Source organism: Melospiza melodia, chromosome 24 (genome assembly GCF_035770615.1).
Source record: "Melospiza melodia melodia isolate bMelMel2 chromosome 24, bMelMel2.pri, whole genome shotgun sequence".
Taxonomy (NCBI): Eukaryota; Metazoa; Chordata; class Aves; order Passeriformes; family Passerellidae; genus Melospiza; species Melospiza melodia.
The window spans coordinates 1457420-1518367 of record NC_086217.1 but is presented as its reverse complement, the minus strand read 5'-3'; the positions used below and the strand labels follow the sequence as shown (position 1 = coordinate 1518367).

The 60948-nt window shown below is 58.6% G+C and overlaps 3 protein-coding genes across 3 annotated transcripts; all 3 read left to right on the top strand.

Moving 5' to 3' along the window:
* Window positions 1–4145: 4145 nt before the first annotated feature.
* LOC134428848 (cytochrome P450 2C5-like) lies at window positions 4146–9679 on the top strand. Its single transcript, XM_063175855.1, has 9 exons — window positions 4146–4471; window positions 5120–5282; window positions 5613–5762; window positions 6640–6800; window positions 7033–7209; window positions 7295–7436; window positions 7824–8011; window positions 8703–8844; window positions 9046–9679. The coding sequence occupies exons 1-9, from the start codon at window positions 4292–4294 to the stop codon at window positions 9237–9239; spliced, it is 1497 nt and encodes a 498-aa protein (XP_063031925.1). The 5' UTR covers window positions 4146–4291; the 3' UTR covers window positions 9240–9679.
* A 2202-nt stretch (window positions 9680–11881) lies between these two features.
* On the top strand, window positions 11882–20839 carry LOC134428713 (F-box/WD repeat-containing protein 10-like). Its single transcript, XM_063175613.1, has 11 exons — window positions 11882–12291; window positions 12383–12510; window positions 13387–13515; window positions 13966–14078; window positions 14464–14661; window positions 15110–15231; window positions 16077–16225; window positions 16565–16707; window positions 17504–17662; window positions 18522–18730; window positions 19632–20839. The coding sequence occupies exons 1-11, from the start codon at window positions 12198–12200 to the stop codon at window positions 20474–20476; spliced, it is 2289 nt and encodes a 762-aa protein (XP_063031683.1). The 5' UTR covers window positions 11882–12197; the 3' UTR covers window positions 20477–20839.
* Window positions 20840–22505: 1666 nt separating this feature from the next.
* Window positions 22506–27929, top strand: TVP23C (trans-golgi network vesicle protein 23 homolog C). The gene is made up of 7 exons (XM_063175704.1): window positions 22506–22566; window positions 24240–24322; window positions 24489–24633; window positions 25060–25149; window positions 25710–25841; window positions 25922–26050; window positions 26706–27929. Exons 1-7 carry the CDS (start codon window positions 22564–22566, stop codon window positions 26736–26738), a joined length of 615 nt encoding a protein of 204 aa, XP_063031774.1. The 5' UTR covers window positions 22506–22563; the 3' UTR covers window positions 26739–27929.
* The last annotated feature ends 33019 nt before the right edge of the window (window positions 27930–60948 follow it).

The window sequence follows — 60948 nt, the reverse complement described above, 5'->3', positions numbered from 1 at the left end:
CCCCTCCTGCTCCCCGGACACGCCACCAGCTGCTGTCCCAGCCCCCCGGCCTCTCCTCAGGCTGGGCACCGTGGGGTGCAGGCAGCAGGAGCCTCAGCCCGGCCGTGCTGCTGCCACCCCAGCAGCCCAGGGTGCTCTCCCAGCACAAGGGAGCTCATGGCCTTCCACAGGCTGATAAGCTCCCTGAGAGAGGCTTTAATCACATTTCCCTGTTTGCTGCTCCAGGAGACAGAGATAATGAAGGGTGGGATGGAAGCGGTGTCTGTGCAATCCCTGCAGCAGGAAAACGGGGAAAGGGAGGAGGGGAGCAGGGAGTGCAGCTGGGGAGCTGCTCCCACCCCTTATCCCTGGTGGGGAACAAGAGACCACCAGCAAACCCCTGCTCTGTCCTGGCTGAGCTGTGCTGGAGCACGAGCCTTCAACCTCTGCAGGATCCCATCCCATCCCATCCCATCCCATCCCATCCCATCCCATCCCATCCCATCCCATCCCATCCCATCCCATCCCATCCCATCCCATCCCATCCCATCCCATCCCATCCCAGGGGGCACCAGGCTGTGCACTCCGTGTTTCAGTCCCTGTGCACTGTGAGTGACCCCGCACCAGGCAGGAGTGAATTCCCTGGCAGCGCGGCTCTCTGCCCGTGCTGCAGCATCCCCTGCTCCCCTCTCCCGGCTGGAGCTGCCATCTGCCACCTGGCCCAGCCGTGCCCGTGGCACCGGTGACAGATGGCACCGGAGCTGCCCCGCTCGGCCCGGGGCTGTGCCTGCTCCCTGCCCTGTCCCCAGGGCTCTCTGCCTGCCCCAGGGCTCCCTGCCTGCCCCAAGGCTCCCTGCCCTGTCCCGAGGGCTCCCTGCCCTGTCCCCAGGGGCTCCATCCTCTGGGAGGGCGGACCCGGCCCGTGAGAGGAGCGGCAGAGCCGGCAGAGCCTCTCGTGCCCCCGCAGTCCTGTGAGCGATTTGTGGGGTCGCACAGGGCACACCAAGCCCCCCCCGCCCAAGTCTTACAGGTTTGTGGGGTCGCACAGGGCACACCGAGCCCCCCTGAAGTCCTACAGGTTTGTAGGGTTGCACACCGAGCCTCACCCTGCCTGCCGGGGCTCCCGGCCCAGCCCCCAGAACTGGCACTGGACACAGAAATGAGGAAGGTTCTGGCATTCCCGGCCCTGGAGCAGCTCCCGGTGCCACCGGCAGGGACGCGGGGCCATGCCTGGTGCCCAGTCCAGTGCCCAGCCCGGTGCCCAGCCCAGTGCCCAGCCCCGTGCCCAGCCCAGTGCCCGGCCCGGTGCCCAGCCCGGTGTCCAGCCCGGTGCCTAGCCCGGTGCCCAGCCCAGTGCCCAGCCTGGTGCCCAGCCCGGTGCCCAGCCCGGTGTCCAGCCCGGTGCCCAGCCCGGTGCCCAGCCCCGTGCCCAGCCCAGTGCCCGGCCCGGTGCCCAGCCCGGTGCCCAGCCCCGTGCCCAGCCCAGTGCCCGGCCCGGTGCCCAGCCCGGTGCCCAGCCCGGTGCCCAGCCCCGTGCCCAGCCCAGTGCCCAGCCTGGTGCCCAGCCCGGTGCCCAGCCCGGTGCCCAGCCCGGCTCCCCCGGTGCTGCCTGTCTCCGGAGCTGATGGGGAGGGTGTGAGCATCACCTCCACCAGCGTGGAGCGCTGATTTCCGCTCATTGAATGGACGCATTTCAATGAGGTTTATGGATGTGATAAATACACAAACGGGGAGCAGAGGAGCCCCGCGTCCCGGGTAAGGGCCTGGGCTGTTGGCCAGTCATCAGAGGAGAAGGGGGCATTTCTTCTGCTCTCTGTAATTATTGCAGGAAGGTGAGCAGCAGGACAGGAAGGTTTCAGGGCAGGGCAGCTGCTCCAAGGAATCCCTTGTATTGCACATCCTCGGGTGATTTCCCGGCAGCTCCCTGACATTGTCTGGGATCCATCCCACCCCCAGGGACACGGGAGTGTGGCAAGGCTCGGCTCATTTCCATGAGCACAGGGCAAAGTTTGCCCTCTCCAAACACAGCTTAGGAATAGAGCTGTGTTTATGGAGAGGTGGGAGCAGGGCCCGGATCCTGTGAGGGCTCAGGGAGAGCTGCAGGCTCCTTTCCTGGAATTGCACCCATAATCCAGACCCACCACAAGCCCCTGCTGCAGCCAGCCTTGCTCTCCGGGGAATTACAGCAGGGATAAATGAATGAATGCTGGCTAATTAAGCAATTAATTACTGCAGGCTCTATGGGCAGTGCCTGGTGCAGCTGCAAAGCTCCCAGAGCCACCCTTCCCTCCTCACACCCGTGACCCCTCGGATGGGCAGCAGGGGAAGCAGGGGGGGTCGGAAATTGGAACGCTGTCAGCAAGTTTAATTATCTCTTCATCATTTGTCACCCCGGGCGCGGTGCTGGGGATGGATCGCTCCCTGCCCGGGCTGGATTTCTGCCTGGGGGCAGAGGGGCTGTGCCCGCGGGCATGACCCGCTCCAGCGGGGCATTCCCGAATGTGAGCACACCCCTGGCATCCCGCTGGCCTCGCACCGGGTCAGTGACCCCGGGCATCCTGCCTTGGTGGGCATGGCTCCGGGGGGGAGGGATCCTGGCTGCCTGTCCCTGATTAACCATCACCCTTCCCATGCCTGTTCCCAATGCCAGGATCGTGCTCTGCTGTGCTGTGCCACCCCTGTACACATCACTGCTGCTGCTGCTCCATCACAATTAAAACCAGCAGCTGGTGTGTGATGATATTTATTGAGGGAAAGTGAGGATTGCTTCATCTTCCTCTTGAATTACGTCTTCCTGCTTGGGAAGAGCGGACACAGAACGTCCTGGCTGCCTCACACCCACAGGAGATCCCATCCCTGGTGTCCCACAGGGCTCCCAGAGACCCCTGAGATGTTTCATGAACCCAGAGAAATGTGCTGGTTTAGCTGGGATGTGGAGCTGGAGGAAGGAAGGGACAGCGCTCCTGTGCTGAGCCCCAAGGGGTGCAAGGCTGGACCCACAGGTACCAGAGCCCAGAGCCCCACTCAGTGCCCAGGGCTGTCACCAGAGCTGGGACATCAGTGGAAGGACAGCCCCAGGGCTGTGACAGGGGCGCTGGCATCACGCTGCCCTGCAGCTCCCTGGCAGCCAGCAGGGTGACACTGATGACAAATGACAGTGGGCCTGCGATTACAGCCAGGCTGTGCTCAGCCAGCGCTGCTGCATTATTGAGAGCAACCAAAAATACTCCCAGCTCAGCCATTAAGGGGTCTGGGCCTCATGGCGAGCGGCTGCCAGGGCTGCCTCAGCCTGGGCTGGCAGAGGGGACAGCCTGGATTGTGCTGGAGGTGTTCACACATCCTCCACCCCAGCAGGGATGGGGCCCTGGGGGAGCAGAGCACCTTGGAGGGTTTGGGATGCCCTTGGGAAAGTGGCACTAGGACAGCATCCCTTGCCTTTGTGTCACTGTCACCCCTGAGCCTGGCTGCTCCAGGGGAGTGCCCCGGGTCAGGCTCCTCTCTGCCAGCACCACAGAATTCCCTCTGCTGAGGGGCTCCTTCCTCAGCAGGGACCAGCATGGACCTGAACCTCCTCCCTGTTCTCCCCCAGGAGGAATGCCATCCCTTCCTGGGAGCTGCCCTGTGCCCAGCTCGCTCAGCCCAGCCGTGGGGTGGCTGTGCCTGTGCCAGATGTGCTCATGTGCAGCCAGATGTGCAGCTGCTTAGAGCAAGATGCACAGGGAGGCGTTAACACACACCTCCGATAACCACATCACCTGGGGCTGATGTTCCTCCAAAGCCCAAGAGGAGCCCTAAAAGATATCAGAAAAAAAATGTTTTTTTCTATTTTCTGATCCATTTTCCACCAGGAAGGAGTTCGATGGAACACTGTAAGCCCACAGGCCCCTCTGCCAGAACAGCCTCTCCTGGGTCATTGCCCTGGTGAGCAGGGCAGTGACCCACAGGGCAGCGACAGCGGGACATGAAAGGCTGGGCCGGGACAGTGACAGTGCCATCTTCTCCTGCCGCGTGCCGCAGCACGGGAGCAGCGGCCAAAGGTGACTCAGCGGCACGGGCAGGGACAGTCCTGCCGCCCCAGGGCTCCGCGGGGTCACCGAGCTCCCGGTGCCCAGGAGGGCTCCGAGCCCCTGTCCCAGCTCGGCGGGGCCACAGCAGCGCCTCTGGTCCCCGAGCAGCCCCGAGTCCCCGGAGCTGTGCACGGCCGTGCTGCACAGAGCAGGGAGGGCACACACGGCCGCCTCTGCTCCGCTCTCCGTGCACTTTCCCCCCCGGAATTCCTTCGTTTCTTTCCCCGCTCGGCAGCGCGGTGAGGATGGACGCCGAGCTGCTCGCCACTCCGCTCTTCCTCCTCCTCCTCCTCTCCGTCCTGTGGCTCCTGGTCTGGCGGAGTGACCCCAGGAGGAGCCAGCTGCCTCCTGGCCCAGCCCCGTGGCCCATCCTGGGCAACCTGTGGCAGAAGGATGTGCTGCCCCTCTACAGGCACTATGAGAAGGTAAGGGACAAGGGACAAGGGACGAGTGGCCGTGCTAGACCCATCTGCAGGACAGACAGCGGGAAAGTCCCGTGCCAAAATAAAAGGGGAGTCCCACGAGTGACTCTTCCTACTTTTCTTTTCTCTTCTTCCCTCCCTCATCTCCTGCTCTACCAGAATTGCCTGAATCCCTTCTGCTGGGGCAGAATCAGCCCTGTTATTGAAGCCTTTCTCCTGTAAGGCACCCACATGGTGACAATGCCCCTCGAGGGCTGCAGTGCTGCTCCTGTCCAGAGCTGCTCCTGGAGGTGATGCTCTGAATCCCCAAAGGGGCACTGGGATAAAACCCACAGGGACAGGACAGGGAGAGGGAGAGGGAGAGGGAGAGGGAGAGGGACAGGGACAGGGACAGGGACAGGGACAGGGACAGGGACAGGGCTGGGACAGGGACAGGGACAAGGACAAGGACAGGGATAGGGAAGGGCTGGGACAGGGACAGGGACAGGACAAGGACAGGGATGGGCTGGGAGTGGGATAAAGTCACGTCTTTGAGGGAGGCATTTCCCCTCCCTGCTGGGCATTCACCTGTGCTGTGGGCTCCAGTCCCGGTTTGAAATGAAGTCAATGAACTGGTGTGGGACCCTGGCTGACAGAGCTGCCCATCCCCAGCTCAGCAGCACCTACGGCCCCATCTTCACCGTGTGGCTGGGGCTGAAGCCGGTGGTGGTGCTCTGCGGGTACGAGGTGGTGAAGGACGCCCTGGTGGGACACTCTGAGGAGTTTGGGGGCAGACCCTCCATCCCCCTCCTGATGCAGCTCTCCAAAAACTATGGTGAGTGCCTGGGCCTCTCCTGGATCCATCTGGGTGAGCAGATGGCCACACCTCTAGCCCAGGGAAGGGCTCAGCACCCAAGAGCTCAAACATCTATTTCCTGCTCCACAAGACCCTTAAATTCCTATGACAAGGGCAAGGACAATATTAACTCCAGCTAGGCAGTTCCAGCTCTGTTCTGAGCTGCTGCAGAGATCCTCATCCTTTCATGGACACTGTGCACACCCGTATCATCCCCTGGCTCATTGCTCTGCTGCTCCTCAGAGCAGGGTTCCCACTCCTGGGGAGCAGCAGGGAGGCCAGGGGCTGATCTCCTCCCTGTCCCTCCAGGATTTGTCTCTGACAATGACAAGAAGTGGCGGGAGCTGCGGAGGTTCACGCTCAGCACCCTGCGGGACTTTGGCATGGGGAAGAGCTCCATGTCCCAGAAGGTGCAGCAGGAGGCTCAGCACCTGGTGGAGCTGCTGGCAAAGCTCAAAGGTGACGTGGCTCCTGGCCCTGCTGGCCCTGTGGCAGGCAGAGGACACACTAGAGCCCCATGGGACATGTGAGGCCCCAAGCTTTTTGCAGGGTCTGGCGTGGGTGATCCATGAAGGGAAGGGCTGAGATCCAGCCCCATCCCACACAGGAACTGCAGGGATGTGCTACAGGCACGGCTGAGGGGCCAGGAGGGAGATTCTGCTCTGAACCAGTGCAGGGAGGGCCCAAACCGAGGAGCATTCCCTGCTGGAAGAGCAGGAATGGGGAACAGACCTGTGTGGACTGGGAACACCCAGCTAGGACACTGCCCTCGGGCTTATCAGGGTGATTTCCTCCTCTCCAGCAACACCCAGCTCGTGTCAACACATCTCCTGGGGCTTCCTGCAGGGGCCTGTGCCTCCCTCAGTCCAAGCTCTGGCAGGGGAGGTGGGTGGATGGATGTGGATGGATGGATGGATGGATGGATGGATGGATGGATGGATGGATGGATGGATGGATGGATGGATGGATGGATGATGGATGGATGGATGGATGGATGATGGATGGATGGATGATGGATGATGGATGGATGGATGGATGGATGGATGATGGAGGGATGGATGGATGGATGGATGGATGGATGGATGGATGGATGGATGGATGGATGGATGATGGATGGATGGATGGATGGATGGACGGATGGAGGAGCCCCCAGCTCAGGAGGGCCCTTTGCTGCACCTGCCAGGCCCCACAGATCAGCCAGGGTTCAAACCAGGGGCTCGGAGCGGGGGGAAGGGGTGTTTTCTGTCTTGAAGGAGATGACTTTTGGTGCCTTTCTGGTGACTTTTGGTGCCTTTCTGGTGACTTTTGGTGCTTTTCTCACCCCTGGTGGCTGCAGGCAATGCCTTTGAGCCCATGACCATGTTCAGACACGCCGTGTCCAACGTGATCTGCTCCGTGGTGTTCGGCAGCCGCTACAGCTACAGCGACGCGGCGTTCCTGGAGCTGCTCAACGCCGTGGGGAACTACGTCAGCTTCTTCCTGTCCCCCGTGGCCAAGGTGGGAGCCTGCTGTGCTCAGCAGCCCCTGCCTGCTGCCCCAGGGGCTGAGGGTGATCCCTGCCTTTGGGGGACAGCATGGCTGTGAGGGATGGGTGGGGAACGTGTGTCCCCTCGCTGTGCCACAGGTGTGCAACACCTTCCCCAGCATCATGGACCTTTGGGGGGGCAGCGTGGCTGTGAGGGATGGGTGGGGAACCTGAGCCGTGCTGTGCCCCCTCCCTGTGCCACAGGTGTACAACACCTTCCCTAGCATCATGGACCGGCTGCCGGGGCCACACAAGAAGGTTCTGGCTGACTGCCAGAAGCTGAAGGACCACATCCAGGAGAAGGTGCAGTTCCACCAGCTGACTCTGGACTCCAGCTGCCCCCGGGACTACATTGACTGTTTCCTGATCAGAGCAGAGAAGGTAGAGGGGGGGCTGCCCTCCAGCCTGGCTGCAGCCTGCAGGATCACCCAGACAACCCTGAGCCCCTCCCCACCACACCTTGCAGGAGAAGGGCAGCCCAGAGACCATGTACAGCCACGAAGACCTGATCATGTCAGTGTTCAACCTCTTCGGGGCCGGGACGGTGACAACCAGCAACACCTTGGTGTTCTTCCTGCTGATGCTGGCAAAGCACCCCCACATCCAAGGTACAGCAGCAAACACAGCTGCTCCTGTGCCCGGGGTGCTTGTGGGGCAGAGGGTCCCAGCCCTGGAGGGTCCTGTTTGGGGCAGACCCAAATCATCCTGTGGAGGGTGGGAGCTGTTAGACACAGACTCCCACAGGCCAGGGGATCCTGGTGCTCCTCCTGCACTCCATCCCTGCCCGTGCAGATGGCCCTGGACCATGTGGGAGATGCTCTGAGCTTGCCTGGTGCAGGGAGGGATGAGGGCAGAGACTGTTCTGGGATTTACAAGGGATTAGGGCAGGCTGCTCCCCCTCTAGCCCACCCCTGGGTTTAGGGTAGGTGCCCGAGGAGGCCAGTAAGAAACTGGGGAGGTTGCAGAGCAGGCACCCAGCCCCCTGCTGTCCCCAGCCAAGGTCCAGGAGGAGATCGATGCCGTGGTGGGCTCTGGCCGTGCCCCCAGCACGGAGGACAAGCTGAGGATGCCCTACACCAACGCCGTGATCCACGAGCTGCAGCGCTTCCACAAGACCCGCATCGAGAACTTCCCGCGCATGGCGACGCAGGACGTGCTGTTCAGGGGCTACACCATCCCCAAGGTACCGGGCTGGCCCTGGGGAGAGGGGCCAGCGGGGCTTCAAGGCCATTTGCCTTTGTCCTTGCACTGTTTGCTCACGTCTGGGGGCCCCGGGTGTTTCCCAATCCCGGTAGCAATGACCTCTCAGAGGGGAGTAGAGGCACGTGAGTGTCTGCCTGTCCTGCCCACTGTCCGGGGCCCTTCCTTGCCCATCCTGGAACACAGCTCTTCCCCCCGTGGAGCCGTGCAGGGCTGTGGGGCTGGAGCAGGAGCCCAGCCTGGGGTGGGGTCAGGCCAGAGCCCCCAGCCCTCGGCAGAGGTGGGGACGGCCACCCCTCCTGTCTGACCACGAGCACTGTGCACAAAACCCACCCTGAGGGAACAGCTCCTGCCTTCGGGTTTGGGGCAGTGTGAAAGGCTTTAACAGAAATCCACAGGAATAACTCAACAATTTGTGTCCCATGAGCTGCACAGAGGCTGGCAGGACCATGGGGACCGTGGGGACACCAGAGCCCCATGAGGACCATGGGGACACCAGAGCCCCATGTCATTTGTCCCAGTGGCACAGAGCCACCAATGGGAACCTGCTTGGGTACTGGGGTGCACACCCAGCCTCCCCCGTGTTCCCTGGATGCTCCCCTCTGACTAATCCACCCCAGCAGAGCCCAGGCAGGGCACTGATGTCCCATCCCTGCCCCATCCCTCTCCCACAGGGCACTCCTGTCATTCCGGTCCTTTCCTCTGTGCATTCGGACCCAACCCAGTGGGAGAACCCCAAGAAAGTGGACCCCGCACACTTCCTGGATGAGAAGGGCGAGTTCAGGAAGCGCGAGGCCTTCATGGCATTCTCAGCAGGTCAGCACTGCCCCACCCTGCCAGCTCCGTGCCCAGGAGTGCCAGCACGGGCACCCAGTGGCACCACAGTCCCCATGGCTGCCTGCCCACCCTGCTGTCCCCTCACTCCCCATGGCTGCCTGCCCACCCTGCTGTCCCCTGGTACCCCCGGGCTGCCTGCCCACCCTGCTGTCCCCTTGTTCCCCCCTCTCTCGTGCCCAGGGAAGAGGATGTGCCCGGGGGAGGCGCTGGCCCGCATTGAGCTCTTCCTGTTCCTCACCACGCTGCTGCAGAGCTTCACCTTCCAGCTGGCCACGGAGCACAGGGAGCTGGATCTGTTCTCCCTGTGGCTGGAGATTGAGAGGAGGGCGATCCCGGGCAAGTTCTTCGCTCTGCCACGCCCAGTGTCCCCCTAAGCTGGGAGAGCAGGACCAGGGAAGGCTCTCCAGGTGCCTCCACCCCTGCCCCGCAGCGAGCCCTGTGGCCACGAGGGGACAGCCACCACAGCAGGGACACTTTGGGCTCAGAGCTTCTCCTCTGAGAACTGTCGGGTGCCTGTGCCACCAGCTCCATGAGAGGCCTGCTCCCAGCCCTTCCCTCCCCATGCTAGGAACATGAGGAAGGTGGCACTGCTTCTCCTCCCCATCCCATCCCATCCCATCCCATCCCATCCCATCCCATCCCATCCCATCCCATCCCATCCCATCCCATCCCATCCCCATCCCATCCCATCCCCTGTTTGAGCTCCTCGTGGCTGTCTGGGGCTCCTGGCCAGGCAGGGGCTCCCTCAGTTTGGTGAAGGATTCAGAGCAATAAAAATCACCATCACAACAGGATGCTGGTGCTTACAAGAACACTTGTGGTGCCTCTTGCATCTGGTTCTCCCCAGCACAAGCCTCCCAGATGCAGGATTTCAGCTCCATGGCTCTTCCTGGGGTGCCTTCACCTTTCCCAGAACAGCTCGAGCCAGAAAATCACCCAGGCATCAATCCAATGTCCCTGCCATGGCCTTGGGCACTGCCAGGGATCCAAGGGCAGCCCCAGCTGCTCTGGGCACCCTCACAGAGAAATTTCTGCCAAGTGTCCCATCTAACCCTGCCCTGTAGCACTTGGAAGTCACTCCCTTTGATCTGTCACTTCAGTTCTTTGTCCCAAGTCCCTCTCAGCTCTCTTGGAGCCCCTTGAGGTTCTGGAGAGGGCTATAAGGTCTCCCTGGAGTCTCTTCTCCAGGCTGAACAATTCCAATTCTCTCACCTTCCATAAACACAGCCTTGCCATCTCGTTGCTGGGCTGTGCTTCTCTGATTCCTGCACACCAATATTTACCTCCAGGAATTGCCCTCAGGAGCCAGCCCAGCTCCGTGTGCAGCTCTGGGCTCACCCTGGGGGTCCTGAGGGGAGCAGGCAGGGTGGGCTGTGCTCCCAGCCTGCGGTGAGGGTGCTGAGAGTTGTTGTGTCAGCACTGGGGCTTGGGGACCCTGCAAAGCCCGGGATTTCAGGGTATGGGGGAAATCGGGGTTCCCAGGGGTCTCAGAGCTGGTTTTGGTGGAATTTGCCTTGCTGGGGTGCTCCTGCAAGCATGGAGAGGGGACAGCAGGGACCCTGCCCTGGGTGGGGTGGCTGTGCCCTGCTGCAGGGAGGTGGCATCAGGACCCAGTTAATTCTGGGGTGCCTTGTCCCAAATGATGCATGAGCCAGCCTTTACTCTGACTCTGAGTGCATTTGTGACCTTTGCATGACTAAATCAGCTCTTTTATTAATCTGGGGAAGCTCAGGCAGGCAGAGCCACCTGCCAAAAACGTGTGTGACCAAAGCCTTTGCTCAGCCTCTGCTGGAGCCCTGGGTCAGCACCGTGCTGTGAGCTGGGTGACCTCTGGGCTCCTGTGTGTAAAGCCAAACACGGGTTTGGAACCAAACAGGCGTCCAAAGGCCACCCGTGCTCTGCTTCCAAGCCACTTGTGCCACTGCCCGGCCCAGCTGTGCTCGGGGCTGGCACGGTGCCCTGCTCTCAGCGCAGGTGCCCATCCCGGGGGGCTGCTGGCATCCCCTGGCACTCTGACATCCCCCAACATCCCCTGGAACCCCAATATTCCCTGGCACCCCAATATCCCCTGGCACCTGCCTTCACCCTGACGTCCCCCATCACCCCGACATCCCCTGGCACCCCACCACCCCTCGCCATGCCCCGTCCCCGCCCGTGCCCGGCTGTGCCCGCTGCGGGGCTGTGCCCGGGGCTCCCGGCAGCCTCACGGGGCGGTTGGAGGGTCCGGTAACTGCCGCGGCGGGGCCGGGGCCGGCGGAGGGGAGCCCCGGGCAGGCGAGGGTGAGGAGGGTGAGGAATCCCTTCCTTTCCTTCTGAATGCCACAGCTCCGGCCGTACTCGTGCTGCTGGAAATGGAGCGGCTGAAGGCAGAAGCTTCCCCCGGCTCTCAGCAAAGCGGTGCCATGTCCTTGGCACGAGTGGCCCTGCTGTGTCCCCTGGGGCTGTCACCTTCCCTGTCCATCCCCTGGGGCTGTCACCTCCCGTGCTGTCCCCTGGGGCTGTCACCTCCTGTGATGTTCCCCTGGGGCTGTCACCTCCCTTGTCCATCCCCTGGGGCTGTCACCTCCTGTGCCCATCCCCTGGGGCTGTCACCTCCTGTGCCCATCCCCTGGGGGCTGTCACCTCCCGTGCTGTTCCCTGGGGCTGTCACCTCCCTTGTCCATCCCCTGGGGCTGTCACCTCCCGTGTCCATCCCCTGGGGGCTGTCACCTCCCGTGCTGTTCCCTGGGGCTGTCACCTTCCCTGTCCATCCCCTGGGGCTGTCACCTCCCGTGCTGATCCTGGGGCTGTCACCTCCCGTGCTGTTCCCCTGGGGGCTGTCACCTCCCGTGCTGTTCCCTGGGGCTGTCACCTCCCTTGTCCATCCCCTGGGGCTGTCACCTCCCTTGTCCATCCCCTGGGGGCTGTCACCTCCCGTGCTGATCCCTGGGGCTGTCACCTTCCCTGTCCATCCCCTGGGGCTGTCACCTCCCGTGCTGATCCTGGGGCTGTCACCTCCCGTGCTGTTCCCCTGGGGGCTGTCACCTCCCGTGCCATCCCCTGGGGGCTGCCTCTGCCCTGTCCTGCTGAGCAGGAGCGCTCCCAGCGCTTTCCTGTCACTTGCACAGAGCCAAAGTGAGGAGTTTAAACCCACGCAGCCCTCCCAGGGCGCTGCTGGCAGCGGTGCTGTCTGTGGCACCAAAACTGGAGCTCTGCAGCACTGTAAATTCCCTGTTTTCCAGGTGGCCGAGCACCAGAACGTGCCTTTGGCCCCAAGGCACTGAGTGCCCTGCCAGGAAGGTCCCGACGCAGGGGCCAGCTCACCTTTGTCCCCAGCTGGTGCAGATGTCACCATGGCTCCCGCGTCGCTCCCGCCAGGCTCTGATGGCAGCCAGCCCAAGGACTTCACCTGTGCCCTGCCATTCCAGCTGTCCATGGCCATCCTGGGTAAAGCTGCTCTGATTTTCCAGGGCTTTCCCCTAAGGGGAAGGAAAAGTTTCCAGAGGGGATCAGCCAACCTGTCCCTTGAACTTCCCAGGGCTTTTGGATCAGAAATCCCTGGATGCCTGCTCTGCTGTGAATGATCACTGGGCGTTCCTGGTCAGGCGGGTCCGGGAGGACAAGGCGTGTCAGAACACGGTCCAGAAGAACCTCCTGCAGATGCAGGTGGGACACCTGGGCTCCTGCCATCATTGTGCACTTTAAAACCAGGGGGTTTGGTGCTGCCCAAGCTGTTAAATGGGAACTCCTGTACCAGAGGCTGCAACCCAACTCTGCCATGGCCCTTCCACCTCCAGAGCAAAGCCAGGTGACATTTCACACTGTCACAAGAATAGCTTTTAGTCTCCTTTAGAGAGCCTGAGACTCTAAAAATGCATCCAAGCATTCTTCAGGACAGCAGATTTGGTCACAATGAAAATTTCCAGAGGTGGGGAAGGTTGGGCAGAGCTACAACAGCTCCCAGGGCAGCTCAGGAATGAGCTCCACGTGCTCCACACAGGGCAAGGGAAATGCAAGGGGTCTGTGAGGAGCTGGGGGCCATGGCTGGAACACAGCAGTGCAGAACTCCGGGACAGGCCTGGCCTGGCCAGCAGGACCTGCCACAGAGTGAGGTGTGAAGGAGCCTCCCCCAAGAGACAGTCTGGACTCAGCTCTGTGCTGACCTTCACAAAAGGCTTCAGGGAAGGTTTCACAGGCTAAAAACGAATCTTGAGTGTTGACTGAGGTGTTTTGAGAGCCTCCCATCTCAGTGGGTTTGGATTCCGAATCAACCGAGTGCCTGCCAAAGATGAGATGAGCTCAAAATTTTGCTGCTTATTAAAAGCTTAAGACTAGAGTGTGGAAAAAAATAATAAAAAGCAATTATTTCTCACCAGAAGTTAAACTTGAGGTGGATAGAGTGCTCAATGTAAGCCAGGTCTCAATGAGAAGGCAGAGTGTGCAGCTCAGCCTTACAGGGAGCCCCAGCATCCGAGGGGAGCAGCAGCACACCCTGCCAGCGTGGGCACTGCAGTGACTCCCGCCTCTCTTGGTTTATTCCAGGAGTTGTGTCCTAGAAAAACCATGCCAAACTATGCTAAAAGAGTCGAGGTGCAAATTCCCCAGCTAAACGATGAGGGTGAGGTCACTGAAGTGAAGGACAAGGAGCAGAAGAAGAGGCGTAAATCCAAGGTTTGTTGGATGCTGCATGTCAGTGTTTGGGGAGGAGAGAGACAGCTCGTGGGAGACAGCTCAGGGAATTTGGAATTGCTTTGTTCTTTCCCACTCCTGCCTTTGGATTGCCCCATCCTGAACAGTTCATAGGGACCAGGGCTTGCTCAGCACCTTCCCACAAGGGAGGAGTTAGGGAGACATTCCCAAACTTCTGCCCCATCCCCGTGTGTCCCCAGCCATGGCACAATCCTGGGGCTCTCTTCCCTCAGAATAAAGGGTGCAGCTCTTGGGGCTTCCATTTATGCCACAGAACACAGCCTGGGAACAACCCTGGACTAAGCAGGGTCTTGCTGCACTCTGGTTTTCCTTACTCTGGGCTCATCCTTAGAGCTGCTAGGTTCGATACTATGGAATAATGCTGCATTCTTGCCTCTCTGAGTTACTTTTCCTTATTTCTCTTGCCATCAGACAGAGGATTTGGGTCTGCAGGAAGCCTATCGGGAACTGAAAACTGACAAGATCGAGCTGGAAGAGAGGAATGTCTTCTGTGGCCCCTACAAGACCCGTGTCCTCATGGAGCAGTGAGTAGAGTACCCAGCTGCGGGGCCAAGAGCAGCTCTAGGAAAGCTGTTCCATTCCCTGTGATCCTCCTCCTGGATGGTTGAAGGGTCCCTCAGCATCAGTATTAAGAAATCTCCATTTTTAAAATAAAGATACCAAGATAAGCTGTTTGTAAAGCAATAAGGGTTGGTGATCCATGGTGTATCCCAAGGGATATGGGGCTGGGAGGAGCCCTCCCCGCTCTGCCCACCCTGATACAAAGGGGGATGTTCAGATTTAGGGGCTGTGGTGGTGCCCTGCAAAGGATTCACCAGCAGAGCTCTGCCCACATGCCCAGCTGAAGGCAGGGCAGTACTGAGCCAGGCCTGCAGCTGGCTAAACTCACCCAGGCACTGTCCCTGGCAGGTGTGACAGGACAAGGACAGCCCACTACAGCGGTGGGCACTGGGTGGCTGCTGGCAGCAGGAGGCTGAGGCTGCTCCGAGTGCCGGCAGGGAAGGAGGAGCTGCTGCTGCCCGGCCACGCCGGGCTCATCAGAGCCCTGTGCCTGCGCGAGGACAGAGGGATCCTGCTGAGCAGCGCCAGCCTGGAGCTCAGCATCAGGTGAGCTGGGACAGAGGGATCCTGGTCAGCAGTGCCAGCCTGGAGCTCAGCATCAGGTGAGTGGGGACAGAGGGATCCTGCTCAGCAGCGCCAGCCTGGAGCTCAGCATCAGGTGAGCAGGGACAGAGGGATCCTGCTCAGCAGCGCCAGCCTGGAGCTCAGCATCAGGTGAGCAGGGACAGAGGGATCCTGCTGAGCAGCGCCAGCCTGGAGCTCAGCATCAGGTGAGCTGGGACTGTGCCAGGACACCCAGCCTGCCACAGTGATGGGAGAGGGAAGGACAGGGGCAAACGTTAATGCTGAGCCTGACCTGACCGCTGCAACTGCTCTGACACCTCAGTGGAACAGCTCCTGATTTTAACCTGGTGTGGGGAGCAGAGTTGGGCACGTTAAATAGGAAATAATAATGGAACCACATGGAAGGAACCTAAAGTTCTCCTCTCTCCAGGTGCTGGAATATTCACAGTGGGGCCTGTGTGAGAACCTTCACGGGTCACTATGCGACCATCAGCTGCCTGCATTCCCACCAGGAGCACCTGGTGTCAGGAGCTGGGGATGGCATGGTGAAAGGTGAGAGAGGGGAGCACTGGAAGCTGGGGATGGCATGGGGAAAGGTGAGGGACAGGAGCTGGGGATGGCATGGGGAAAGGAGAACTGGGAGCTGGGGATGGCAATGGTGAAAGGTGAGGGACAGGAGCACTGGGAGCTGGGGATGGCACAGTGAAAGGTGGGACAAGAGCACTGGGAGCTGGGGATGGCATGGTGAAAGGTGAGAGCACTGGGAGCTGGGGATGGCACAGTGAAAGGTGAGAGCACTGGGAGCTGGGGATGGCACAGTGAAAGGTGAGGGACAGGAGCACTGGGAGCTGGGGATGGCACAGTGAAAGGTGGGACAGGAGCACTGGGAGCTGGGGATGGCACAGTGAAAGGTGGGACAGGAGCACTGGGAGCTGGGGATGGCATGGGGAAAGGTGGGACAGGAGCACTGGGAGCCCCCAGCCAGAGGGAATCACTGCAGAACCATGGGCAGGGGACTGGGGACAGTGGCACACTGGGGACACTGCACACACAGTCTCTGATTGTGTCAGGGACTAAATTCTCATTGTTTCTGCTTTTATTCAGAATTAATGGCTTTGTGGCTGTAATGCCATCCCAACTCTTGGGCAAGTGGCATCACCTTTCAGCTTTGCCAGATGTTTCCTTATAGAATAAAGGTGGAAAAGATGTGCTTTTTCTGGACTTCACATTTAAATTGTTTGCCATGCAATTATGGTTTTTAAGCCAACACTCAGCTCCTCACAGAGCTGCAGGCACAAGGTGTGACTGTAATCCAATAGTATTTTTAATGCATGTTGTACTCCCAAAACTCATCACTGGCACAGATACATTTTTAATTCTCCTTGCTGCCCCAGCAGTGTGGAGCCTGGAGAGTGGGAAATGCCTCAGGACCCTGATGCACAGCAGCCCTGTGGGGGCAGTGAGGATGGACAGGACCCACGTGGTCAGTGGGGGCCACCGAGGGCTGGTGAAGGTCTGGAGTGCTGAGACAGGGGCTCTGATCAAGGTGAGTTTCCTCTGGGGTGGATAATTCTGTGCTAAATGGTCACAACTCTCTGCTAGTTCATCACAGGTTTTTGCATTTGCCAAAGACTTTCTAAAAAAGAAAATAATCCCATGTAATAAAGATGGGAAAGGGATGTAATTCCACGGCAGGAGATCAGCAGCAGCACCAAGCCCAGAACATTTCAGTGACTATAAAACAATCACAGTTATCCATGGTGGGCACTGGTACAATACCACCATAAAACCATGTCAGGCTGGTGTCCTGAAAGCCATGGGACACCTCAGACAGATTTACATCCCCATTACTGATTGTGTTGCACCTTCTGTTTTTACTTTGCAGACATTAGAGAGGCACCAAGGCCCAGTTCTCTGCTTGTCCTTTGACCAGTGGCACCTCATCACAGGGGGCAGTGATGGATATGCCCTGGGATGGAGCATGTTGGGAAAATTCAGGAGATGCCTGATGGCTTTCTTCCATCCCAAGTAGGAATCAGATGTGTTTCAAGTTGTATTCAACAGTGGACTGAAACTATAAAGAAAAAGCGCCCCTTACAGGACCAGAAAATGCCTTAATTACCATTCTGAGGATTTGAAATCTCCCCACTTGCACCAATCTTTATCTCAAAGGCTCTGTCAGGCACCCTGTGGTCACAAGCAGCATTTTCAGTTAAGACCTGGAACAAGCTGAAATGCAAACCCACAACCCTTTATCACAACCAGGCATGACTAAAGGCAGACAGAGCACAGTCCAGTATTGCCAGGATCCCTCGCTGTGTGCCACAGGGTGTCACATCACCTGGGCAGGAATAGAGGTGGCCCAGTTTCATGCTGACCAACTGCGTGTTACGCCATCCTCTCAGACTTGAATTGTATCTAGAACTGTGAAAACTGGAGAATTGTATGGTTTCATTGATTTTCCTGGACATAAAACTGAAATTTCAAATGCAGCAGATGGCCACGGCCATATGGTTGCTATGGGGAGCATGGAATCACAGAATCCCAGGATGGTTTGGGTTGGAAGGGACCTTAAAGATCACCTCATTCCAACCCCCTGCCATGGCAGGGACACCTTCCAGTGGGGGATGCACTGGGCTGATGGTTTGGACATGGAGTGAGCCGGGAGGTCTCTGTCAGACCTTTGCAATGCCCTGATCAGCTCCTCAGTGCAGGCTGATGCTGCAGCCAGAGCTCTGCTTCCCCTGCAGGCTGAAGGAGCTCGCTGACCATTTCTCCCTGTGCAAGCACCATGGAAGTGCCAACTGGCCTGGTGTGTTTTCAGGGAAGTGCTGTCCCTGGAGTTCCTGTACCTCCGAGTGCTCAGTGGCTGCGCTGATGGATGCATTCGGATATTCAACTTCCTGACTGGCACCTGCCTCCGCGTGCTGGAGCCCGGCGGCAGCGGGGACCCCGTGTCTGCTCTCTGTGTCGCAGGAAACAGGTGGGTGACAGCCGCTGCCAGCAGGCTCTGGCCCAGATTTTATGGATTACACTGAAATTTAAGGAACTGTGTGTTTTTCCTTCTCACAAATAACTTTTAAAGGGCTCCACTATTTATTAACTGCTTCAATAACCTGCTTTTGTTCACAGTGGCTGAAAAGATTTCCTTAGTCTCTTCAGCAATGTACAATTTCCTGTTTCTCTACAGCTGAAGATACAGACCAACTGTAAAGCTGAATTCAGAAATTCTTAGGAGGTTGTAGAATCAAGCCAATACCTGACAGTCCCTGCCTGTTCTCTGACCTACAGCCTTTTTGTAAAGGCCAATAATGAGAAATCCTTCCAGGTTCATTCACTTTTGCATCTCTAACTAAAGGTGGCTCCCAGTTACTGCGGAAGCAATGGGTAAAACATTGCTGTGGTTTGAGTGCTGGGTTGGCCACGCTCTAAAACACAGCAATAAATGGACAGCTATGAAGAAATTAACGCCATCCCAACCAGACCAGCACAGCCCTTCAATCCTCACTTGGATGTCCCTGACAATATGGTATTCGTAGTTAGGTACTTCCATCCTTCAGCACTACTCTGATCTGGCTCTGTCCACTGCTGGAAATTTTCATCCCAATTATTTTAAAATTAATTTTGCCATGGAGCTGAATGAAAAGAGCACCAGAGACTCACACAAGTTAAACTGTGCAGTGTCTGATTGATGGGGTCAATTGCTGCTGCTCCTTCCAGGACAGATGCTGATCTCGGATCTGCTGGAGGCCCTGGGGTTTGTGTTGTACAGGAGCCCCTCAGGCAGGACCTGCTGTGTCTGTGATTGCTGTGCTTTCATGGCTCTCCCCTCCCTCCTGCAGGGTGGTGACCAACTCCCCCAGCAGGCTGCTGCTGCTCCAGTTCGAGGAGGTGGTGTGGGACTATTCCCTGCCCGCTGACAGAGAGGTGCCGAAGCAGGACAGGAGGTCCCAGAAGGGGAAGCGCCAGGGAACCAGTGCAGAGTCGCAGCGAGCTCCAGACAAGTCCCCAAAATCTCGCCAGAGACCAAAGAGCCATGGAAGACCCAAAAGTATCACACTGAACTTCTTCTTCTCTGGCTTTTCTAAACTGAGTTACAAACCAAGAAGCCACTGCCTCCAGCCCAGCCAATATTCAGACCCTCTGCTGTTGTCAAGAGCAGATGTGCTGTTCCATTTCAATGGTTCTGTCATTTTCTAGGCTTCCGTGGAACCTTTCTGCCTTTTTACAAGGGTTTGGTGTAACTTCAACACATTTTTCAAGACAGGCACTGTCATTTTCCAACTGAGTAAGACAGAAATCAGTAGTAGTATTCATATTCGCACAGCTGGTGGGCTTGGAAACACGCTGCTGATTCAGGGCTTGAATTATTCATTGCAAACACCCGGGAAAGTGAGAGAACACCTACATTCAGGGTCTGCCATCACTGGGAAAGGCAACTGCCCAGAAACAGGCACCTTTTCAATTGTAACACAGTGATGTTATTTTGTTTTTAGTCAGAGCTATTCAATGCAGTGTGATGACAAATCCTCCAGCCACAAACTGAGTATTGCAGATGAAGCGATGGGCTGGGAAAAGGTTCCTGCTGTCCAGGCCAGCAGATGCCAACTGATGCTCTGCTTGGTAAAAGACAGAACCCAGGGAATGGTGGAGCTGGGCCAGGAAGGGTCTGAGGGCTGAGATCAGGAAAGGTTCTTCCCCAGAGGGTGCTGGCACTGCCCAGGCTCCCCAGGGAATGGGCACAGCCCCGAGGCTGCCAGAGCTGCAGGGGCCTTTGCACAGCGCTGCCGGGGATGCCCAGGGTGGGATTGCTGGGCAGGGCCAGGGGCTGCACTGGATGATCCCAGTGGGTCCCTCCCAACTCAGTTACTCTGTGATTCTCTGACTCTGTGCTCTGCAGTGTGTGGGAACGCCTCTCAACCCCAAATGTGTTGCTTTGTTTCTGGCTACAGGTGGTGAAGCTGAACATGGCTCTGCTTCTCCTGCAGCTGAGGAGGCAGAGGCCACTGTAGAGTGCGAGCTGCCCCAGAGAGACCCAAGGAGTCCCATGTCCCCCGACAAGTTCCTGCTGACCATCGGCACGCTGCAGAGCTCCCGCAGGGCCGGCGCTGGCAGCCGCAGCCCCAGCCTGCTCTCTGCCAGGGCCAGGGCGGCCCAGCAGCAGCAGCAGCGCCCCGGGCAGCTGCCGGTGCCCAGGACGGCCCTGCAGCACCAGGAGGAGCGGGCAGCCCAGCTCCGGCGTGCCAGGCTGCACAGCCATTCGCTGGCTGTGACAAAAACCTCAACTCCCTTTGAAACCAAACTGCTGCGGCTCAGGCTGGAGAACTCTCTGCACAGCCCTGCTGTGAAATCCTCCATCCCTGCTCCCCGTGTTGTACGTTCAAAGCTCTGGGGCTCGCTGGGAAAAAGGAGAACTCCCAGTGGCCGTGGGAAAGACACTCCTGGTCCCAAAGACAGGCATCAGCTCATCAATCTCTGCGCAGCTTCTTCAGAGCTGATCCAACCAACGCCTGGCACGGCTGCAGAGATGAGGAATGGAGGTCCCAGGAGAATAAAGCCCTCCTGTGCCTACGCTTCCCGCAGGGACAGTGGGCTCAGGCTCCTGACAGCAGAGCAGGAGCTGCACGAGGCAGCTGTGGCAGCTCAGCAGCAGGCACAGCAGGCAAAGCCCACGGAACACAAAGACAGAGCCAGAAGGAAAGCCTGGCTGAGGAAAATTAAAGGCCTACCTGTGGATTCTTTTACTGGGGAGAGGAAAACACCTGCTCCAGAACTTGGGCATAACACATTTATCTGAGGTGATCCCCAGGTCCAGTCAACAGCCACAACCTGGGGTTCTGGGGTCCAGCTGAGTCTGCCATGTGGCTTTAACTATAAAATACAGATATATTCATTTATATACATTTAAGTATGTTTAGTTTATTTAAGTATACTCTCTGTGGTTTTAAAAACCAGTATAAAACATTTCCCCACTGTAAATTTTTCTAAGAAATACTGTTGGTATATTCAGCCATTTGTCAGGGCAGTGAATGGACTGAGCCCTCTCCTGGATTTAACTCCCTAAACCTGCTGTCGTTACCAACATGGCACTGTCTGACACCAACACAGCTCAGGATGGGCTCAATCCTGTGAGAACAATAATAAAAACTTCTTATCAAAACTTTTGTGGATTGATTACGGTGTAGCAGCTGAAGATATGTGGACTGAAATCCAATGGATCAGTGGCACAAAGTCTGCTAGCAGGCCGGTAACTGGGGTTGATGCTGGGTCTGATTTTGTTTAACATCATCATTAATTAACGCCCCAGGCCATGGGCAGGGTGCCCTGAGGTGTCTGTCACTGACCCCAGAGAGGTGCTGCCATCCCGAGGGACCTGGCCAGGCTGGACAGAGCTGAGGGAACCCTGGGGAGGTTCAGCAGGGAAGCTCCAGTGCTGCCCTGGGGAAGAACAGCCCCAGCCCCAGGAGCTGTGGAAAGCAGCTTAGACTTTATGTCTATGAAATGCAAAATGGGGTAAGGGGGTCAATCTCCCCATTTCTGCGGATAAATGCCTACATGTACTTGATTGCAGAAGGTTTCCTGTCCATGGCAGGGGGATGGAACTGGATAGTCTTTAGGGCTTCTTTCAACCCCAACTACTCTGTCATTTTGCGGTTTCCAATAATGCTGAGAACTTAATCGGATGACAAAGCCTTTCTAGTATTTGAAAAACGCTATTTATCTAGCTTTGAGTGTCTGGGTGTACCAAAAATCTGTTGTATCAGAGATTTGAGAGAGGCCAGTTCTGCCCATGGTCATGCCAAGGGGCTTTCAGCAGCTGTTCTGGTTTGAAATTAAACTCTCTGAAACTGTCCCCACAGTGGGGCTGTGATTAGCGTTGGTTTGTTTAATTCAATGCCACCTCGGACTCGCAAACGCTGGGATGAAGCCAGCGAAAGTGACCGCGGGGAGGCTGCAGCTGGCGCGGCACAGGGACCGAGCCGCGGGGCGGCCGTGCCGGGCAGGATGGAGAGATGGATGATGGCAGTTCCTCCCAGGGAACGGGGATAAACCCACCCTGCCGCGGCCATGGAACCGTGCCACAGGGCGGCCATGCCGGGCAGGACGGAGCGATGGATGACGGCATCTCCGCCACACGATGGCAGTTCCTCCCAGGGAAGGAGGATAAATCCACCCTGCCGCGGCCATGGAACCGTGCCACGGGGCAGCCGTGCCGGCAGGACGGAGCGATGGATGACGGCAGCTCCTCCCAGGGAACGAGGATAAACCTACCCGGCTGCGGCCAAGGAACCGCGCCACAGCCCGCGGGAAACGCGTCCCTCAATAAAGGCCGCTGAAAAAACACCATGGAAGGGCTGGTTCCTTTTTGGCCATGACGACGTGAGGAGGATCACAGGGCTGTGTTCAACTGGGAGTCCGTACATCAGCACTTCCCTGCAGCTGTAGGCGCTCAGGCGCTAGCACCCCGGATTCCCCCGGGACCTTCCGGCGGTGCCGGTTCCCCGGCATCTCCCCACTCCCTTCAGGCCGTGCCGGTTCTCCGGGATCCCCTCAGGATCCCCCGGATCCCCTCAGCCGGTGCCGGTCCCTCAGGGTCCCCCCGGCCCCCTCAGCCGGTGCCGGTCCCTCAGGGTCCCCCCGGCCCCCTCAGGTGGTGCCGGTGCCGGATCCCGGGATGCCCCCGCTCCCCTCAGGGTCCCCCCGGGCCCCCCCGCTCCCCTCAGGGCCGTTGGCGGGAGCGGGACCCGCCCCAGCCACGTCTCGGGCCCGGCTCCCGCTAGCGCGCACGCGCAGGGGGCGGAGCGGCCGAGCGGGGTCACGGGACGCGCCGCGATTGGTCCGCGGCCGTGACGTGACGGCGGGGCGGAAGTGGCGGCTCCGACCATGGTACGGGAGCGGGACAGGGACAGGGACAGGGGGCTCGGCCGTGGGACACGGGACCGGGAGCGGCATTCGGGCTGGGACCGGGGGCTCGGCCGGGGGACACGGGACCGGGAGCGGCATTCGGGCTGGGACCGGGGGCTCGGCCGGGGGACACGGGACCGGGAGCGGGACAGGGACAGGGACCGGGGGCTCGGCCATGGGACACGGGACCGGGAGCGGCATTCGGGCTGGGACCGGGGGCTCGGCCGGGGGACACGGGACCGGGAGCGGCATTCGGGCTGGGACCGGGGGCTTGGCCGTGGGACACGGGACCGGGACCGGGACCGGAGCAGGGGCCGGAGCATGGATCATAGGATCATAGGATCGCGGAGCGGGACTCCCTTTCCCACAGGCCCCGGGCGAGCTGCGGGGCTCGTAGGCGCTTTCTGCCCTGACCGTACCAAGGGCCCCGCGGGCTCCACGGCCGTACCCGGCGGTGTGTGACACGGCGGTGTGTGACAGGGACGGTGTGTGACAGGGACGGTGTGTGACAGGGACGGTGTGTGACACGGACGGTGTGTGACATGGACGGTGTGTGACACGGCCGTGCCCGGCACTGTGTGACATGGACGGTGTGTGACATGGACGGTGTGTGACACGGACGGTGTGTGACACGGATGGTGCCTCGCGGTGTGTGACATGGACGGTGTGTGACACGGCCGTGCCCGGCACTGTGTGACACGGACGGTGTGTGACACGGCTGTGTGACACGGCTGTGTGACACGGACGGTGTGTGACACGGCGGTGTATGACACGGACGGTGTGTGACACGGACGGTGTGTGACACGGACGGTGTGTGACACGGACGGTGTGTGACACGGCTGTGTGACACGGCGGTGTGTGACACGGCAGTGTGTGACACGGACGGTGTGTGACACGGATGGTGTGTGACACGGCACTGTGTGACACGGACGGTGTGTGACACGGACAGTGTGTGACACGGCCGTGCCCAACCCTGTGTGACATGGACTGAGCTGCTGGCACATGTGCTGGTGTTCACAGGGGTCCCCGGACGAGGGAAGAGATGAGAATCTTGACTCCGTGTTTCAGAAGGCTGATTTATTATTTTATGAGAAGAAAATTATATATTAAAACTATACTAAAAGAACAGAATAAAGGATTTTATCAGAAGGCTAGCAAGGAAAAGAAAGGAAAGGAATGATAATAAAATCTTGTGACTGCTCACAGCCTCGACACAGGTGGCTGTCATTGGTCATCAAGTAAAACCAATTCACATGCTGGGTAAACAATTCTCCAAATCACATTCCAAAGCAGCAAAACATGGGGAAGCTGAAGCTTCTCAGCTGGTGTTACTGGGCCAGGAGAGCACATGTCAGAGCCAGGTGTGCCAGGGCCAGGTGTGCCAGGGCCAGGTGCTCCTTGCACACCTGGGAACAGCAGGGTGTGTGATCAGCTTGGGGGCTCAGCCCAGCTGCAGCTTACCAACTTGAGCCCTGATGATCATTTCTGAGATCACACTGTAGGCTTGTTTGTGGTTAATCTTCACCTTCTTCCCAAATGAATTCTGATCCTGTGGTGCTTCTGTGGTTTTCTGGGTGATGAACACTGTCCCAGGCTGATGTTGAAAACTGTTTCATTTTTCTCCTGTAACCCTTTGCCTCTGCTCCCCACCTCAGGACGGCAGTGATGACATTGAAGATGTGTCTCTCTTTGATGCAGATGATGATGCATCCAGGAGATCCAAAAAGTCAAAAATAAGGTTGGTGGTGACAGAGGGAGTTTCTGGAATGTCTCTGCCTTGTGTCAGCTCCCAGGCAGTTATTTCATGTATTTTCAGAACACTGGGTTTGTGTTACAATGCTGACCCTTACCCAGGCAATGTCACTTGTGTGCAGGAGCTGTGACTGTCCTGTCCTTCATTCCAGGCACCCAGTGGCATCATTTTTCCACCTGTTCTTCCGAGTCAGTGCCATCGTTGTTTACCTGCTCTGTGAGCTCCTAACCAGCAGCTTCATTGCCTGCATGGTGACCATCATCCTCCTCCTGTCCTGTGACTTCTGGGCTGTAAAGGTGAGTTCCCCTTGTGCTTTTTGTTGTCTTTGTCTTGCTGTGTAAAAATAACTGACAGCGATGCTCGTGTCTCAGAAAAGTCATTTATTTGTGCCTCTCCCACAAAATGATACCTCAAAATACTCTCAAGTGCTGGGGGGATTGCAGAGCTTTATGAAATAAACTCTGACATCTCTGTGCACTTGGCTCCTTTGGAAGGTCCAGTGGAGAGCATTTGTGAGGCTCCCTTCTGAGGCAGCACAGGCTTTGTTACCAGCTCAGAAGCACCACAGACCTGCTGGATCTCTGAGGAAGGGCTTGCTGTGGCTCTCATTCTCCCCGTGTGAGGCAGACAGGCACTGTGGAAAGCAGCAGCCCGGCCCTGAGCTGTGGCAGAAGGGTTCTCTGGCAGAGCACCCAGAGCTCACAGGTTCTGCTCTCTTCCAGAACGTCACAGGGCGGCTCATGGTTGGCCTTCGCTGGTGGAACCAGGTGGATGATGATGGCAGAAGTCACTGGGTGTTTGAGGCCAGGAAGGTTGGTGATTTGGCTCTGACCTTGTACTCCTGTCTGCTTTATGAGCCCCTGGTATTGGGTGGTGCAGCTGGAGAGGGGAGATTGCACAGGGAACTTCTTCTGGCAGCCACTGATCTGTGCAGGCTGCTTTGGGGGGAATGAGCTTTTTCATTGTTGAGTTATTAAAAAGCTCTCATGATGTACTGATGTGGTTTAATATAAGTACTGTAAGTCTGTAGTTTTGGAGGTAGGAAATGACTCCTTTGGCTGTTTCTAAGCTTTGTAACTGAACCTTGCAGGAAATGTCATTTTTCCCAAATTACCCTTCTAGCCCCGAGCATTCCAAGAGTTTTGATGCTGCTGCCTCCAGTGATTCTGAGAGAAAACTGAAAAGATTCCCTTAAGTAGAAACACTTCCTATTGCAGAGATGTCTGTGTGATGTGGAAATCAGTCCTGGAAGCACCCAGTGCTGCTGTGGGGAGGGAAATCCCAGGGGGTGTGGGGATTCTGCCCTGGTTTTAAGGACATGGGATCTGTGGGATGGAGCAGCCTGGTCACTGCCAGTTCCTTTCTGTTTCAGGTGCCAGCACAAGGGGGTAAGACCTCATCTGAAGCAGAGTCCCGAATTTTCTGGCTAGGCCTGATCACCTGCCCCATGATCTGGGTGATCTTTGCCTTCAGTGCTCTGTTCTCCTTCAAAGTGAAGTGGTTGGTGAGTGCCCCTGAGCTGCACGCTGGCTCTGCCCTGTCTGAGCCAGGGGCTGCCAGCTGCTGATGCTTTTCCTGTCACAGGCAGTGGTGGTGATGGGGGTGGTGCTGCAGGGAGCCAACCTCTATGGCTACATCAGGTGTAAAGTTGGCAGCAGGAAGAACCTGACCAGCATGGCCACCAGCTACCTGGGCAAGCAGTTCCTGCGGCAGGTGAGGCCCCCAGGGCTCTGGGATCCCTGGGGAAAGCACGAGGGGCTCCTTGGTGTTCTGAGCTGTGCACTGGGACCCTGAGCCCCGTTAATTAAGGCTCAGAGCACTGCTAATTGCTGTCACCCAGTGCTGGGGTACTGGCTGGTGCCGTGGGTCCATGCCATGGGAGTTACTGGAATGTGTCTGCTGTGCTGGGAGTAACACCAGGCTGAAAGGGCTGCCCCTGCCCTCTGTGCTCTCTCCCACCCCCACCAGGCTCTTCAGCAGCTCCTGTTCTCCCCCAGCTCTGGGTTTGCTCCTTGCAGGAAAGGGAACAAATGTTCCAGCAGGAGCAGCCACCCCAGTTCACCCCACTGCTGCCTTTTGTGGCTGTGTTGATGACCCTGGCAGAGGTGTTTTGGCTGCCACAGGTTCACAGATATTTGCTGTAATTGCTGCCATCAGTGTGGTCAGAAGCTCAAACACTGATGACCTCTCTTGGCACTCTGTGCTGGGCCCATCCCCTTCTTGGTTTCTCCTGAATTCCTGTGCCCTGGCAGGGGTTACCCCGGTGCCCAGGCCAGTCTCAGGCTCTGGCAGAAATGAATGTTTGGCCCCAGAATCCCAGCAGTGGCTCACAGAGTTCTCCTGCCCTCTTTGATCTTGCCTCCTGCAGACCATGGCTACAGAGGACCAGGCAGCATCCTGAGTGTGGTGGGAGCCTCCAGCCAGGCTGCATTCCCAGCAGTGACCAGCAGAGAACTTGCTCTGACCAATTTGGGAGCTGCACACGAGGTGTGAATCAAAAGAAGTAAATAAATTGTGCAAGACTTGAGGTTAACACTCCTGGCAACTTATATTCCCTTTTCCACTAGCAGTTTGTGTTTAGGTCTTCTCTTTAGTTTGATTAACAAGAATTAATTTGCTTAAACTTTAAATCAAAAGATAACCTGAGTGGGTTTCATAGAGGTTTAGAGCTACTGGATGAGTTAAAAAATTTGCTGGAGATTCTTCAGAAAAGCCATGTACAAGCCAAGCCTTGGGAGCTCTCCTGCTCCTTCAGCACTTGGTGCCTGGGTGCTTTCAGCTGTGGGCTCTCAGCTTTGGCTCTTGGAGGTTGTTGCTACAGTTTAAGTCGTGAATTTTTGGCCCTGCATCCCTCACTGTGTGACTGGAATGGCTCTGAGTGGCTGCAGTGAGGGGCATCTGAAGGAGATGGAGCTGCTGGAAGATCCCTGAGGTCCCATGGCAGCTGCAGAAGGTGACCTGTGAGCTGGCCCTGGTTTCTGAAGCCTTCACAGACCTGGAGAACATTCCAAATCCCTGGATCTGGGGGATCCCTGCAGGGCTGGGCCTGTCTGGAGAGAGTGGAAGAGCAGGAGCAGTTTCCAGAGAAGGCTGCAGGGCTGTGAGAGCAGCCTTGTGTGCCTGGCCTGTCACCCTGAGGCCATGGCCTGTCCTGGAGGGGACCCTGGGGCCATGGGGCTGCTCCTCGGGCCAGCAGGGTGTGGGGATGGGGGTTCTTGGCACAGGGTGGCACTGGCAAGGTGTGCTGCCCCTGAGCTGGGGGCAGTGCTCACAGGGGCGGCACTGCTGTGGCACTGAGCTCATCCCTGCACTGGGACCAGCTCAGCTCCCTCTCTGGGCTCTGCCCTGGAGCCTGTGCTTCCACAGCAGCAGGTGCTGAACGTTCTGGGTCAGGATTGTGAGTGAAGAATTTACATGATGGTTTCTCTCTGACTCCTGTGTGCTGTGCATTGTGGGGTGGCATTGCCCTGGTTCCTGTCCCTGTGCTCTGCAGTACTGGCAGCTGTACATTTGTTTAATTCTGATTGATATCTTCCTTTTGTAAATATGTATTTATAAAATCTTGAAAATAAAATGCTGCTTTGTTTAACCAGCCCAGACCTCCCTCCTGTGGTTCATGGCTCAGCTTCATTTCTGCCCCGTGTCCTTGTCAGGCACCTCTAGCAGGAGTTTATTGTCCATTTTAGCTGTTCCTGCCGCTCTGGCACAGTTCTGTCAGCCAGGGCTCTGCAGTTTTCCCTGGGCAAACTCTGCCCAGCTGCTGGAGCTGGCAGCACACAGAGCTGCAGTCGTTGTGTCCCCAGGGCTCCTCTCCTTTGGAGGGCACTCAGAGGTGCCCCTTGCTCAGTCCCACACACACAGAGGAGCTCCAGTGCCCGTTTCCATCCAAGGGATCAGGCATTTCTGGGGAATCACTGTGAGGAGGCCAAATTCAGTCCAACCCCCAAGTGGAGACCCTTCAGCAGGTCCTGCAGGGAGGAGTGGGAATCCTCCTCGCTCCAGCCCAGCCAGCCCCTGTTTGCTGCTGGCACAGCTCCAGCCACGAGCTGCTGTTTCTAAATTGTGTTAAAAGCTTTGTACCCGGTGTTTATTCACCTGCTGCCAAAGCTCCCCCCAGACTCCTGGAAAACAGGGCTTTTCTGGAAGTTGCAGTTTATTTAACCAAGGACAGAGGCATTTCTTAGTAGGTGCCTTTAAACAGAGCCTTCTTTGGGTTATTTTTAGGTCTTGGCAAACATTCAGGCTTTTGGCTTCTGAGAAACTGGCAGTTCATTGCATTCCTGTCGTGGATCAGAACCAAATTTCTTATCTCTGCTGCAGCTGGGTGTGAGTCTGGTTCGATTCTCACTCACTGAGTGCTGGGGTTTCCTGGGGAGCAGGAAGTGGGAGTTGCCTCGGAGTAGAGAAATTCTCTGAATGTGCTTTTTGCCACAAGCCCCAGGACTCCACACCGAGGGAGCCAGCATCTGGAGCATCAGCTGGGTGATTAATGCTGGCCCCACCTCAGACCTGGGTTTGGAGAGCAGAAATACTCCAGTAGTAGTAGTAGTAGTAGTAAAATAATGGTAATAGTAATAATAATAATAATAATAATAATAATAATAATAAGAAGAAGAAGAAGAAGAAGAAGAAGAAGAAGAAGTAAATAAAAATAACAATAATAATAATAAAGTCCTCTTTGCTCTGAAATAGTGAAATCTGGCTGGGATGATGCAAGCACTGCTGGAAGCTGTGATACTCCCCAGAATATTTGCCACAGCCATGCTGAGGCTCTTCAGCTGACTGTTCTCTCCCTGAACCCTGCTCTGTACAAATCCCAACACTTTGCTCACATGGGAGTTGCACTTTCTGCTTTGTTGTTCCTCACATTCCTCCAAGAATCCTCAAAAACCACCAGGACCACACTTGCCTCGTCCCACCCATCTGGGACTGGGGGAACCATCAGTCTGGGGATTGTTTGCTCCCTGAGTTCATCCCTGAGCCCTCTGGACTCCTCATGGAGATCCCCAGAGCTCATGGAGTCGTTCCTCTGGGTTATCCCTCTCTGTGTCACCACGCTCCTTCCCTTTAGTTCACTTTGGGTGAGCTCTGTAGTTTTCTCCTCCTTTTTCCCTCAGTCCCGAGCCCTGTGTAAACAGCTCCATGGTGAGCCCGGAGCCTGAGTCACCCAGCTGTTCTGTGTGATCCAGGGCAGGGGAGGGCTCAGCTCTGACTCACCCATCCCTCCCGAGGGCAGCCCTGCTGGCCCGGCCCTGTTTTATGGCTGGTGTCACTTCTGTCTATGTTCTATGGCTTGTGACCTTCTGTGTGTATCACCTGTGCCCTCTCCTCCAAAGTTTAACTTACCTCAGTTTCTTCCACCAGTACCTGGATTATGTTTTGTTTTTGTTGGAGTCCTCCCTCACACCCAGACCCTGCTGTGGAAGGAATTTGTGTCACCTCTGCTCTTGGGAACTCCACACCTCCTTCCCAGCACCTGAGAGCCCTCTGGTCCAGCTGTGGGCAGAAGTCCCAACCCAAACCCTCATCTAAAATCTCCTTGGATGAGGTAAAAACGATTCCCTGGCCTTTTGTGGGCCCTTCATTTCTCATGTTTGAAGTTGCAGGGTTATGCGCAAGAGTGTGGTTTAGTTAGGACTGGATTGGATGGAGATGGGGCAAGGACTTTGCCTGGGTCCTGCTCCATCCTGGTGGGAGCTAGGGCAAGGCTGGGTGCAGGTGGAGTTCTGGGATAGGGAGCCTCCCCAGGCACCCCCTGGCACCTGTGGGGATCAGCCCGACCTCCCCCTGCCCCTGGGCAGCTGCGTCACCCGGGACAGCCCCGATCCCCAGCACGGTGAGAAAGGGCAGGATCTGGAACAGCCTGGGGGATTTTCCTCTGGTTTGAGCAGGATGGGGAGGGCAGCACCCCCTGGGCAGTGACCCGGCTGGGCAGCCTCAGGGGACACCGGGGACATCAGGGACATCAGGGCAATCAGGGACATCAGGGACATCAGGGCCATTTGGGGGACATCAGGGCCATCAGGGCAATCAGGGACATCAGGGCCATTTGGGGGACATCAGGGACATCGGGACAATTTGGGGGACATCAGAGACATCGGGGACAACAGGGACATCAGGGCCATTTGGGGGATATCAGGGCCCTGCTGTCAGGGCAGCAGCAGCAGCAGCGAACATCTGGAGCCTCACAGCGAACATCTGGAGCCCCCTGGGCTCGGACCCTGATCTCCCCAGCCCTCTCCTCTCCAGACCCGCACGGCAGCAGAGGGAGCCCTTAGGCTGTGCTTTAAAGAACAATTAAATAAACAATCATTTAAAACCGAGCCGACAACGTTTCCAGGTCGGGCTCGTTGGGAATGAGTCCCGGGATCAATCCTGAGCCCTGAGCGGTGCCAGAGCCACCTGCGGGCGTGGCACTGCCCTGGGCACGGTGCCACCTCCCCGGTGCCACCGCGGCCATGCAGAGGGGCGACAAACAGGGGTGACAGAGAGGGGGACGGGCACCAGGGCCGGGGCCGGGCAGGGCCCGAGAGGGATGTGAGGGATATAACGGGAACATGATTCACCGCTCTGCTCACAGGGCTGGGAGCAGCACTGCAGCTGGAAAAAGGCAGCACAAAGTGAATTTGCTGCCAGCCCTGTGTGTGTGGGATCGACTGCCTGTGGCTGCTCAAACAGCCCTCGGGCCCGCCCTGATTTGGGGGAATAAGCTGTGATTTAATAAATTCTCCCTGGGAAAGGATTCGGCCCAGGGCCTCAGGTGGAAATTAAAAATCAGAGTCCAAATGGCCAAAGGAGGATTTGCCATCTGCATCCAAGTCTGCAAGCAAATACAGGCATTTGCAGGAAGAGCTGTCATCCTGCAAGGATTTCTGCAAAAAAAGAGAAAGTCCAGGCAGGGAATGACAAATGGGAGTGGGTGGGAATGGGCTGGTCCATGGGCTGATCCCTGGGATGATCCCTGGGATGATCCATGAGCTGATCCATGGGCTGATCCATGGGCTCACCCTGGGCTGATTCATGAGCTGATCCCTGGGATGATCCATGGGCTGATCCATGGGCTGATCCATGGGCTGATCCCTGGGATGATCCCTGGGATGATCCATGAGCTGATCCCTGGGATGATCCATGGGCTGATCCATGGGCTGATCCATGGGATGATCTCTGGGATGATCCATGAGCTGTTCCATGGGCTGATCCATGGGCTCACCCTGGGCTGATCCATGAGCTGGTCCATGGGCTGATCCCTGGGATGATCCATGAGCTGTTCCATGGGCTGATCCATGGGCTGACCCATGGACTGATCCATGGGCTGATCCCTGGGATGATCCATGAGCTGTTCCATGGGCTGATCCATGGGATGATCCATGGGCTGATCCATGGGCTCACCCTGGGCTGATCCATGGGCTGATCCATGGGCTGGTCCATGGGCTGATCCATGGGCTGGTCCATGGGCGGATCCATGGGCTGATCCATGGGCTCACCCTGGGCTGATCCATGGGCTGATCCATGGGCTGGTCCATAGGCTGATCCATGGGCTGGTCCATGGGCTGACTTGGGATGGATTACATGCATTTTTGAATTTCAGTGCCTGCCTAACTTAGGCTCAACACCACCCAGGGTGTGGAAGCAGTGGGAGCCTTGCAATTCCCTCAGGGAATAACTCCCAGCCCTGCCTCCTGAGCATCCTCCTCTGGCCAGGAGCAGGCTCAGCCCCAGATGTGAACACACAGCTCAGGTCTCTCCTGCTCTAAATATGTACCAGGAGGAAATTCCAGCCCTGGCCCCTCTTGGCAGAGCTCTTGGCTCTGCTCTCGTGGTTTGAGCCGCAGGACCTCTGACTTCCAGCTGCAAAAGTCCTGCAGTTACACAAGAGGAAGCAGCGCAGCTCATGTGCACAGGAATTGTCCCGTGTGCCGGGGCTGGACGCCATCTGTGTGACCCTTGCCGGGGTCAGAGGGGAGACATTCCGTCTTCCCTGTGTCATTCCGAGTAGAAAGCCAAACTCTGGCTGCAGCTCGCAGCCCTGGCAGGCGCTGGGCCCGCGGGGACGCTCGGAGCTGTGTTCCTAAAATGTGATTGAGCAACGCCCAACGCGTCCAGCGGGAGCCGCCGGGGATGAGCCTGGGCCTTCAAGGAAAGGGAATAAAAAACGAGCCCAGCTCCAGGGCTGGGACCTTGGAAGTGTGCAGGAGTCACAGCTGCGAGGGGGAACGGTGACAGTCTCACAGTCTGGAGGGAATTGGAAGCATGGACAGGGATCCAAGCACTGCCGGGACACTGTGAGATGTGCAATTTATGGAAATTCATTGCCACTCCTGACCTGTATTTGCTGGGAGCTGAACAGTGTCACTCACCGACGTTCTGGGAGGGACACACAGGGAAATGCCTGTGGGGCCACCTCCGAGTCATTCCTTGCCCGGGATCACATCCAAGAGGTCTCACCAGAGTCCCAAAATTCCCTTTCCATGCAGTATGACACACACATTCCTCCTCCTGTGCCTGGTGAGGGGACCCTCAGGGCTGGGCTGAGCTCTGGGGGGGTGCCCAGGGTTCTTGGGTGGGATTGCTCAGCCATGCCCAGCTCCACGTGGCCTTTCCTTGTCACCCTGATTTTTTAAGGTTTTCTAAGCCTTCTGATGTTTATGTTCCTGTAACAAACTTTCTCACACACTTTCTGTAAATAACTCATTGTTTTGCATTCTTTTATGGGGGAGGAGAGAACTGGTGGACTGTTGGTTTGTCCGGTGTCATTGGAGAGGTGGCACTGTCACCCTCCAATCCACTGTCACTTTTGGAGAACTATAAATGTTGGAGTCAGAAATTAAGCTTCCTTTTTTTTCTTCACCTTGAGAGCAGCGGTGTGTGCTTGTGTTCTCTCGTGTCCTACAGTGACATTTCCTGGCAGGACAGCCGAGCTGGGGCACAGACCTGCCCTGACCCCAGCCCCAGCCCTCCCTGGGCTGTCCCTGCTCAAGTGGGATGCACAGTGGGATGCACAGGACAGCCCAGCACACTGGGACGGGCAGAGGGCAGGAGGAGATAAGAGAGATAAGAGCATCTCCGGGAAATCTGAGTCACCCCGGAGTGGCGGGAGCTGTCCCGGGGCTCCACTCTCCCTGCACATCCCAGAGGCACCTGGAAAGGAGCCCAGCTGGGGAGGGCCATGCTGAGTGTCCGGCTCTGCAGGCACTGGGGCTTGGTGGAAGTGACACAGAGCTTGGCCCAGCCCGGCCGGATTCCTGTCACACCAGGAGTGCCCTTGGCTACCTGTCCTGCAAGGCTCTTCCCAGGGCAGGGGGCTCCCAGAGGAAGGGATTATTCATTTCCAGGAATGTTTGATGCACTGGGAGCTCCTGGAATGCTCCTCACTGCTGGATGTGTTTCATATTGGGGCTGCTGGGGCCAGGGCTGATTCCATGAGTGCAGGTACCTCATCCCCATGGAAATCTCCCCCGGCTCCTGGAATGCTCCTCAGTGTTGGATGTGTTTCTCTCTGGGGCTGTTGGAGCCAGGGCTGTTTCCCTGGGTGCGGGTACCTCATCCCCATGGAAATCTCCTCCCTGAGGTGTTTCCCATTGGGGCTGTTGGAGCCAGGGCTGTTTCCCTGGGTGCGGGTACCTCATCCCCACGGAAGCCTTTTCCCCAAGCTCCCTGACAAGCACAGGACCTGCGCCCAGCCTGTCACAGAGAAACCACAAACCAAACCTCTCCTTTTGCTTGTTCTGAACCTGCAGCCCCTGCTCTCATCGGCACAGCCTCGGGGGCTCTGTGGGACTTTGGGAGCTGCTCCCCTCAGCCCCTGCTGCTCTCATCCCCCTGGGCTGGCCCAGCAGCATCCCCCGAGCAGGAATCCTGCAGTTTTCCAGGGGGGATAACCTCCGCTCAGCTCGGATCCCTTTTCTGCCCCCGAGCTGGGGGAGCTGGCTGCACCCTCAGCCCTCGTTCCCAGCTCCAGCTCCGGGCGGGGACGCGCTGGGGCCGGGACAGGAGTGAGCTCAGCCCGAGCTGCTGCCCGGCAGGAGCGGGAGCCAAAGCTGCTTCATCCGCGGGGCTCTGTGCCGGCTGACACCGAGCAGGGGCTCTGTCCAGGAGCATCCCTGGGAAGAGGGATGGAGGTGCCAGGAGCCGCCAGGGATGGGGATGGAGACGGTGGCAGCTCGTGTGACCCCCAGCCCTGCCCACCCGTGCGGGGCTGCCCTGGGCACGGATCAGCCCCGCTCCCGGGGCCGCTTTGGGTGGAGCTCCTCGGCTCGATTCCATCTGTCGGTTTCTCCCGCCGCCTTTTCGGGAGCATCCTCCCATGCTGTCCCACCTCGGCCCATGGCAGCTCCACCCTCTGTCCCGGCCCCTCCTGCTCTCTGACTGCAGCGCTCAGGATTGCGATTGTGAAAATCCGCCCCCAAATCCGATGAAGATGTGCTGTGCCTCCTCCGTGTGCGGCTCCGCCTCCCCTCCTGGGGACACGGCGGGGTCACAGCCTGTCCCCGCGGGGTGACACCGCTCTGGGCACTGCCAGCGCTGTGTCCGGGCTCGAAGGTCACCGGGGCTGGGCAGTGACACCGCTCTGGGCAGTGACACCGCTTTGGCACTGCCAGAGCCGTGCCCTGGGCTGGCAGGTTATCTTCTGTCCCCGGGGGTGAGCAGTGACACTGCTTTGGGCACTGCCAGCACTGTCCCCGGGCTCGCAACAGGGCAGGCATGTCTGGGTGGTCCGGCCGTCCCTCCCTGCCCCGGGCACTCCCCGAGGGAGGCTCCCGTGGCACACACAGGCCCCATGGCACACTGCCCAGGCTCCCGTGGCACACACAGGCCCCATTACACACTGCCCAGGCTCCCGTGGCACACACAGGCCCCATGGCACACTGCCCAGGCTCCCGTGGCACACACACTCCATTACACACTGCCCAGGCTCCCATGGCACACACAGGCCCCATGGCACACTGCCCAGGCTCCCGTGGCACACACAGGCCCCATGGCACACTGCCCAGGCTCCCGTGGCACACACAGGCCCCATGGCACACTGCCCAGGCTCCCATGGCACACACAGGCCCCATTACACACTGCCCAGGCTCCCGTGGCACACACACAGGCCCCATGGCACACTGCCCAGGCTCCCATGGCACACACAGGCTCCATTACACACTGCCCAGGCTCCCGTGGCACACACACTCCATTACACACTGCCCAGGCTCCCATGGCACACACAGGCCCCATTACACACTGCCCATGCTCCCGTGGCACACACAGGCCCCATGGCACACTGCCCAGGCTCCTGTGGCACACACAGGCCCCATGGCACACTGCCCAGGCTCCCATGGCACACACAGGCCCCATTACACACTGCCCAGGCTCCCATGGCACACACAGGCCCCATGGCACACTGCCCAGGCTCCCGTGGCACACACAGGCTCCATGACACACTGCCCAGGCTCCCGTGGCACACACAGGCCCCATGGCACACTGCCCAGGCTCCCATGGCACACACAGGCTCCATGACACACTGCCCAGGCTCCCGTGGCACACACAGGCCCCATTACACACTGCCCAGGCTCCCGTGGCACACACACACTCCATTACACACTGCCCAGGCTCCTGTGGCACACACACAGGCTCCATTACACACTGCTCAGGCTCCCGTGGCACACACAGGCTCCATTACACAGTGCCCAGGCTCCCATGGCACACACAGGCTCCATGACACACTGCCCAGGCTCCCGTGGCACACACAGGCTCCATGGCACACTGCCCAGGCTCCCGTGGCACACACACAGGCTCCATTACACAGTGCCCAGGCTCCCATGGCACACACAGGCTCCATTACACACTGCCCAGGCTCCCGTGGCACACACAGGCCCCATGGCACACACAGGCCCCATGGCACACTGCCCAGGCTCCCGTGGCACACACAGGCTCCATGGCACACTGCCCAGGCTCCCGTGGCACACACAGGCTCCATTACACACTGCCCAGGCTCCCGTGGCACACACAGGCCCCATGGCACACTGCCAGAGATGTTACTCAATGCAGACACCGCCGGCAGCCAAATCCCATCCGAGCGGAGCAGGAATTTCACCCGGGCCCGCGGGGAGCTCTCGGCACCTGCTGCAGGTGAAATTCTGCTCCTGCCACCAGGGTTTCGGTGGGAAAACCTCTGTCCTGTGCCTGCAGGGACGGCACAGACGGGGCTGCGGGGAGAGCTGGTGCACTGCTGTCCCCTCCTGTCCCCTCGTGTGCCCCACACGGGCACCAGCAGGGCGAGCACGGCACCCCGGGCAGAGCACCCCGAGCCCTGCAGAGGGAGGATCAGGGACACGATGGAATCCCCGGAATTCCCTGGTGACCGGGCTCCTCCTGCCACTTGAGCGAACTGGGAGCTCCGGGAGGGATCACAAGCTCCAGTTTTTCTTGTAAAAAGCAAACTGGAAGCTCTGGGAGGGATCACAAGCTCCAGTTTTTCTTGTAAAGAGCAAACTGGAAGCTCTGAGAAGGATCACAAGCTCCAGTGTGTTGTAAAAAGCAAAGTGGAAGCTCTGGGAGGGATCACGAGTTCCCCAAGGCTTTGTGCAGAAAGGCTCCATGAGGTAACCCCGTTCCTGCTCCTCCAAAGCCTCGCCCCCTGTGGATCTTCTGTGCAGGGCGGGATCTGCCCTGAACCCAGCTGCAGCTCCTGGGGCTGGGCTGGAGGCTTTTTCAACACGAGGAGATAAAAGCAGAATGTTCAGAAGGGCCTGTGAGGTGACACAGCAGCACTGACCAGGGCCGTGCCCGGGCTGCTCTGCCCCCTCTGCAGGGACAGAACCCCGGGCATGGGCTCAGAGCCAGGCCAGCAGCAGCACCTGGGCTGTTATTCCATGGTTAGGACCAGGGAGCAGCTTTTATAGGACCCAGAACACGGTACCCACACTGGGGATTCCAGTAGGGTTTGTGTCAGCTGCCCAGGAAAGGTACATCCTGGTGGAGAGGGACAGACACACTTGGACAGACAGAGGAGGCTGTACCGGGGCCGTGCGCAGGACAACAGAGACAGCCAGGCTGATTTTCGGCTGCTTTCCCGAGGAAATGAGCGGGCAGCACCGAGTGCCCATGCCCTGGGAGCCTCCAGAGCACCTGGCTGACCCAGCTGGAGCCCAGCAAAGGAGACCAACACCTTAAAAACCCTTTTAGGGTGTGCGGGGGTGTCTGGGGCCGAGCCCAGCTGGTGGCACGGACTGAGGGGTGGCTCTGGGGGATAAGGGCGGCTGGGCTGGGCTGGGTGTGCCCTCCCCCTGTAACGGGGCCGGGGCGCTTTGTGCTGTCACCGGCGCCCGGCACCGGCCGCGTTTCTGGGCGTGTCCCGGGCCTGGCTTCCAGCGGCCGCTGCCCTGCCCCGTGCTCGGCCGCGGCATCCAGGTACCGGGGGAGATGGGGGCTGGCACAGGCTGGCATCCGGAGACTGGAGCGGGCAGCTGAGCCGGGGGAGCTGAGACCGGGCAGAGACACAGAGGGCATGAGAAGGGAGCCCCAGGGAGTGCCTGCAGCCCGGCCTGTGGCCCCTGCCCGGCTCCCAGCCCAGCTGTCCCCGTGTCCAGCAGCATCTCACACCCCACTGCAGCCAGGCTGGGTGCGACTGTGGCTCCCAGCACGGCTCCTGACTGCACAGACTGGGAATTTCCCTTCATAGCCTGGGTTTAAGGAGGATGGGGCTGAAATATCCATCACCAGCCCTAACCCTGGCTTTTCTTTAGAGACGTGACTTTGCCACCTGGCTGTGCTTTCCAGAGCCCTGAGCTCTGTGTGCAGCATCCAATACCCACGGGAGGCTCCAGGGCTTTCCTGGGGCTCAGCTGCGCTCCCAAGCCAGGCAGGCGAGTGACAGAACACGGCTGGTGCTGGTTCTGTACTGCTCCAGGGCTCTTTGGGAGAAATGGGCCCTTGGTGTCTCTGGTGTCCCTGGGACAGGTCCTGGTGTCCCTGCTGGCCTCACTGCCAGGGCTGGTAACAAACCCAGCGAGTTTGACCCTCTGAACTCCAGGGGAAGGGACAGAAGGGTCCGTGCAAAGGCACTGCACATCCCGGGCAGCCTGGGCTCCCCGCATTTGGGGGAGCTGTTCACAGGTGTCCAGGGGGGATGTGGGGAGGGCAGTTTAGGAGGGCTGCACCTTCCCAGAGCCGAGGGGAACAGAAGAGGGCGACACAAGGCTGGGAACTGGGGATAAAAGGAGGCTGCACCCCCAAAACCTCGGGGAGACCTCACAGGTTGGGGCCCAGTGGACTCTCCCTTAAATCCAGTAAAGCTGCACGCTCCATCTCCTCTATGGACATTGCCCCTTCGTGGCGACTCTGACCTGTCCCGAAGGGAAAAACCTCGTGGCCGCACAGCCCAACACTGACTCGTCTGTTTTGTGCCCCCCTGCAGATTCCGTGAGACACATGGCGAGCTTTTTAAAGAAAATCCTGGAGCCGTCCGAGGAGGATGCGTTTGACCACTTGACGTGGATGGAAAAGCCTCGGCTCAGCATCTTCGAGGGGCTGAAGCCAGGTGAGGGTAGAGATGGGCACGGGAGATGGGCAGGGTGGCAGCAGAGCCTCCCCCAGCCTGGGCATTGTCCTCTCGCTGCTTCCCTGCTAAACTTCGGGGCGTTTTTACTGATAATGCTGAATCTCAGCTCCTGGCTGAAGCTCCGCTCCTGGCTGCAGGTGGAGATGGTTTGTGCCGTGCCAGGCTGAGGGGTCGGTGTTTCCCTCGGTTCTGCTGCCCTGCGTGTCTCCAGCCCCGCGGGAAGCTCTCGGGTCGGTAATTCCGCGGCTCCCAGGGGAGTCAGGGTTTGGTGAATGTGGGATGTATTCCCTGGAATATCGGGAAGCACTCGGATTTCGTTTCAGGCAGCGCACCACTAAAGCAATCCTCAATTCTAAGTTCCTGTGGCAGTTCGCTGCCCCAGGTGTAACTTTCCCCTCCCTGATTGCGGGTAATTGATGTTAATTAGTGCCTAATTGCAGCCGTTAGCGCCTCGTTTGTCTCGGCTGCTCGGGCAGGGAGTCTGTGCTCGCACCGGGTGACCCCGAAATGATTTCCGGGGTGTTTCAGTGGCGAACATTGAATTTGGCGTGTGGAACATCCTCTGCAGGGTGTGCGGTGCCTTCCCTCGCGTGGGAAGCGACTCCGTGGCACCGTGAAGCGATCACGGAATCTGTGATTTAATCCGGGGCAGTTTGATTTTCCCTGCACGTGGATGTCCCTGTGGGGTTTGGGCTGTTCCCAGCCCTGTGTGTGACCCTGCTGGGCTGTACCTGTGGGGTTTGAGGTTTGAGTTGTTCCCAGTCCCAGGTGCCCGGGCTGAGCTGTACCTGTGGGGCTGAGCTGTACCTGTGGGTTTTGAGCTCTACCTGTGGGGTTTGAGCTGTTCCCAGCCCTGCATGGCCCTGCTGGGCTGTGTCTGTGGGGTTTGAGCTGTTTCCAGCCCTGTGTGACCCTGCTGGGCTGTACCTGTACCTGTGAGGTTTGAGTTGTTCCCAGCCCCTAGTGGCCCTGCTGGGCTGTACCTGTGGGGCTTGAGCTGTTCCCAGCCCTGCTGGGCTGTGTCTGTGGGGTTTGAGATGTTCCCAGCCCTGTGTCACCCTGCTGAGCTGTACCTGTGGGGTTTGGGCTGTGCCTGTGGGGTTTGAGTTGTTTGGGCTGTACCTGTGGGGCTGAGCTGTTCCCTCCTGCTCACAGCAGCTGTTCTGCCCCCTCAGGTGTCCCAGGGCATGGGCTGTGTGTCCCTCAGGGAGCTGCCCCGTGCCCCCTCCCAGGTTTGCGGGTCCGTGGGCAGACAGAGGTGCTGGAGCAGACAGAGGGCCCTGCTGTGTACAGACAGACAGACAGACAGCAGCGTGCTGCGTGCACCTGGAGCACGGCCAGGGGAACATGGAAAGCAGATGTTGGGCTGGGACCTGCTGGAGAAGCCCTGGCCCCTCGCTTCCTCCTGTGCCTCTGTGGCCAGGGCTGGGGCCGGGGGCTCAGTGCGGCCTTGGTGAGAGGAGAATGTGTGCTCTGGTGGTTCTGTGCAGCCAGGATTGAGGGGAATGTCTTCTCTCTGCTCTGGTGGGTTCCGTGCAGCCCTGGCCAAGGGGAATGTCAGCTCTGTGCATTCACAGAGCACAAGAGCAGCCAGGAGTGCCGTGACACGGGCTGAGGCCGAGGGAATGCCTGCTCTCTGCTCTGGTGGTGTTCACAGAGCACAGGAACAGCCAGGAGGTGCCATTACACAGGGGCTGAGGCACCATCAGGAGCTGAGGTGCTCCCACTGCCATTCCTGCTCCTAGGGCAGCCTGGAGCTGCTCTGGATTCCCCTAGGTGGCCACTGCAGGCAGGTGGGTGTGGGGCCCCCCAGAGTCCCCCCTGCCCACCCAGAGCAGCCCTGCTCCTTCTCTGGGGCAGCACTGGGGATCTGGGCCCTTCCCCACGGGTTTGGGCCCGATCCCTGCATCCCTTCTCAAAGAAAGACCCTGATGGGCTTCACAAACCTCCCTGATTCCCCCAGCCAGGGAATGGGAATGCTCCTGCTTCTTCTTTGCCCTTTCTGTGTCACCTCATACTTGGTGTATCTGCCCCATGGAAAGGGATCCCAATTCAAGGCTCTGCAGACACTCCTGCTCCTGCCAGCCCTGGCTCCTGCAGCTGGGATGTGGCAGAGGAGCAGCCCCTGCAGCACAGAAGGCGGCTGGGGGAGCTGGAAGCCTTTCTGCAGCTTGGGCTTTCTCTGCTCTCAGCAGCACAAAAACCAGAACATCAGGAATTTTATAGGAATTTTATTCTGTCTCGCCCATAGGCTCTGCTTGAGGGTTTCCAAAGGGGTTTGGTGGTTCAGGGCTGGGAGAGCAGACAGAGGTTGCTGCAGGGAGGAGGGATCACTTGTGCTGAGCAGGAAAACTTCAGTGGGGTGATTTTTCTCTTGGAGAGAGGAGCAGCACTATTGGGAAATCCAGGCTGGAGAGGATGTTCTGAGGGACTCGTGCTTCTCCTGCTCCAGGCCATGTGCGCAGCTGGAGCAGCCCCAGCCCTGGCTGGCTTTCAGGGCAGACTGGGGAAACTAATTGGATCCAAATGCCCTGATCTGGCTCCCCTGGCTGTGGAGTATCTGGGACCCAATGGGTGATTTGGGGTGTTAAATGGCTCTTGTGTGGGGCAATCCCACAGGTGAGGGCCTGGCTGTGCCTGATGGCTCGGGCAGGACTTTCCTCTGCAAAAGAAAACCAGTATTTGGAGGGGATTAACCTTTTGCTGGGGAAACTCCTGCCAAGGGTGTGTCACTGTTGGCAGGAACAATCTCTGGATGCTCTTGGACGTAGTGGTCTGTGCTTTCATTTGAGGGTGCCTCTGTTTTTGGGATCCTTTATGGAATCTTTATGGAGTGTTAATCCGAGACATCCCTTTCCTGCAGCTCAGGGAAGGGCAGGGGGGGCACTCAGTGTGACTGTGCTTGAACTTTGCCTTCCTTGCCCCTGGGAAGATCGTTCTGATTCCCACTTCACGTCCTGTGCAAGGGAGAAAAGGCTGAGCTGGGGAGAGCAGAGGAGAGCTGAGCTGTTCTCCAGGCAGGGATTTCCTTGAGCACAGTTCAGGAGAGGAGGACAGTGCTGGGATTGTCCTGGGGAGGACACTGGACAGTGCTGTTGTGACTGTCCCATGGAGGACACTCCTGTTCCTGGGACCCCTGTGCTCCTGTGCCCAGGCTCCTCTGGTATCAGTGTCTCCTGGAAATCCCATCCAATTTCCGTGCAGGAACATGTGAGGGATGCAGCAAAGGGCAAGCACAGCTCTTGTAGAGGAGCAGAGTGTGGGTTTCACTGTGGGTGGCTGACCTGAGGGTCTCCATGTGCCATCCATGCCCTGCTGCCCCTCTGTCCCCAGCAGCTCCTGGTGTGTCCAGGGCTGATGGAGCAGCCTGTGCACAGCCTCTCCTCTGGGCAGGAGGGAGAACAGCTCCACCACAAAGCTCCTCTGGGTGTGCTGCAGGACCCTGGCAGTGCTGGTTCCCCTTCTGGTGAGCCGTGGGGTGAAATGGGGGGAGTTTCCTGTGCTCACTGAGGCTGGGGCTGACAGAAAGCTGCTGCTGGTGGCAAATACAGAAAGGGTCACAGAGTGGTGACACAAGTGGTGACACAAGTGGTGACAGAGTGCTCTGAGTGCTGCCTGATGACAGAGCTGTTCACAGAGCCCTCCAGCTGGGGATGGCAGGGCAGAGGCTGGGCCAGGGCAGGGCTGCTCAGGCACAGAGCCCAGCTGCCCTGGGACAGGGCTCCTGCAGCCTCCAGGCCAGGGCTCTGCTGCCTCTGGGACGTTCCCAAAGAAATCCAGGCCTGTCCTTCCCTCTCTGACATGAATGGATGGGCCAGGCCAGGGCTCTGCTGCCTCTGGGACATTCCCAAAGCAATCCAGGCCTGCCCTTCCCTCTCTGACATGAATGGATGGGTCTGGGGTGTGTGACACCCACAGGGACAGGGAGTAGGAAAGTGATGTCATCCCGACCTCGGATCACTCAGGTCGTTCAGGGAGGCTCCCAAAAACACACAGCCCCCACCAGAACTCAGCAACCACAACTCCTGCAGGGAATTTCTTCCCTGGATGTGCAAGTTTTATTTTTATCCTTCTGTGCAGCTGCTGTACATGAGGATAAAAATAAATTTTTACAAAAAATTCACTGTAAATTTTATTTTTACAAAAATTTTTTTGGTAAATTTTATATTTATCCTCATGGCAGCTGCTGCTCTGGACAGCCCAGGTCTGTGGGGGGGGATCTGTGCAGTGGGGCAGGGGGGAATCACAACAGAAGGGAGGGACTGGTGCAGCTGCAGCACTGTGGAAGAGCGTTTAATGAAACCATGAATGTGACAGCCCCAGGGATACCCCGTGTGCAGGCCAGGCTCTGTGCCCCAGCCCTGCCTGGGCTCTATTTGGTGGGTCTGGGCAGGGTTTCCTTTCCTGCCCTGGTGTTTGCTGCACAGGAATGATGGGCTGGGCAGGGGGAGGCTCCTGGCCGGGGAAGGGGAATTGCACAAACAGAGCCGGAGCTGGTTGGACACTCAATGTTCCTGTCTCACATTTCTGGCATGGCAGGGAGGTGTCCCAGCCCTGCAGCATCTCCCTGCTCAGAGCAGCTGCTGTCCCTGCCCTGCCCGAGGTGTCCGGGACAGTTTGTGTCCAGGGGCCCCTCCTGGGAACGTGGGGTGGGGCAGGGCTGGGTGCTGGGCACGGCCCTGTGCCCCCTCTCTGCCCCATGGACAGGGGCTGGGTGCTGGGCACAGCCGTGTGCCCCCTCTCTGCCCCATGGACACGGGCTGGGTGCTGGGCACGGCCCTGTGCCCCTTCTCTGCCCCATGGACAGAGGCTGGGTGCTGGGCACGGCCCTGTGCCCCCTCTCTGCCCCATGAACAGCCTGCCCAGGCCAGCTGTGTCCCCATCCCTCTGGTTTAGAAGCTCTGGATGTGACACTTGGGGACAGGGCATGGGGGTGGCCTTGGCAGTGCTGAGGGAGCGGCTGGACCTGGTGATCCTGGGGCTTTTCCAGCTGAATTCCATGGATCTTTGATTTCAGAGGGTCAGGGCTGGGGTTTGAAACACTAAGTGCAGCAAAATCAGGAGCCTGGAGCTGCCTGGGGCAGGGAATTGTGCCCTGGGGCAGGGAATTGTGCCCTGGAGCTGGGAATTGTGCCCTGGAGCTGGGAATTGTGCCCTGGGGCAGGGAATTGTGCCCTGGAACGATGCTGCTGGCCCAGAGCTCAGGAGATGTTTGGGCCGTGACATCTCCCGGCTGCAGGGGCCAGGCTGAGAGCGTGTGGGGCCGGGATGAGCAGGAACAGCCCAGCCCTGTGCCTGGAATGTCCTGGTGTCACTTGTCCTGTCCCTGCTCCTCTCACCCACGTGCTGCAGGCGCTGCCTGGCAATGGTTCCCGTGCTGAGGGGGATTTCATGGCAGGGTGAAAACAAACAGGGCGAGTTTTCCATCTGGAGGGATTGTTTCCACTGAAAAGTGAGATTTTCTGTTCTCTTGCCTGAACACGTTTTTGATGCAGAGTGGATGTTTTCCAGTTTCTCATCTTGTCAGAAAGTCAGCAGCTCTCAGAAGTAGATTTATTCCAGCAAAATCCTTTCAGGCTGGAGCTTTTTCTCCCCAGCTCCTTTTCAGCCAGCTCCACTCATTTTAGCTGTTGGGGTTGGATGTCTCCTCATGAGTGCCTTCACACAGAAATCCTTTTCCCATTTTAGAGAGCAGGATTTTAGTGAAAGCAGGAAAAACCATAAAGCAGAAGAATCTCCGTTTTGTTATTAAAAACCTGCTGGGCACTGCAGGGAATGGGCACAGCCCCAGAGCTCCAGGAGCCTTTGGACACCCAGGGATGGACAGGGTGGGGTTGTTGGGGTCTGGGCAGGGTCGGGGGCTGCACTGGGTAATGCTGGGGGTTCCTGGCTGTGGTTGCCAGCCTTTGGACAGCCAGGGATGGACAGGGGGAATCGCTGGGGCTGGGCTGGGTGATCCTGGGGGTGCCTCCAGCTCAGGCCATTCCCTGGCTGTGGTTTCCAGCCTTTGGACACCCAGGGATGGCCAGGGTGAGATTGTTGGGGGTCTGTGCAGGGCCAGGGGCTGCACTGGGTGATCCTGGCTGTGGTTTCCAGCCTTTGGACACTCTGGGATGGATGGGGGTATTGTTGGGGTCTGTGCAGGGCCAGGGGCTGTACTGGGTGATCCTGGGGGTCCCTGGCTGTGGTTCCCAGCAGAGCCCCTGCCCTGGGGGGGCCGAGGCTGCTCCCCCTGCCATGGGGAGCCCCGTTGGGCTGGGCCCGGCTGCTTTCCAGATGTTTCCATCAGATGGAGCTGTGGATGTGCTCTGGGCTCCCCGGCCTCCCCAGAGCGCCGCCGTTCTCATGGGGGGACATTCCCGTGCTGCCCTCGCTGCCCGGAGGGGCGGGTGGGGGGACAGCTCGGGGGGTGCAGCGGGGCTCTGTGTGTCCCCTCTGTGTCCCCTCTGTGTCCTGGGTCAGCAGTCCTGGCACCAGGCCTGGCCTGAGCTGCCCTCCTGCCCCTGGAGTGGGGCTGGGGCTCCAGGAGAGAAGGGAAAGGAAATTCCAGGAAATGAAATGAAATTCCAGGAAAGGAAAGGAAAGGCGCTGCTGTTTGTCCCCTGGTGCTGAGGAGGGGAAACCTCTGTACAGAGCCACAGCAGCATCGGCATTGGTGGGACCTGGATCCTCTGAGCTCCTTCGGGAGGGAATCCTGCCCTGAGGATGGGGATCCCTGGCAGTTTGCTGCCCCTCAGGGCTCAGGCCAGCCCAGAAACAGCTCCGGGGCAGAGCTGCGGTGTGGGATTGCCCCAGTGAAACCGGGAGGTGTCCCCAGCCCTGCTGGAGCAGCAGCACAGCCTGGGCCGCGCTGGGACAGGAGGGGCTGAGGGCGGTGTCACCCCTGGGGGCAGCTGGGGACCTCGGGAGGAGCAGTCCCAGCACTCTGCAGCATCAGCAGCGCTGGGTGCAGGCTGGAGCTGCTGTCCTTTGCAAAGGGCTCCTGTCCCTGCGGCTCAGCATGGTCTCCCTGCAGCATCTCCAGCTCTGCGAGCCCTGGGGCACCCCCAGGCTCTGCCCTGAGCCTGCTGGAGCACTGAGGCTTTGGGGGGCAGGATTCTGGGTGGCAGGAGGCGGATGTGGAGCCACTTCTGAGCATCTTGCCCTTTGCATCCTGCCTCATCTGCATTGGAGTGCAGGGCACTGTGTCTCCCCGGGGGAAAAATGCCCAGAAATTCCACAAACCCTTCAATATGGTTTCTGTTTTACAGCCAGACAAAAAGGGGCCCTTTGTGTGAGGGCTGAAAGGAACAGCCCAGTCCCACAGCCTCCCCAAAAGCTTAATGTCAACTATTTGCCTCCTTGTGCTTTCACATAAACAAGCACTTTCTCTGGGGTTTCTGGGCTCTGGTGGCTCCTCCAGCCCGTGACTCCTGGGGGATGGACACAGCCCTGGCGCCCATCTCCCAGCCAGGGAGTCCAGGGAAGGTGACCAAAGCTGGGCTTGGGGAGCAGGGTTTAATTCCAGGCTCTGCTGCTTGTCTGCCAGCAGGGACGAGCTCTTGCTCACAGATCTGGGCTGACTGAAGCAGCAGAGCCTGGTGAATGCCCCTGCTCACCCCAGCCTGGCCCAGGGGCTGCCTCTGCTCCAGCTGGGGCATCCCTGGGTGCCTGCCCCGGGCATCCCCATCCTGCCCTGGGCATCCCCCACACTGCCCCGGGCTCCCCCTGCCCTGGTGCCTGCCCAAGGAGCAGCAGCAGCACCTGAGGGGCTGCCCTTGCCCTCCTGGGGGTGTTTGTGGGGTGCTGGAGCATTTGGGGTGTAGCACCAGGGATCTGTGTCCTGAGCCCACCTTCCTGGTGTGGGTGTGTGGGATCTCTTGCTCTCTGTGAAAGGAACAGGGCAGAAGAGCAGACAGGGCTGATGGTGTCTGCAGAGAGCAGAGCTGGGCTGACAGCAGGGGCAGCCGCACTGCTGGGTGGGGTTGTTGCTCAGGGCTATTGCACTGCTGTGGGTATTGATCAGGGCTGAAAGCAGGGGCAGCAGCACTGCTGTGGGTATTGATCAGGGCTATTGCACTGCTGTGGGTATTGATCAGGGTTATTGCACTGCTGTGGGTATTGATCAGGGCTATTGCACTGCTGTGGGTATTGATCAGGGCTATTGCACTGCTGTGGGTATTGATCAGGGCTATTGCACTGCTGTGGGTATTGATCAGGGTTATTGCACTGCTGTGGGTATTGATCAGGGCTGAAAGCAGCAGCACTGCTGTGAGTGTTGCTCAGGGGCTGACAGGAGAGCCAGCAGCATTGCTGTGGGTATTGATCAGGGCTATTGCACTGCTGTGGGTATTGATCAGGGCTGACAGCAGAGGCAGCAGCACTGCCGTGGGTATTGCTCAGGTTCCCAGCTGTGCCCTGGCTGCTGCCTGTCCCAGCAGTGTCCCAGCAAGCTGGGGATGCTCTGCTGCCTCTTCTGCTGCTGGGGGATCCCCCACACTGGTTCCTCCTCCTCCCAGCACTTTCCAGCCTTGGGGCTGTTTTTGGGGGTGCTCCCACGATCTGAACATGGCTCCTGGGCTGGGTGAGGGCAGTGCTGCCCTGGAGAAGTGAGGGGGGTGTGATCCCCAGGGATTCATTCCCACCTCAGACCCTGCTGGGAAGTGTTTGGGAGTGTGGTGCCCTGGCCTGGGTGGGACTGTGGCCAATCATCCCCCCAGTGAGCCCCTGGCTCGGTGCCCAGTGCATGCAAAGCTCCCTGAGGGCCCTGGATGGGCCCTTGTCCACTCCCCTGGTGCTGGATCAAGCCTGCCCTGGGATAAGCAGGAACAGAATACTTGTTGAGCTATTTGTTCCTCTGTTGGCTTTTCACTGCAGCCCCAGCACCTAGACGAGGTTTTTCACCTTCCCTGGAATCTGTCACAGGATCCTGACTTCCCAAATCTGCCCTGCTGCCTCTTGTGTGGCTGTGTTCCTGCTCCTCCCCTTTCAGAGCCTTCATCCTCTCTTTCCATCTCCCTCTCACACACAGGGAGGAGCTTGGCTCGGAGCTGCTCATGGACAGCTTCAAACAGCACAACCAGATGAATGAATAAAGGGGATTTTTGTTGGTCTTATCCTTTCATCAGCTTGATTTGGTTCCCAGCAGTTGATTTTGTAATTGCTGTTCCATCTTTGTGCTGAGGGTCAAATTAAAATCCTGCTGGAGATGGGAGCAGAGTGCTGTGGGGTTGTACAGGACAAGGAAGGGCTGAATTCTGAATTCTGGCAGAGGAGCACTTGGTTCTGCTCATTTTGCTGTACTCAGAGGCTGGAGAACCCTTGGATGGAGCCTGGGGGGCAGGAAGTCTGTGCTGAGGCTCAGCAGGTGAAATGCAGCATGAGGATGCTCCCAAAGTGCCTTCCTGGCCCCCAGGCTTTGGGGCAGGGAGACTTCAGCTGGTGCTTCCTCACAGGGTGCTCCAGGGTTTCTGTGCTTCTCCTTGCTTGTTTGACATGTTTCAGTGTCAATGAAAACCCTGAGTCAGTGGGAGATTGTAGGGTCATTAGTGCTGGAAAGGCCTTTAGGGCTGGCTCCAGCCACGGATCCCACAGTGCCACCTCCACCCCAGGGCTCGTGAGTGCTGGGATCTGTACCCCAGGCAGGACCTTGGGCCTGGAGGGGCTGCAGGGACCCTGTCCCTGGGTCTGGGGGTGCTGCAGGGACCTGTGAGTGCCCAGGCTGCTCCTGCCCCCCTGGCCATGGGGGAATCCCCTGCCCAGCCCTGGATGTGTCAGCTCCTGCAGGCCAGGCCACCCCAGCCAGGAATGTGGGAAGCTGAGGGCCTGACGGCAGGGGCTGCCCTAAAAACAAATGAAGGAACCGAGGGAGGAATATTTGTAATGATTGTGAACTTTAGGAACAGAAAATAAAAGCCTATTCTTTGCAGAGGTCCCTCTGCAGGCTGTAATTTCATTTCCCCTATTTGCTTTCACTGCTTGCCCTGGCCCTGTCAGAGCCCCCTGATTTACAGGCGACAGCTCTGGCTGTTTGTCAGGCAGGGCTCTCTAAATATAAGGGTGTGAAACCTGTCCCAGTGCCAGCAGCTCTGAGGGCTGAGCCCCTGGGCTGCAGCAGGAGCACAGGGCTGGCTGAGGCACAGGGCTGGTGGGTGCTCTGTGCTCTCAGCAAAGCCTCCCTCCCTCCCTGGGCAGAGATTTCCCCTGCCCTGCCCTGCCCAGGGTGATGGCAGCAGGGCAGCCTCTGTGCTCTCTGAGCCCTGCTCAGCACCACCAGGCACAGCTTTACTGAGCCAGGTTCAGCCCAGGGCTTGGGCTCAGGTTTTGTTTTATTCCCCTCGTGAAAAGGCAGAGCAAATGAGCCAGGTAAAGCCTCACACAATGGCAGGGATGCAGCACGGCCTGCTGATGAAGTGAATGGATAATTATGTCTGGAAGTTGGGGGAGATCTCAGCGTGTGTTTTAAGCTCTGGCTGATTAGGAGGAGCTGTGCTCCCTGTGTGATGATGTTTCTGTGTGCTCCTGTCTTTGGTGGTGCCTTTTTGGATGGTGTTAAAATAGTGGGGACTCTGCCTGTCAATGACTTGTAGCAGCATTAATTTGGATTTGAAGTGGCCACGTGTGTCCCCACTCTCCCACAAGCCATAATTCCATCACAAGCTATAAAACGTTGGGTTTGCCCATTCTCAGCATCACAAAAGGGCTGTTGTTTGAGCAGGGGCTCCTCACACCCTGCCCTGCAAAGGGGCTCCAGTGGATCCCCCCAGCCTGGGGCTGATTTACAGCCTGGCTGGGCTGAGCCTGGGCTGCTGTGCCAGAGCAGGGGGAGCAGCCTGGGGAGTGCTGGCTCTGCTCTGAGCACAGCTGGATGCAGGGGGCAGCACAAAGGAGCCTTTTTGCTTCAGGTTTGGGCTGGGGCAGAGAATCTCAGACTGGTTCAGGTTGGAAGGGACCTTAAAGCTCACCCTGTCCACCCCTGCCGTGGCAGGGACTCTCTCTGTAGGGGCGTCAGGGGCAGCACGGTTGGGACGCAGACAAGAGATCTCTGCAGCCAGCTCTGGAACTTGCGGTTTATTGCAAAGGGCCTGGGGGCAGGGCCCTGCTGGGAGCTGCCAGCCACAGCTCAGAGCAGGCCCAAAGAGGGAGAGAGGATGAGAGGGTAAAGGGTAAGAGAGTAAAAGGAGTAAGAGAGTGAAATTCCCATTACAATACAATAAATCTTCTTCTGTGCTGAGTATTCTAATTCTCACTAATCAATCTAGCACAAGATACAAATCCTACAGCATTTCCATACAGCCTATAAGAATCATTACATTCCCATACTGTGTTACATTTCAAACCCTAAAAACTCCTCTTTGGGCCCCTTCTGCCAAGCTGTAGGGTCTGCTCTGACCCTTGGAGCTGTCTGCAAGCAGAGGGTGTTGTTCCATCAATAAGGGATCACCTTCAGCTGGCCATGCCATTGTTTTCCAGTTGTTCAGTAACTGAGGGATCTCAAAACTTGCTTTCATTTCAATCTTGCTTATAGTTTCTATATTCTCAAAATCTTTTGCCAGGCAATCATATTGATAAGGCTTTCCTGTTTCATCTTCCACAACAGGACAGCTCCTGATCCCTGATCCCTGGTGTGGGCAGCTCCAGGAGAGCCCCGGGCAGGGCAGGGCCAGCTCTGGCTGGTAGGTGCTGCAGGGAGAGCAGCTCGTGCTCAGAGCATTCCCAGGGATGTCCTGGAGCCCTTTTTCCCCGGCCTCTGGAGTCACTTCCAGGCCAGTAGCCAAGCACAGGCTGTAAATAACCGAGTGTGGCTGATGAGCCCAGCTCACTCTGCTCTGGGATGTTGTCAGCTCTGGGCTTTCCCCTGGCATCCTCTCTGCAGTGCTTTGCATTCCCGTCCTTGCTCCCAGGGCTCTCCTGTCATGCTCAGGGTGTGAAGGAATCACTTCTGTGGGGCTTCCCCAGGATGTGACACAGGGAGAGCTGCTGGACCCGTCCCTGCAGGCAGGGAATGTCTGTGTGTCCTCCCCTGTCGCTCCTTCAGCATTTCTGCTTTGGGAAGGGTTAGAGGGAAGGTCACAGGAGAAATGTCTGGGATTTGCATCTGCCTCTGTCTCAGGTCTCCAGCATGGGAACTTTGGGAGATCTTGTGACCTTGTCTGGGTTCTTAGCACCCACAACCACACAGGAAAATTCAGCTGCTGGTAAACAAACTTTCCTCTACACCAAAATTCCCACACCATCAAAAACCCAGCCTGGGGATGTTCTCCATCATTGCTTTATTACCATTTAGGAAAGTGTACAACCCCTTTATTGCCCTGTGAGGTGATGCTGTGGCAGTTGGGCTCTGCAGCTGAGCCTGAGGCCCTCTGGAAACTTCGGGAATGTCCGTGAGTGGCAGTGTTTATCCAGGATTAAACAGCACAGCAGCCCGTCCTGCTGTCCTGGACGTGTCCTGCTGTCCTGGATGTGTGAGCCCAGCCAGCCTCCTCACCTGGAGCTGGGACATCTCTGATGCCCAGCAGCCCTTTCTTCCATGGATCATTTGGCTCTCCATGTAGCTGTCCCTCGGTGCTGTCCCTTGGCCACAGCAAAGCCACCCCTGCAGGTCCCTGGTGCCACCAAGGGCTCCTGGGTGCCCCTGCCGGGGCGGGCAGCGCCGGGCAGTGCTCTCAGGCGGTGTTTTTGGGTTCTTCCCGCAGAGGATGTGCTGCCCTCGCCCAACGTGGGGCTGCCCAGCGCTCTGATCCCCCGGGAGCCGCCCGGGCCCGCCTACGTGACCCACACGGGCCCGCTGGTGCGGTGGCTGCGGCAGCAGGACGGGCCGGGCCGGGCTGCCCCGGAGCTGCACCCGCACCCGGCCCCGCACCCGGCCCCGCACCGGTACCGGCCCCGCTCCGAGCCCAGACCCGCTCCCGGCCCTGCTCCGGCCCTGAAGCGTCCCCCGGCACCGCCCCGGCACCGGCGCGCCCCGGCACCGCCCGCGCCCTGCCACACCATCATCTTCGCCAGGAGACCTGCACAGGATCAGCTTTGCCAGGACACCTCCCATGGTCATCCTTGCCAGAAAACCAACACAGGATCAGCTTTGCCAGGAAACCTCCAATGATCATCCTTGCCAGAAAACCAACACATGACCATCCTTGCCAGAAAACCGCCACATGATCATCTTTGCCAGGAACTCTCCAAATGATCATCTTTGCCAGAAAACCTCCCCATGACCATCTCTGCCAGAAAACCTGCACATGATCATCTTTGCCAGAAAATCCCCACAGGATCAGCTTTGCCAGGAAACCTCCCATGATCATCCTTGCCAGAAAACCAAAACTGCCTCATGATTGTCTTCGCCAGAAAACCTGCACAGGATCAGCTTTGCCAGGAAACCTCCCATGATCATCCTTGCCAGAAAACCGCCACATGATCATCTTCACCAGAAAACCTGCACAGGATCATCTCTGCCAGAAAACCCCCACAGGATCAGCTTTGCCAGGAAACCTCGCATGATCATCCTTGCCAGAAAACCAAAGCCGCCACATGATCATCTTTGCCAGGAAATCTACACAGGATCCTCTTTGCCAGGAACTCTCCAAATGATCATCTTTGCCAGAAAACCGCCACATGGCCATCCTTGCCAGGAAATCTCCAAATGATCATCTCTGACAGAAAACCTCCACATCGCCATCTTTGCCAGAAAACCTCCCCATGACCATCTCTGCCAGAAAACCAACACATGATCATCTTTGCCAGAAAACCGCCACACGATCATCTCTGCCAGGAAACCTCCACAGGATCATTTTTGCCAGAAAACTGCCACAGGATCATCTGTGCCAGAAAACCTCCCCGGAGCATCCTGCCCCCGAGCAGCCCTGCCTGCCCCAGCCACAGGGAGTGACCCTGAGGCCGAGGAGAGGAGGAAGATGCTCCTGAGTTTATGACTTTGCTCCTGAGCACTCTCCAGACTCATTAAACCTCCCTGCAAGCAGCACTGAGCTTTTGGAGTCTTTTCCTAAAAGGTTGATTGGAATGGAAGCAGAAGGGGGTGGAAATGCATGCTGGTCTCTGCTCCTGCCTGGAGCAAACCACAGCTCTGCATTTGAAATAAAATATTTAAGTTGTGATGGTGGGAAAAAAAAATGATCCTTTTCTTGCTATCAAAATTATATTTGCTTGAGGAAGCCGTTTGTCCTGGAAAACTCTGCTGGAGTTATAAACAACTTCTCTGAGAGTCCTGAGTATTTTCTGCTGCATCCAGTGTGTGGTTCCTGCTGTGCAGCTCCTGGGAGTTTGGCTGCTGTGGGACCGGTGCCACTTGGCTGCTGAGGGCTTTGGGAAAGGGTGTTTGGTTTCTGCAGGGAAAGAATGTGAAGAATGAGAAAATGTGGCAAAAAAAAAAAAAAAAAAAAAAGAAAAAAGAAAGAGAGAGAGAGAGAAACTACCACTTTCTGGGCTGGATAAATAAATTTGTTCCTTGTCCTATTTTGAGCCGGGTTCCTCTCACTGTGCCTGCAGCACGTCACGAGCCCCGTCCTCAGGAGAGGCCCTCAGGGCTGGTCACGAGCCACGGAGCTGGGGACAAATAAAAGCAAATAAATACGTAAATAAATAAATGGAGCTCCCTTTCCAACCCTTCCCTGGGGCTTTGTCTGGGGGATCATGGAAAGGGACGTGGCCAAATGCTGCCTCCCTGCTAAGGGCTGGGACAGAGCCAGGGGGGCCCAGGGGCTGTGTCTGCCTGTGACAGGGTCACTGTCACCCCTGGGGACAGGGCTGGGGCTGAGGCACCACTGAGCCCCAAGGTGTGCCAGGTGATGGGATGGAGCCCCTGGCCAGGGCTCTGGGTTTGGCTGCTCCATGCCCCATTCCAAGGGAGCAGGAAGGCCCCCATTTCCCAAATTCCCCAATTCCCATTTCTGTATTTTCTCAATTCCCCAATTCCCCATTGTCCCCAGGGTGCTGCCAGCCCTCCCTGCCCGTGCAGAGGCTGCTGGAGCAGCTGGGAGCAGTTTGTGCTTGCTGAGGGATGGGGGAAGGCAAACAGCCCCCCTCCTGCCCTGGCCTGACTGCACAGAGCCTTTTCCAAGGTCTGCTTTAGTGGTGTTAAACCATTCCCACACTGCTCCTCCTCAGCCTCAGGTGGATGGCCAGAGCTATTCACAGGCACTTCTGTGGCAGGAAACGGTGGAGGAAGAGGTTGGGATCATCCCTGGAGAGCCAGGAACGGCAGCTGAGGTGGCTGAGAGAACATTCCCGTTTTTCTTGGGCGTGTGGAAGGGTTTGCACACATGCTGGGCTCTGGGGGAAGGTGTCCAGGACATCTCTGTGGGAAGGGGTCCCAGGACACCTGCGACAGTTCCCTGTAGGTGGGGAGCCCTGTCCTGGCCAGCTCCAGGGTAATGGAGGTGCCATGGGCTGCTCCTTGCTCTCCTCTTCCTCCCAGGAGCAGATTTTGGTCTTGTTTTCCCTGCAGCAGGGTCAGTTGTGTGCAGCTGGATCATCCCTGCAGCTCAGGAGTCCTGCAGCCACCTTGGCAATGTTCTGGCAGTGCAGCTGCCTGCAGGAACAGCCAGGGCTCTGCAGGATCCCAGGCAGGGAGTGATTTTATCATTAAAAAGCAGTTGGAAATGCATTATGTCCTTAGTGGAGGCTGAAGCTTTGCTTCTCCAGGACAAATCAGAGTAAAATGGAAACAGGCGGAACCAAGTGTTCTGGAAAGCACTTGTGGGAACAAAGGGGGAAAACCCACAATGAAGGCAAAAGAGAGAAAAACCCAAACCCCCAACAAACCCCAGACTTGCTGGCTTTGGCCGTTCCCAAAATGAGTTTTTCAGTGACTCCACTTTATGGGAAATGTTGGCTGTTCTGCTGTCGCTGAGGGTAAAAGGGGCCTCCCCAGAGGTGCAGATGGCAGCGTGGTGATTGTGTCACTCGTGCCCTTGCACACCAGTGCAGTGCTCTGGGGCTCTGCTCTGGAACATTCCCTTGCATTGCAGAACCCTGAACTGGGGCTGGGGGGCTCTGGGGGTGCCATGGGCTCCTCGCACAGCTGAGCTCTGTGTTCCAGGCAGGCTGAGCCCCCAAAACACCCCAGAGGTGTCCTCGGGGCCCAGCTGGACAGGGAGGGTTATTGGGGCACAGAACCCAGGGGCAGCAGGGGCTGGGGCACCGCCTGGGGCTGGGCTGGGATTGTCCCCAGCCCTGGCAGCAGCAGCTCCAGGCTGAAGCATCCCTGCCCCGCTGCCAGCAGTGCCAGGACAGGTGCCAGGGCTGCTGCAGAGGGGCTGTGCCAAGCCCAGGGCAGGATCAGCCCCAGCTCCCCCTCCCAGGAGGGACGGGCTGGGATGGAGCTGCTGCTGCTGCTGCTCTGCCATCCCTGCAGGCCCCCCAAAGCTGTGCCCGTGCTGGGGGTCCCTGCTGCTCAGACTCCCTGGCCCCACAGACACGGGGTCCTGTCCCAGCCTGGGGGGCTTTGGGGCGGGTGGAGTTGGGATTGTCCCACAGACAGGGGGTCCTGGCTTTGGGGTGGGTGGAACTGAAGACATTGTCCCACAGATGGGGGTCCTGTCCCGCAGGCAGCTCAGGGGCTTTGGGGTGGGTGGAATGAGGGGAATTGTCCCACAGACAGGGGATCCTGTCCTAGCTCAGGGGCTTTGGGGTTTTGGGGAATTGAGGGGAACTGTCCCACAGACAAGGGGTTAAGGGGGTCCAGTCCTCAGGCAGCTTTGGGGGCTCTGGGGTGGGTGGAATTGAGGGGGGATTGTCCCACAGACAGGGGGTTAAGGGGGTCCTGTCTAGAGGAGCTCAGCTTTGGGTGGGTGGAATTGGGGAGATAGTCCCTGCCCATCACAGGGGGCTGGAGCTTTAAGGGTCCCGTCAGCCCAAACATTGCCATAATTCTGCTGGAGAAAACCCCTTCATGTCTGGCTCTGGGGCTGACCCACGGTGCTGGGGTTGAGCCCGGGTGCTGGGGTTCAGCTCTGGGGCTGACCCACGGTGCTGGAAGCCTCCTGGAGGAGCCCTGGCCCTCAGCAGAGCCAGGGCAGGGCTGGGCCAGCCCGGGCTGGGCTGTGCTGAGTCACTGGTGTGGCATCACAGGGCAGGGAGAAGCTGCCATTCCTGCAGGAGCTCTAAACCCGGCCATTCCTGCCCTCGCCAGGCCCTGCTCCATCCCCCAGCACACAAAGGTGCTTTCTGCCTGTCCCAGCTCCGTGCTGGGAGCTGCTGGGCTGCTCCAGCTCTCCCAGTGACTTGGCCCCTGTAGGAGCTTGGTATGATGTCAATGTTTTGAGTGGGTGAAGCAGAGGAGGCAAAAATAGACATTTAGACATTTTTCCAGTTATGCCTTTTCAAAAATGAATATTTATAGCTCGGTGCCTGAACACAGGCCCTCTTTGTGAATCTGCTTCCAATTGCAGCCCAGCACATGGCCCTGGACCCTCGGGGGGTGTGCAGGCAGCTCTGGGCCCTGGCTCAGGGAGGGGGAGCCTCTGCAGGGCCCAGGCAGGTGGGGATCCCACAGGGACCTGGCACAGAGTGCCCTGCTCATCCCAGGGCAGGAACCCCATAGAGACCTGGCACAGAGTGCCCTGCTCATGCCAGGGCAGGAGGGATCCCATAGGGACCCGGCACACAGTGCCCTGCTCATCCCAGGGCAGGCAGGAACCCCATAGAGACCTGGCACAGAGTGCCCTGCTCATGCCAGGGCAGGAGGGATCCCACTGGGACCTGGCACACAGTGCCCTGCCCATCCCAGGGCAGGAGGGATCCCACAGGGACCCGGCACACAGTGCCCTGCTCATCCCAGGGCAGGCAGGAACCCCATAGAGACCTGGCACAGAGTGCCCTGCTCATCCCAGGGCAGGTTGCAGCACCCTGGGGTCTGACCCTGCATTTCTGGGTCTCTGGAGCCTGATAAGGGTGCTGGTGAGGAAGGTCTCCGATGATGAGGAGGGTGGTGAGGAAGGTCTCTGATGATGACGATGGTGGTGAGGAAGGTCTCTGATGATGAGGAGGGTGGTGGTGAGGAAGGTCTCTGATGATGACGATGGTGGTGAGGAAGGTCTCTGATGATGAGGAGGGTGGTGGTGAGGAAGGTCTCTGATGATGAGGGTGCTGGTGAGGAAGGTCTCTGATGATGAGGGTGCTGGTGAGGAAGGTCTCTGATGATGAGGGTGCTGGTGAGGAAGGTCTCTGATGATGAGGGTGCTGGTGAGGAAGGTCTCTGATGATGAGGAGGGTGGTGAGGAAGGTCTCCTCAGGTCACTCCTTGCTGGCTGTGGAAGGCCCAAGTCACTGCATTTCGCTGTGGGATTTGGGTAAAGGCTTCAGCGCAGTTCTGAGGCGCTGGAGCCTCTCTCAGGGTGTTGTTTCACCCCGGCCACCCCTCAGGCTCTGGTCCTGCTCGCCAGCAGCTCTGGGGCTGCTCTCTCCAGCTGGAGCTCTCCAGGTGCTGCTCTCCCTGCCGTAGGAAGGGGACTCAGGTGCGGGTGCAGGTGAGGAGGTTCCAAAGGTCGGGGCTGGCTCTGCAAAGCCCTGGGAGCTGTTCCCAGGCAGGTGAGGGGGTTCCAAAGGTCAGGGTGGCTCTGCAGAGCCTCGGGGGAGCTGTGGGGTCTGTTCTCTCACCGGGGCTGTGCTGCTGCCCTTGGCCAGGGCTGCTGCCTGGCACTGCTCTGGTGCCCCTCTGGGGCTGGGGCTGCCTTGGGAACCTGGGTTTGGGGTTTTGGGACACCTCGAATAGCAGCTAACACAGGGGTGACCCTGACTCGTGTGGGGGCAAAGCTCCCCAGCTTTTTTGAAGGGCAAAGCTCCCAAGGCTTTTCCCTTCACAACTCAGCTGGATGTGATGGGAAAGCCCTGTGGGCAGAAGGGTGAGGCTGATAATGCTGCAAGGCTCTGCAGGGGGCTCAGGCCGTGCAGGGTCACTATTCCCCCAGGGATCCAGGGGGATTTGACTCTTGCACCTTAAAGACAGGGAGAATAACCCTGGTGAGCAGTGGGTCACAGCCTGGCTCTGAGGGGCAGCCTCCACAGCGTGCTCAGAACTCTCCACCTCTGCCCAAAGCGCTTTTCCCCGAGCCCTGGGCTGACCCCTGGCCTGTTCCCAGGCTGCTGGAGCAGGACAATGCCCCCACAGTGCCCAGCTCTGTGCCAGCCCTCAGCTCAGCTCCCCACGCTGCTCGGGCTGCAGCCCTGCCGGCTGCCCCCCTGCCCGCTCCACAGCCCCTGCTGCCTCAGCACTGGCATTTGGGTCCTCCCCTGCACTGGCAGCAGCCACAAAGGGCGAGTTCAGGAACAATGGCACTGAGAAGCAGCGACTCTTCCTCTGGGAGCATCGATTCCAGCCCCTGCCATGGCAGGGACACCTCCCACTGTCCCAGTGTGCAGCCTGGCCTTGGGCACTGTCAGGGATCCAGGGGCAGCCCCAGCTGTGCCAGGGCCTGCCCACCCTGCCAGGGACAATTCCTCATTCCCAATATCCCATCCAGCCCTGCCCTGGGTCAGTCTGAAGCCATTCCCCGGGTCCTGTCCCCAGCCCCTGACAATTCTCTCTCTCCACATTTCCTGTAGACCCTTTCAGGTCCTGAAAGATCACACTAAGCTCACCCCAAAGCTCCTCCTGTCCAGGTGGGCAATCCCAGCTGTGCCAGCTGTGCCAGTCTCTCCTCCCAGCAGAGCTGCTCCATCCCTGGCATCATCCTGGAGCTTCCCTGGGCTCTGCAGCAGCTCCAGCTGAGCCTGTGCTGGGGCAGCTTTGCACGTGGGGTCAGTGCAGGTGGGTCAGTACAGGTGGGGTCAGTACAGGTGGGTCTGTGCAGGTGGGGTCAGTACAGGTGGGGTCAGTACAGGTGGGGTCAGTACAGGTGGGGTCTGTACAGGTGGGGTCTGTACAGGTGGGTCTGTACAGGTGGGGTCTGTGCAGGTGGGGTCAGTACAGGTGGGGTCAGTACAGGTGGGTCAGTACAGGTGGGTCTGTGCAGGTGGGGTCAGTACAGGTGGGGTCTGTACAGGTGGGGTCAGTACAGGTGGGTCTGTACAGGTGGGGTCAGTACAGGTGGGTCTGTACAGGTGGGGTCTGTGCAGGTGGGGTCAGTACAGGTGGGTCTGTACAGGTGGGTCTGTAAAGGTGGGGTCAGTACAGGTGGGGTCAGTACAGGTGGGTCTGTGCAGGTGGGTCTGTAAAGGTGGGGTCAGTACAGGTGGGGTCTGTGCAGGTGGGTCTGTACAGGTGGGTCTGTACAGGTGGGTCTGTAAAGGTGGGGTCAGTACAGGTGGGGTCAGTACAGGTGGGTCTGTGCAGGTGGGGTCTGTGCAGGTGGGGTCTGTGCAGGTGGGTCTGTGCAGGTGGGGTCAGTGCAGGTGGGTCTGTAAAGGTGGGGTCAGTACAGGTGGGGTCTGTGCAGGTGGGCTCTGGGCAGGTGGGTCTGTGCAGGTGGGTCTGTGCAGGTGGGGTCAGTACAGGTGGGTCTGTGCAGGTGGGGTCTGTGCAGGTGGGCTCTGGGCAGGTGGGTCTGTGCAGGTGGGTCTGTGCAGGTGGGTCAGTGCAGGTGAAGGTCTCTCTCTGCAGGTGGGGTGGGGTCAGTGCAGGTGGGTCTGTACAGGTGAGGTGGGGTCTGTGCAGGTGAGGTCTCACCTGAGCTCAGGGGCACAGGGGCACCATCCCCTCCTCAGTCTCCCGCCCACTCTTTTTTTCTCCTCCAGGAGTTTGTGCGTGGCTTTGGGGGCTCCACACGGGATGGCAGCCACGGCCTGCCCCGCCCTGGTGCCCGCAGGTCCCTGCTGTGCCTTTTCTCTGCCCACGCGTGCCTGCAGCAGCCCCAGCAAATTTCCTGGAAGTTGCTGCAGCGATTAAATCAGCATCGATCCCTGGAGCTGGGAGTGGCTGAGCCGAGAGCCGGGGCTGCGGGAGCTCTCGGGGAGCTGCAAACCTGGGGCAGAACGCGGGCAGCAGGAGCTCCCGATGGCTCAGAACAGGGGCAGCAGGAGCTCCCGATGGCTCAGAACAGGGGCAGCAGGAGCTCCCGATGGCTCAGAACCCGGGCAGCTCTGGCACCTGGCCAGGCTCCCTGGGCTGCAATAATGTCAAAGTCCAGCCCAGGAGCTCCGGTCCTCCGCAGCGGGAGCTGATGGCAGCCAGCTGGCCCCAGAGCTGTGATTCACCCCTGGGGGATGCTCTGCCCCTGCTCTGTGCCAGGGTGGGTGCCAGAGCTGTGATTCACCCCCGGGGGATGCTCTGCCCCTGCCCGGCGGCCGTGGGGCTCCGCACACCCGAGTCAGTGCTGCCAGCGGGGCTCTCCTCCCTGCAGAGCCCCGGGCTGGGGAATGACGGGCTGGGCTGTAACTCTGGGTGGGGCAGGAGCTGCGGGAGCCCGGGTGCCCTGGCTGTGCCCGGGCTGTGCCCAGGTGTGCCCTGGCTGTGCCCGGGCTGTGCCCAGGTGTGCCCTGGCTGTGCCCTGGCTGTGCCCTGGTCGTGCCCTGGCAGAGCCCTGGCAGAGCCCTGGCAGAGCCCTGGCTGTGCCCTGGCTGTGCCCACGTGTGCCCTGGCTGTGCCTTGGCTGTGCCCTTAGCTGTGCCCTGCTTGTGCCCTGACTGTGCCTTGGCTGTGCCCAGGTGTGCTCTGGCAGAGCCCTGGCTGTGCCCAGATGTGCCCTGGCTGTGCACTGGTTGTGCCCAGGTGTGCCCTGGCTGTGCCCAGGCTGTGCCCTTGGCTGTGCCCTGGCTGTGCCCTTAGATGTGCCCTGCTTGTGCCCTGGCTGTGCCCTGGCTGTGCCCATGTGTGCCCTGGTTGTGCCCTGGCTGTGACCTGGCTGTGACCTGGCTGTGCCCATGTGTGCCCTGGCTGTGCCCTGGCTGTGCCCATGTGTGCCCTGGCTGTGCCCTGGCTGTGCACTGGGTGTGCCCTGGCTGTGCCCTGGTGTGCCCAGGTGTGCCCTGGCTGTGCCCAGGCTGTGCCCTTGGCTGTGCCCTGGCTGTGACCTGGCTGTGCCCATGTGTGCCCTGGTTGTGCCCTTGGCTGTGCCCTGGCTGTGCCCTGGCTGTGCCAGGACTGAGCAGAGGCTCCTGCTGCTCCTCCAGACTGAGGTGACATTTCCAAGGAGGCAGA

Excerpts from the sequence above, each read along its gene's own strand:
- LOC134428713 (XM_063175613.1), top strand. The coding sequence starts at position 12,198 with ATGGCTCCCGCGTCGCTCCCGCCAGGCTCTGATGGCAGCCAGCCCAAG. Across the intron at positions 14,079-14,463 it reads ACCCGTGTCCTCATGGAGCA|GTGTGACAGGACAAGGACAG; the intron begins GTGAGTAGAGTA and ends TGTCCCTGGCAG. Across the intron at positions 16,226-16,564 it reads AGACAGGGGCTCTGATCAAG|ACATTAGAGAGGCACCAAGG; the intron begins GTGAGTTTCCTC and ends TTTACTTTGCAG.
- LOC134428848 (XM_063175855.1), top strand. The coding sequence starts at position 4,292 with ATGGACGCCGAGCTGCTCGCCACTCCGCTCTTCCTCCTCCTCCTCCTC. Across the intron at positions 4,472-5,119 it reads TCTACAGGCACTATGAGAAG|CTCAGCAGCACCTACGGCCC; the intron begins GTAAGGGACAAG and ends GCCCATCCCCAG. Across the intron at positions 8,845-9,045 it reads CTTCATGGCATTCTCAGCAG|GGAAGAGGATGTGCCCGGGG; the intron begins GTCAGCACTGCC and ends TCTCGTGCCCAG.
- TVP23C (XM_063175704.1), top strand. Across the intron at positions 24,323-24,488 it reads TCCAAAAAGTCAAAAATAAG|GCACCCAGTGGCATCATTTT; the intron begins GTTGGTGGTGAC and ends CCTTCATTCCAG. Across the intron at positions 26,051-26,705 it reads GCAAGCAGTTCCTGCGGCAG|ACCATGGCTACAGAGGACCA; the intron begins GTGAGGCCCCCA and ends TGCCTCCTGCAG.